General features: G+C 35.4%; 4 protein-coding genes and 1 pseudogene across 7 annotated transcripts; 2 read left to right on the top strand and 3 right to left on the bottom strand.

Annotated features, from left to right (window-relative positions):
* Positions 1–3,005: 3,005 nt before the first annotated feature.
* On the bottom strand, positions 3,006–3,350 carry LOC141714588 (uncharacterized). Its single transcript, XM_074518102.1, has one exon. It carries the CDS (start codon positions 3,348–3,350, stop codon positions 3,006–3,008), a length of 345 nt encoding a protein of 114 aa, XP_074374203.1.
* Positions 3,351–24,950: 21,600 nt separating this feature from the next.
* Positions 24,951–32,226, top strand: LOC141712764 (2,3-bisphosphoglycerate-dependent phosphoglycerate mutase 1-like). 4 transcript variants are annotated; one of them, XM_074515834.1, is made up of 9 exons: positions 24,953–25,114; positions 25,899–26,152; positions 26,258–26,481; positions 27,949–28,067; positions 28,159–28,315; positions 28,469–28,570; positions 28,659–28,778; positions 29,199–29,256; positions 31,941–32,226. In XM_074515834.1, the coding sequence occupies exons 2-8, from the start codon at positions 25,900–25,902 to the stop codon at positions 29,238–29,240; spliced, it is 1,017 nt and encodes a 338-aa protein (XP_074371935.1). In that variant the 5' UTR covers positions 24,953–25,114; position 25,899; the 3' UTR covers positions 29,241–29,256; positions 31,941–32,226. The 4 variants fall into 4 exon arrangements, with proteins under 4 accessions (XP_074371934.1, XP_074371935.1, XP_074371936.1 ...); XM_074515835.1 differs by lacking the exon at positions 31,941–32,226 and adding an exon at positions 30,400–31,805; XM_074515833.1 differs by lacking the exon at positions 31,941–32,226 and having other exon boundaries at positions 24,951–25,110; positions 29,199–29,381.
* On the bottom strand, positions 29,464–31,075 carry LOC141712763 (putative ETHYLENE INSENSITIVE 3-like 4 protein; annotated as a pseudogene).
* Positions 32,227–32,378: 152 nt separating the features above from the next.
* Positions 32,379–36,399, bottom strand: LOC141712762 (acyl-coenzyme A oxidase 2, peroxisomal-like). Its single transcript, XM_074515832.1, has 7 exons — positions 35,678–36,399; positions 35,302–35,417; positions 34,188–35,068; positions 33,510–33,689; positions 33,247–33,413; positions 33,033–33,156; positions 32,379–32,813 (listed from the first exon to the last, which is right to left on the bottom strand). Exons 1-7 carry the CDS (start codon positions 36,139–36,141, stop codon positions 32,652–32,654), a joined length of 2,094 nt encoding a protein of 697 aa, XP_074371933.1. The 5' UTR covers positions 36,142–36,399; the 3' UTR covers positions 32,379–32,651.
* An 8,955-nt stretch (positions 36,400–45,354) lies between these two features.
* On the top strand, positions 45,355–49,042 carry LOC141712761 (uncharacterized). Its single transcript, XM_074515831.1, has 5 exons — positions 45,355–45,613; positions 45,783–46,538; positions 46,686–46,739; positions 46,869–47,050; positions 48,767–49,042. Exons 2-5 carry the CDS (start codon positions 45,821–45,823, stop codon positions 48,854–48,856), a joined length of 1,044 nt encoding a protein of 347 aa, XP_074371932.1. The 5' UTR covers positions 45,355–45,613; positions 45,783–45,820; the 3' UTR covers positions 48,857–49,042.
* The last annotated feature ends 23,047 nt before the right edge of the window (positions 49,043–72,089 follow it).

Below are 72,089 nucleotides of genomic sequence, written 5' to 3'. Positions count from 1 at the left end.
GTTTTGAGTACTCGAGCTTTCCAAACGGACTCCGATAACACATCCGATTGTTGGGTTGATCCTCAAAAAAGTTTATGAATATAAGTATTTTCTCAGGAAAATTTTATAATTACTGACTGCAAATGATTTTTGATACGGAATAAAATACGGTAAAGGCTATTTATAATTACGGAAAATTAGTATCCCGTTGGATCATTCCGGATATAAAATAGTACGTTTATTTATAAAAACTGATCCAAACGGTACCGGTTTTCGGGATAATTATCCAAATCAGTACAATTTGTACTGCCGTCTTGGTCTCAGCGCCTGGTTACATGTATTACGAGGTGATAATTGTGATAGTTTAATAAAAAGATCCCGTTTATCGAAAATACGAGTTTTATCGATTTACCGAAACAAATAATGTATCGAAAATGTTGCGCCGGGACCCGCGCAGGACAAACCGTACACCGGATCGAAAAAGTTGAAACATGGAAAATGCTCAGAATCTTGCAATTAGGTTAGGAAGGAGTTCTCGGAAGAGTTTCGGGTTACAAAGACGTAAAAACGGATGACGTCGGTTGGTTCCCGATTTTATAAAATAGTTTTTAAATACTCGGAAAAAGAATTTATAAAATCCATATATTTCCTATAAAATCATAAATCATCATAAAAATAAATTGGAAGATATGACAATTATCTATATTTTATTTTGGACATATAAAAATTGAAATACTCAATTAATATTATTTTTAAACATCCAAACACATTTAACACTTAACAAATAATTCACAGAATAGATACTGAACACATATAATAATTGTTTATTAGCAAAAAATAATTACACGATATATCCCGGATATTACATCTATTGTATACAATCAATCATAGAAATGAGGGGACCATCTCCGCGCCCTACTGATAATACTTTCACAAGTGCTCTGCATTCCATGCCCGAGGAATTAGCTTGCCATCCAAATCTTCCAAGCGATAAGTCCCCTGCCAAAGTACAACTTTGACTTTATACTGTCCTTCCCAATTAGCTCCAAGCACTCCATGCTATGCTATCCTTGTATTTGGCATGACCTTTCTCAAGGCGAGATCTCCCACTTTGTAAGGTATGGATTTCACCTTTTTGTTAAAATATCTGGAAATTCTCTGTTGGTAAGCAGCGAGTATCAACTGAGAGTTTATCATGGCCTCGTCTAACAAATCCAAACGGAGCCTTTGGTTAAATTATGCATCTTTCTCTACAAACAAATATCTTCGTAGGGATCCAGCTCCCACTTCCACATAAATCTTAGCTTCATACCCGTAAGTTATCATGAAAGGGGATTCGCCGGTAGTTGACCTTGGAGTTTTGTTATAGGACCAAAGAACCATTGGTAGTTTCTCCGGCCAATCACCTTTCTTTTCCTTCAACTTGGCCTTCAGAGTATGTTTAATGGTCTTATTTATGGTCTCAATCTGGCCATTACTTTGTGGATGATAGACCGCGACAAAGTCTTTCTTGATATGTAAATCTTCAAAAAATTTCTTTAATTCCTTGCTATCATCAAACTGCTTCCCATTATCAGATATGAGTTTGTACGGAATATCAATCATGCAGACTATAGAATTGAAAACAAAATTTTTAATTTTCTTAGATGTGATTGTTGTCAATGGCATAGCTTCTTCCCACTTGGTAAAGTAATCAATGGCCATAACAACATATTTTACTCCCCCTTTTGCCTTGAGAAGTTCTCCAATGAGATCAATTCCCCACATAGAGAAGGTCCAAGGACTTGTTAATGAAGTTAATGATGTTGCAGGAGCATTAGAGTAATTGGCAAACCGTTGGCAGTGAACCCAGGCCCTGACAAACTTGAAAGCATCATCTTTCATATATGGCCAATAATATCCTCGCCTAAGGACCTTTAGTGCCCACGAGCCACCCCACGAGTGATTTACACGTATACCTTCATGTACCTCCCTGAGAATATAATGACCTTCCTCTAGATCTACACATCGCAAAAGCGGTTGGTTAAAACCTCTGTTATACAAAACTCTGTCATACTCAACATACTTCGCATCTTGATAGCGAAGGCGTCGAGCCTGTATCTTGTCTTTCGGAAAAGTTCCTGTGCGGATATAGTTGTAGATTGGGTTCATCCAAGTCTCTTGTGAGACTTCTTATACTTGGAACACACCTACTTCCGGAATACTCAAAATTTCTTGAATTCCCAAGGGAATCTGTCCCAACAACACACTGTTCATTTGCGAGCCCATTTTTGCCAAAACATCGGCATTGTCATTCTCCTCTCTTGGTACACCCTCCAATATAGCATTACCAAATCTTTGGAGCAAGCATTGTACACATCTCATGTATAACTCAGTTCGAGGTTCTCAAGCCTAAAATCCTCCATTAACTTGATTTACCACCAACTCTGAATCACTCCGAGCTACTAAATTTATAACACCTACTTCCAGTGCTATTTTTAACCCGTTAATGAGGGCTTCGTATTCAACATCGTTGTTTGTGTCATAAAACTTGAAGTGAATGACACTCATCAAATGGTGCCCTTCCGGGGTAATTAGAACAATCCTGGCGCCTGCTCCATTATTATTTACAGGCTCGTCGACATGTAGAATTCACCAAGGGTGTGGGAACTCTTCTCTCACTTTTTTGGGATTATTCCCCGGTGAGAAGGTTCGGCCGACACTATAGCCTTATCTTCTACCTATGAATCGCACTCAAGTAAGAAATCAGCCAGAGACTGTCCTTTAATTGCGGCGCGGGGGTAATATTCCAAATCAAATTTTCCAAACTCAACTGCCCACTTCAACATTCTGCATGATGATTCTGGCTTGTGCAAGACGTGCCTTAGAGGGTAGGCAGTGCGAACCTCTATCCGATGAGCTTAAAAGTATGGTCTCAACTTTCGTGCCGCGAGTACAAGAGCATATACCAGTTTCTCCATGCTGGTGTATCTGGTCTCAACATCTAATAATCTCTAACTTACGTAGTATACTGGTGACTAACGGCCTTATTCTTTCACCAATGTCACATTGATGGAATATTCTGATACTGCCAAGTAGAGAATTAACATTTCCCCATCCTCTAGCTTTTCCAGCATAGGAGGATTTCCCAACTGTTCTTTGATCTTCTGAAAAGCCTCCTCACATTCTGAGGTCCATACAAAATCCTTTCCCATACCCTTAATAGCTTTAAAGAGTTCCTTGCATCTGTCTGAAGATTTCAAAACAAATTGATTTAGTATCGCAATCCTCCCTGTTAGGCTTTGTACCTTCTTAACATTGGTAAGAGATTTCATGTCTAGAAGAGCTTTGATTTTTGCGGGATTTGCCTCGATTCCTCGGTGGTTTACCATAAACCCCAAGAATTTCCATTATTCCACACCAAAAACATAGTTTTGAGGATTCAATTTCATCATATACTTCCTCAGAATGTGAAACATCTCAGCCATATGTACTATATGATCGTCAGCTTCCTTGGACTTTACCAGCATGTCATCCACATATACCTCCATTATTTTCCCTATCTGCCTTTTAAATATTTTGTTCACCAACCTTTGGTAGGTAGCCCCAGCATTGATAAAACCAAACGGCATCCTGATATAGCAATAAAGACCTCTGTCTGTGATGAATAAAGTGTGCTCTTGGTCAGGTTCATACATGGGGATTTGATTGTAACCGGAGTATGCATCTATGAAACTCAGCAAAGCATGCTATGCTGTGGCATCAAACAACTGATCAATCCTTGGAAAAGGGAAACTATCCTTCAGGCAGGCTTTGTTTAGATCAGTAAAATCCACGTAAGTTCTCTACTTGCCATTAGGTTATTTCACCAATACCAGATTTTCCAACCATTCCGGGTAAAAAGATTCCCTGATCAATCCGACTCCCAAGAGCCTATCAACTTCCTCTGCCAAAGCTACAACCCTTTCTCCACTCACTGCCCTGTGCTTTTATTGAACCCCTTTATGTTTAGAGTCAATATTCAATCAATGGCACATAAATTTCGGATCAATCCCAACCATATCTGAGTGACTCCATGCAAACACATCGATATTTGCCAAGAGAAATCTCGAAAGTCCTTCTTTGAACTTCAAGTTCAACTGAGAACTAATCTTTAAAACTTTGCTTGGATCCTTCTCATCGATTTGGATCATAATGGTATCCTCAAATGGCCCCATTTTTTCCACGGGTAATGGAATTCGTGGATCCAAGTCAAGTCGATTGTGATCTTCGTTATTTAGTTTAGAAGGCGCGTCCCCTAGAGGAGGAACATCCACTTCTTCCGAGATCTTATTGAAATAAGGCACACCCTGTGTCATAGGGGCATCAACTTCTTTTGAATTCTGTGATGTTAAGGGCGCGCCCTCAGGAGGAGGGGCATCCACCTTGTACATAACTTTCTCTAGGCTTGGCAAAACATCAGCTCTTCCTTCAAGCTGTTCACCGCTGAAACTTCCTTGGACTATGTTATTGTTTAAGAGCTTTTCTTCTTCCAAGAATTTGATCCTGAGAGCATCTTCTAAAAATTACATTGCTGAAGTTGGCTTGGCAAAATATTCATCCTCTTGTTCAACATAGTAGTGGAGACGAATCTCCTCGATTGGTTACTCGTCCTCCTGGTTCATCGTCGGAGGTATCTCCGACTTGGACATCCTTTTTTCGAAAACCCCTCAAAGCTTGTCGGTAACATTTCGAGGAGTCATACTGGGAACCCTTTATGCTTCCAACCCCATTTGGGGTTGGGAATTTGATTATTAGGTGATTAATTGAAGTGATTACCCTCATTTCCCTGAGAAAAGATCGTCCCGACAACATATTATGGGAAGAATCCTGATTTAAGACCTTAAACTCGAGCATCTTTGTTACAGAGAGAGGAGTTTCACCGAGAATACATGACAATCGAATTGATCCCATGACTCTAACTCCTTCGCCATAAAAATCATAGACCCAAGAATCCTCTCCTGACATATCTTGATCAGGCAAACCCATTTTTTATAAGTGTCGTAGTAAAGGATATTTGACGGGCTTTCATTCTCTATGAAGGCTCTGTAGACGTTCATAGTCCCGATTTGGAGAGAAATAACCAGAGCGTCATTGTGAGGGTGATGTACCCATATAGCGTCTGCTTCTCTGAAGGTGGTATCCATTGACTCTCCCTTAAATATTTTCGATGGTCGAGTCTCCACCCTATGGATGTTAGTCAATGGCATGTACCGGGTTTCCCTTGCATATCTTTCCAAGGCTCAATTACCGCATTCCATTCCGGGATCTCCTCCAAATATTGCTCAGATGCTACTATCCCTGACAAATTTGTTTTCCTCCAAAGTCTCATTGTTGGATCCACGAGGAGCGGGACCACCTTCCTCTTTTGCTTTGTCAGAACCATTTATGTGCCTCCTTAATTCCTTAACCACCCATTCGCCAAGATAACCCTCTTTAATCAGATCTTCGATTTCATCTTTTAGCTGTCGACATTCATGAGTGTTGTGCCTGAACGACTCATGGAATTCGGAACACTTCTTTTTATCCTTACTTTGCCGAGACGATAGAGCCTCTAGCTTCCTGAAACATCCCTTATTCTTATTTACCTCATAGATGTGTTCAATCTAAGTGGCCAAAAGGGTATATCCACTGGTTCTGCTATCATAACTTGAGGAGGGACTGCATTCCCTTTGCACGATTGCGGCGTTCACCCGATATGGGCTTCGACTATCTCTTCGATATCTAGGGCTCGGGGATCTGTCCCTCTTTCTTGATCTGGCTCTCTGGCTTGTTTGTGAGGTAGGGCGAACTTCTGCCAAAGATTATTACGCGGCTTTAAATGATTCTGCTTGAGCCAAGACATCTGCCATGGTAGCCGAATGCTTACCTTACAAGTGCTTCCAGAAAAATGAACCGATTCTCAATCCCGCTATTAAGAAACTTTTCAAAGCTTCATCCGAAGCACCTCTCACATTGGTAGATTCGGTGTTAAACCTTTTAAAGTAAGATGTCAACTTTCATTATCTTGTTGTTTGATGTTGGCCAAAGTTGTAACTGACAGCGCATATATCACAGCTACTTGGAATTTCCTCAAGAATAGGTATTTCATCTGATCCCATGTAGTGATCACTCCAGGTACAACCTTTTGGAACCATTGCTGAGCACTTTCTCTAAAAGTCGTAGCCAAGAGTCTACATCTAAGTCCGTAACTTGATACACATCCATCTCTATGTTAAAATGTCCCAGAAATTCAACAAGATCTGAACTCCCATGGAACCACAAGTCACTAGTCATGTTATGATATCCAGCCGATAGTTGAGCTTCTCTTACTTCCGCAGAGAATGGAAAAGGAATCTCAACTGTCTCCGTTACCCTTCCTCCTTCCAAGTGACTAAGTAACCTTTTTAGGTCATCCATATTAAAAGTCCCCACTCCAGGGATGGTATGCATATTAGGTTGTGGATCCTGAGTTTGAGGTGAAGGTGGCACTACTTGGTTCCCACCCGGAGGCGCTGGTTGCTGATTAATATTTTGGACATCTATCTGCCCTCCTACCGGTAGTACTGGTATCTCTTGATTTCGCCCTTGATTTCCTTCCAGAGTTTTTCCTTGTCATTGGCTGCGTCCTTGAGGAATCTCACGGTCATATGTCTGAATATCCCTTCGGCCATTATCGCCCATGTGATTATCTCTTTCCGTTCGATCATACATACGAGCATCCCTATAATCAGGATAGTTGGGGCGACGGTTTCCATCCAGGTATCTACCACGGAATCCACCTCTTCCTCTCCATTGAGGCCTTCTACAATGATCACTTCCATAGTCCCGACCATACCTATCCATCGATCCATGGAGAGGAACTCTCTCATGGTCGCGGTGCCGCTCCTGATTCTCAGTAGGAACCAGGGGCACACGTATTGAACCACGAGGTGTCACATCTCCTCGATTAGTATTATTCTGCCATTCCAAAATTATCATCCTTAAATCATCATCTTCTAAGCGGATCCCCAAACGATCTTTCAGGGCGGAGAAGCGTTGCTGTTCATTGGTCTACCTTGCGTCGTTCCTCCAGAGTTCGTCCAGACCGATGTGGGTGAGTAACCACCTGATTATCAACCTGAGGCACATCTCGCCCATCAGAATCTTCATCGACAAGCTCAACGATCGGGGTTGTGTCGTTCGAGTAATTCAGCCGCCGTGGGGTAATCGGCACATGCTCGCCTCTGACTTGACCACAGCTAATCGGAGCATCCCTTTCCATCATGGGGGCCTTTCCAGATGCATAAGTAGAATAGTTATGGCGGAGGCCTCTCCTTGTCTTACATTGTTCCACCATGCTTAGCCTTGACTCAAACCCATTCAAGGTATCACCCATACGATACAACTGCTACAACAGATCTGTTAGGTCCTGAAGTATCGTAGAAGTGGGGTTGAATACGATACTCACTAAATTAAAAAATTCTTTCGAATTTTTTGCGGATATAAAATTTAGTGTTCGGTTAGTGGTTCCGTGTTCTTGAGGTGAATAGTGTTTAGAACAGTAAAACGAGGAACACAAGATATTTGGGGAAATATATATTCATATATAAATCCGTGAGGGTGTTGCTACACTCGGGTAAATAAATTAACCGGCTACAATCTAAGAATAATAAAGTTCCTAGATTCTACAAAGATCAAAAATTAAATCCTATACAATGATCTAGCTTTTGTTTCTCTAATGATATAATTACCGGATGACAATTATAATGCCCCAAAGAATATACAAGAGTTAAACTGGGCATGATAACGTTTCTCCGGTGAGAAGTTAAACGGATATTCAAGGTGCTTGAGCTTCTCTGAAAATCTATGCTTCTTGTTTTATCAGCTCTCTTTGTTAGAGAAGAAGATAAATATAATAACTAATTGCTTCCGCTGCTTGAGTGTAGTCATTATATCAATTCAAATATGTGGCTAAAAATGAACCACATAAAACATTGTACAATAAAATTGTGGTTGAGGATTAGTTGCGACCATAACTTCTTATTTTACTTGCGACTATAGGGAGGATATCACTTAGTTTTTATACTCACAAAAACTTATCGGCGACCAGGTGATATCCTTGGATGCATTACCTATTTCTTACAACCAGAAGGAGTAAGATAGTTGCCTTGGCTTATTTCTGAGCTTCTAGTTACTTGCGACTGTGAGATGCACTAGTAGCTTGTTTACTTAATTTTTTTCCTCTTCCAGCACAACTTACTGGCGACTCCTAGTACTTGTACTAGTACTTAAAAACAATGGCACCCTTGTTTTTTTTCTTTTTTTTGTTTTCTCTTTTTCTGTTATCTTTTTCTTTCCTTTTTCTTTTTTCTTTTATTTTTCTTTTCTTTTTTCTTTTCTTTTTTTTATTTAAGTTTAAATTGTAACTAAATTAATTTATAAAATAAACTTAAATATAACTTATATAAATAAACTAATTTAGATTTATAAAAAAAACTTATTTAAAGTTTAAAAGATAAATCATGTTAAGTTTATTAAATAAATTATATTAAAGTCCATTAAATAAATTTATTTAAGTTAACAGTTAAACTTTGAACTTGGCCAATTCCTCGAGTTGTTTAGCTGTATACCATGCACACCTCTTCTTGAACTATAACAGATAAACATTCAATCCAAGTACGTTCCTCAACTTAACAATTCTTATATAAATAATACCCAGATTCCTTTCACGAGCTGTTGACGCCTAATGCAACTGGTTTGGTTCACATACGACTAACTTTGATTCAGGTCTTCGTATTATAGCCTTGATTACATTGTTAAGCTTGCAACAACTTTATTTCTTCGAATACTGAATGTCAATAAATAATTGTACTTTCACTGGAATCCTTTCTAGTACTTTAAAAACGGCTTCTTTGCTACTACAATCTTGAATACTTCATTCACTGTTCTTCGCCGACGCTTGAACATATAAATGAACTCCTGTCAGTGAGTATAACTTTAGACCTGCAACTGTCTTATTTAAACCCCTATCTTTTACCCTATCTTCAGATTTCTATGCTTCGTACTCTGTCTATCTTCGATCAATGCTAATACACTGAAATCTTTCGATGGCACTTGTACACTGAATCCTCAATATTTCTGAAACCCTGAAAGTCTTTGATGTTTATTCTTCACTGAGGCATGAACATATTAATGAACTTCTTTCAGTGACCTGTAAAAAGACTTCAAGCCTTATTCTAATCTTTTGATTCTTTGTAATTGCCATGTCTTCATTTCTTCTTGATTTCTTGTGTAGTCATAGTATTATCAACCTGTCTTGTTCTAGTGTTGTTCTCGTGTTGAGTTATCACATAACTGTTGATACAGCTATGCAGTCTAACCAACAATCTCCCCCTATTTGATTGTTAAACCTAAAAAACAAATTAAATAGAGAGGATACCTCAACTAACAACTTGAAAAAGTAAAGTACTAGGACTTGTAAATAATGCTACTGGTATTCTGGATCAAATACTGCATTTCCTGATTTCTTGAGTAACTGAAATGAAAGATACTTGTTCCTCTAGCACTGAACTGATCTTCAAGTAGTTTCAACTTCATTTACTTGGTTCTTCAAATCTCTGCCAGATAACACTTCTCAGTCTTGAAGTAATCATCAACAGCTTCTTTTGTACAACCATATTTTCTGTTGAGAAGGACATGTCTCTCTTGTTTCTCCCCCTATGAGAATCAACTGCTTAAAAGAGATCACCTTTGTTTACCACCTCTCCTGTATAATAGGATCCGCGGATAAAACTAATGGTACTCCCCTTTTAGAAAACAGCTTCTCCCCTTATGAAGAATGGTGATGAACAAAACCACTTCTTCTGATAACTAGGAAATCACCTTCGTGTTTACCACCTCTCCCGTAAAATAGGATCCGTAGTTACAAACATCAATTGTGTGATGTAGTGTACATGTGCTTTACCTTTTTCCTCATGCTTTCTATTTCTCCCCCTTAGTTGAGAAATCCTCCAAACTATTATTTAAGCTTTTATCTCCCCCTTAGGGAAGAAATGTATATTATTGTTTGAAGGAGTGCTCATATTTTACTTGGTTGGAAAAGAAATAACAAGTCATAGTTTAATCAACCATGTCCCTTTAGATGCTGCAAAAATGACTACACCGTTGGTCATCCTGTTAACCAATATTTCTAACATCCTTATACCTCCCAACTGTTAGATCATATTGTTAGGCCCAAACTATTCAAATCCAATCTATAAACGTTAGGTCCCTAAGAGTTAGGTTCCAATCATAAACAGATTCGAGACCCGAAGTATCAAGAACCAGTGTTTAGGGATAGGGAATTGGATACGATGTTTCTCTTTCTTCCTCACTGTGAGTGTGTGATTCTTTTTGTGTACCTCATAATTGTTTCACTCTTCTCTCCACTCGTGTTTACACTCATTCTCACAAGTGTTTCACTCCTCTCATAGCTCCAAAATCCAGCTGTACCTGCAAGGAAAATCACCTTAGCCATCCTTAAGGAGGTCAAAGGTGGTGCAATGGGAGCTCGCAAATCCCCATCCTTGTTAGACTAGTCATATGAATCTGAGTCATAATCTACAAGTTGCTAGTTTCCCTTTTAGGGTTCCAGATTTGAACTCTGGAAAGGTAAATAATGATCCAAAGGATTTAGCATAAAGATCAAAGTTTCCTTCTTATGCCCGCGACAACATTTCCTTGTGACTCATCAGGTAAATCTGAATCATTGTCAACAAGTTTCCGATATGCACCTATGTCAGATCCACTATTCACAGTTGCATCCAGGGGATTTAAGCCCGGTGAGGTAGACAGTGACCGCTGACATATGGCTATTGGATCAGCATCCTCTCCTAATATCTATAACGACAATTCATCCGGTAAAGAACCTTGAGCAATCGAATCTGGCCTTAAAATAGTCAAAACTTTTGTTTCCGTCAACTCTTCCCTTGTGTGTGCAACTTATCCTTGTACATCAATAATTGTTTATATTTGAGGTAGTGACACTACATCGGATACCCTGGATGACAGGAGAATTTCATTAGACGCACTCTGTTGAGAGGGTGAATCTAGTAACTATTTATGTGTCTTTTCAGCCATTGCATCTTTTTGATGAGATGTATGTGAGCTAGAAATTGTCTTAATTTTGATACTACTCAACTTTATAGGAGACATAGCTGCTGGGTTGACTTCGAAACCTTTCTTATGTGGTACACTAAGGCACTTTCTCCCTCACGCTCATTCACACTTCATTTTAGGGGTAAGAGAGTGGTGTTTGGTTTTGTTTCTGTGTTTGTCTTTACAGTCTGGGATAGAAGTTGTGGGTTTTCAACCTCATGACTATCAAATGAAAGAAGGTCATTGGAGGCTAAACCTGTATCATAGAACATATGGCAATATAGAGATAAAATGCATTTAAGATCTATAATGAATGAAAATTATGCATTTAATCTTTTGATGGAAATGATGTAACATAGTGATTTCACAAAGATTTTCATGAAATAAGCAATCACCATGGTAGAAAGAAGTTTGATTTTCTCCTAAAACTGTTCGAGTGCACAAGTCTGTTTTTATTCCTAAAAAGATAAATGATTTGTTAAAACAAAGACTGATGACCTATCAGTATTAAGAAGAGAAAGAAAGATTTTTTCTTTTAATATAAATGAATTTTTATAAAAGCAATGATCACTTAGGGTAAAGTCTAAGCAAGTCAAGCAGGAAAGCAATTTAAGGCAATTAACTCTTCCTTCTCATATGATTTGAATATAGAGAGGAAATTATTGATGCCATGATAAAGTAGTGACTTTTAGCACTTGTGATAAACTTGATATTGATTTTGAGAAAACCCTGACATTGTTTCCGGTGATATCAAACCATGTTTGACCCTTTATCGTAACCCTGTTAATTCATAAATTGATTACCTTACTTATGTCCTTTATCATTTATGATCTCGTAAACCCTAAGAGAACCTTTATGAATCTCCTTGCGCAATATTTTGGTTGACCCAGATTCTTCGATAACCCGTATGCCTTGTTTTGAATCAATCTTTGGAACTGCTCTGATCCCGAACTAGTATATCCTATCTATCATTTGATCAAGTTCTTTAGTATTGATCCATGTTTACTTTTGATTCGTTCACTTTCCTTGAATTCTTGAATTCAACTTAGGAATGATTTTTGACTTGTTTGAATCCAAATGATTTCATATTCTTGGTAATGATAAAATGAACTTAGTTAACTTTTCCTACTTCCAACACAAAGGTTTTCCAAAGAGATGGATTGGATAGAGACGTAAGAGACTAGTGGGACTAGTCCAGTCACATAAGAGGCTAGCGGGCTAGTCCAATTAAAGGCTGAAATAATGTCATATGTACCATAACGACCAGATGGAGGTCGGTACGGGCTGATCACCCATATTATATTTAATAGATGGATATTCCAATCACGGATTCCTTTATGTCTTATAAAAGAGAAAATGAATATAAACTTTAAAGCAATTGTTCATTTTATTGAAATAAAATGATTTGTATCTTCGTTATAATTATGAAACTTGCGAACCCTGTCAACTTAATTAGTTGTTAAATCTCGAAGCTCGATTAATAGCTTCTTTCATTTGAGGAACTCTTTTATAATCCTGCTAATGATATGTGATAAATGTCGGCTTTCACCCCACCCTGAGCCTTGATTCTTGAAATCCCAAACCTTCTTCATAACTTTTACTTAGCCAAATTTATATAGCTGCCACCTAGATAATGAATGTAGAATGCCTCAGATATTGATATTATGATATAAAACTGTTATATAGTTACTTTTTGAGCTTCTTTGCTCATTTATTTGCTTTGATCTAACCATGACAGTTAAGCAAGAAGATGGTCAGACTTAGGCGCACCGCTCGCAAGAGCGTTCCTGGAGGTCCCTACCATGTCGTAGGTTTCCAGATGCCAGAGCAGGTAGCAGTGTGTGTGAGTAGGCATAATAGTTGGAAGGAATGTATGTGTTGGATTAGATACAGTGGGTTATCTATCGGTTCCATGTCAGAATCGAATGAATTTGAATTTGTTAATATTTTGGGTTGTATTATATTTATTCTGGTTGATAGTTGTAATCTTGTCTCAAACTTAATCCTTTTTAGATCCTGTTATTATTATCGGGATTTATCATATTTGCTGTTATTATATTAGTTTTATGGTGTGTGGGTCCTCATTTCCTAACCCCGAGATTGAGGGCGTCACAAGTTGGTATCAGAGCTACATGATCTAGTCCCTGAGACAAGTTAGGATAAAAGGGTATTTGGGTATATATATTGCGAGAGTGTTCGACTCATATAGAGTTGAGTTAGACTATTAGGTATAGTCTAAGTAAAGTGATTAGGTCAAGGTAGCAACTAGAGTTAGGGTGTGGAGTCAGTTGAAGTCTTATTTAACCCTAATGCTATTTCTTGGATGTTGTTTTTATTTTATCTCAGGACCCTAGTAGTGGACGATTCAGACTCTGAGCATAGTTTTCCTTGTTCCCCAGTGGACTCTAATCCACCCCCTTCAATGAAGACCCTGTATGTTAGTTCATACCCTGAGGAGGACCCATCTGAGAGCAGTTAGGCCCGTATGTATGTTTCTCCCCTGAGATCAGATCCAGAGACCCCAACCCCTGAGCGAGAGTCTGATATGCCTGTGCTTGTGCCTGTCAGTGTTGGTGGAAAGTTGGCCCAAGATCGAGATTATGTTTACTCCCGTATTCCTGAGTTGGAAGCTTTGGTGGATAGGCTAGCTCGTGAGTCTAGGCATCAAATGTCGGTACTAGAGGATGAGTGGAGAGTTTGTATTCAAATGGTGGAGCAGGTTTCCCGGAGAAGATTGGAGGAGGGACCATCTTCCAGTGATGCTGATGTTGAGGCTCGGAGGGTACATAAGATCATTCTTTGGATGCTGACGGTGTTGAGCGAGATCCTTGATATTTAGTGAGGTTGTGAGCTCAAACGGGACATCTGGTGGAGCCCGTGGTTGTTATGTTTGTGGTTCTTTTTCAGCGTCGGTAGGCTTTGGGATACTTGGTCCGATGCCGGGATCCCTTTTTCTTTTCATGTTGTGTTGTATTTCAGAACTTAGTGTTGGTTGCAGTAGTAGTAGTTAGGTAGAATTTAGGGTTAGATAGGGGGATATTTTCCAGTTTTTCCTCTGTTTAACCCTGTTTTATTATTGTACCCTATAACAACACTTGTTGTACTTGAACTTTTTTTTTCTATGTACCTTTGAATCGTTAAATAAATCATGCATCTTGTTTTACATTGTGGACCTTGGAATTTTCATAAACTATTCTGCATACCATGTTTTCAAGCAACCTTACTTATTATCCTGTGAAACATACATTGTATCATGTGAGAACCCTAACTGATGAGAGAATTATGTAGTACTAGGATTGCATGTGCAAATTGGGTAAAGATTAAAACCCGTAAAATTATTTCTAAAACAGAATCATTATTATTGTATATCAATGCTATGCTATCGTATTGCTAAATAATTTCTCAATCAGGTTTATCAGAAAGGTTGTTTCTTATCATAACAAGAAATCAATCTTCTTCCACGAAGTTGACAGCTTCTCGAGATGCTTCTCCTGTCACTTAGGTTGATAGCTTCGGAGATGCTTCTCCTGTCTTTCTTATAACCTGCGTAATCTATATCTATATAGCCAAACATGTTAAGCACAATATTTTTAGAATAATTTACTCCAAGAGTTGGCAGTCCCTTAAGATATCTAATAATCTTGTTAATAGCTATAAGATTCGATTCTCTAGGATCCACTTGGAGCCTTGCGCTTCGGCATCTTGAGAACATTACATGTTGTCTATTAGCATTTGAGTAAAACAGTGAGCTTGTCATACCTCTATAGCTTGTCATTTTACCTGAGTTGTACTGATAAAGCTAAAGTGGTTTTTTCATTCTTTTGGTTTAATTTTAATAATTTAATATAGAATTTTAACCTTTCCAACACGCTCCTCCACACATACTATGCAACTACTTAGCAAATAATCTTGCACAAGTTTCTGTTAGTATACCAACATATAACATTATTATTATATCACTGCACATATATAACATTATGTTTGTGCCTGGTATTAAGTGAGTTATTAATATGACGAATCTACTAGTTCATATTAAACTGTAACTTCAGTTAGAGTGCCATACCATGTCCTTGACGATTTCTTGAGTAGTATACTAGTTCATACCAACCTGAAGTGAGCTTGTGAAGAAGATCTATACATAGTCCAATAGATTTGTAACCGCAAAGTCCATGAACTATTGTGCATTGACTTCCTCTTTTGACTCATCAACCAAGAGTACACTTGTACACATCTACTAGAGTCCAATTCCAAGTTTGAATGTGCATCAGGTGTCTGATATGTCATAATATCCTCAAGTCTCGTCACTGGTGCTTTCTGTCAGATACGGCTTCCAAATAATAACCTAGCATCCAGTTTGGCCTTGTCCCTCGTAACAATGCCATTGTCATCCAGTTTTTGACTTCTGGTTATCCTTGTACCAATTACAAAAGTGTTATTTGGTTTGGATACCAGCTTCCCTATAATCTGCTTGCTGACTGATTGAATTCATCTTACTTTGTAATCACCCAATCATTCCAGATCTATCAGAGCTTCTGTAACTTTCTAAGTTTCTTCTCCAGATAGAAAACTAGAGAAATAATCGTTCATGCTCAGTAGCCCTGTTAATCATTACTCCACAATCTGGATCACTTGAGAACTAGACTCTGGGAATAATATTGACATCAAACCCTTTGTCTCAGCAGATATGTTCTTTAGTGTCCTCTGATTTTTAATGTAATGTAGTGTAATCACCCAATCATTCCGGATCTATCAGAGCTTCTGTAACTTTCTAAGTTTCTTCTCCAGATAGAAAACTAGAGAAATAATCATTCATGCTCAGTAGCCCTGCTAATCATTACTCCACCATCTGGATCACTTGAGAACTAGACTCTGGGAATAATATTGACATCAAACCCTTTGTCTCAGCAGATATGTTCTTTAGTGTCCTCTGATTTTTAATGTAGTGTAGTGTTTCTGACTAGTTGATCCTTCTATTGCTCCCCCTAAGCTGTTGCTGGAATTTCCTGAAAATCCTTACCCTTACTAACTGGCTTCATTGAAGTAATGAGTTGTGTATTACACTGCCATTCTATTGTTTGGATATGAATCATCAATACTATTAATTTCTCATGTAACAGCTTGGAACATGGAGTTGTTGAACTATGTACTTAGACTTTCAATCATCTTCTGTTGATCAACCACAAATGCCAAGATCTTAACTAGTCTTGGCTGCAAATGCCAAGATCTTCAAACAATTGAAAACATTTCATTATTTGCTTCTGTAGAACATTCCCTCCAAACACTTTCAGGTTATCCAATGTTTGCTTCTATTGGCCATTAACTCATTAGTGGTCTTCATGTATACATCCTGATCAAGGCTTGATCTTACTTGTTGCAAACTGTTTTGACTACTCCAGCCCTTTGGTATTTAGAAAAAAAGTCTTGATTAGCTTGACATTTTCCTTGTTGCTTTAATCAAGTCTCGGTTCTTCCTCTGTACCACTCCATTATGACACGGAGCTCCCAGTGTTAAATATCTCTCAGAATGTTTGTCATCCTTCTGAATTCCTTCTGAATTCCAGATGAGGCAGTCCTCTCACTAACCCCTTTTCAGAAAAGAGTTCCTTGAGTTGATGTTCAAGGGTGAGAGCTTCCAATGCCATAGCTAAACTTTTGTCAGATGAAGCTTTACGGTAGAATCCATTGACTTCACCTTTCCTGAGATTCCAGTCTAGCCATGAGCATTTCCTTTCCTTACTCTAACAAGAGCAAGCTTCTCAACCTTCCTGCTTCAGATGAGATATTAATCCTTCATCAAATTGACATTTTATCCTTTAATGCAGAACTGTCTGATAAGAGGATTTATACCTTGATTCTTCAGCAAGAAAGATGCTTCAATTGTTATCAGTGACACCAATGATTAGTTATTATTAGTGATACCATTTGTTGAGTCCATGATGACATCTCTTTTTCTGCATAGCTTTGTCTCGCAAAGAAAACCTTTGTTGTCATCTCCAAAGATTATTGTCGGAATAGATTTTGTCAATCATTTTTTGATTATGAGGCTCTTTCTTTGATCATATGCCTTGAGTATAAAATACCAAGAATATATGTGAATCAATTAACCTGTTATGTCCTGCACTCACAAATGGATTACCAGTGATAAGTTGGGTCCAGATGAATTAGAGATTTTACTATAAACAGAGATAACAACAGCTGCAACCTTATCATTCTAATTCTTATCTTTGACTCACCATTTTCTCCATTTTGATATCCTTGACAAAATTATCTCTAGGCTATGAGAAAAATGATTCCAACCTTACATAAGGAGGAATAACAGTCTTTGCCCTATTGTAATTTTAAACATGCTTTTTCTACAATTAATGCAAGTACTAAAAGATGCATTCATGGCATTGAAATAAGCAAGAATTGAATTAAGAATACATGAAATTCATTCAGAAATATTATACATAAAAATTAAGCAATACATGCATGATATGGAATAAACAGAATTAACAAATAAATCACTAATTCTATCTGGTCCAATCTGTTGATGAATCTCATCTAGTTATCTCAATCCAATTATAAACTAATATGTCTTAACAAACAATTAAGATTAAATGAATAAATCACATTATAATAGGAAACAGAGAGTAAGCATAAAAAAGTCTTAAGTGCTGGAAAATATATATCTCACTAAAGCAATTAGCATGTACAACAAATATTCAATCACAAATTTAAGATCATCTAAAGTAACAAGCACAAGTTAAACATCAATCCTAGTTACCTTGAAAAATATTTTAGTGAACTAGTTCAGCATTATCTATGTGTGATGCTATCATGCTTGTGCGAGTGTCAAACATTTAAACACTAAGATTTTATAATGCATTAAATATTGAGAGCAAAATATTGTAGTGGTTCAAAAAATTGAAACCTGAGATATGTGAGTTGGACCATCTTCGGAGATTTCTACGAAAGCAAGATATTCATGATCTTCCTTCTCGTCATCTGATCCATCCCAACTCTTTCCCGATGTACTATAAGTTTTGACTGGCTGCTTCCCTAAGAAAACATTTCACCTTTGTCATAACTCTTCAACTGAATCTCTACTCATCCTTGTTTGTCAAGCTGCTTATCCAGTTGTAGCAAAACCCCCGATAGTTACTTGACACATATTGCTTGTCATACCTGTAGCTATCAAATATTTTTCTGTCCCAATCTCAGTCTTTTAACTGCCTCTTGAACTAAATCCTGAAGAGTCTCTACTTCGGAATAGATAGGCTTGATCCTTGGATATAGCTTCTGTATTCCGTCTGAATCTGATACGACTAAACTTTCCTGATATGTGAAACACTACCTTGGCATCCAGTCCCTCAAGTATTTCTACCTGAGCTTCCTCTTATTCATCTATCAGTAACTCTTACATTCTGTCCTGAGGTTCTAACTATACGGCATGTAACTGAGATGTTTGTATGTCCCCACTATTCTCTCTGACCTCCACAATTCCTGCCGTTCTGATCTCTATGATTCCCGGATATATGTAGCACTGGTACAAACCCCCATGTGACTGCATAATCTGGAATCATTAGAGTTGTCTTAAAATCTTCGAGAAAAATTGTACCCATAGAAATTTCATTTCTTTCCCGCATCTGAAAATCCAGTGGTATCCTATGGAGTAAGATTTTGAGGAAGTTCCACAATTTTCTTCTGTAGGTCTTGAAATCAGCTTCGTTGGAATAAGAAACCATTATCTTTAATTTTCATGTTCGAGAATTTTTCGTTTGAATAGCACATGGTCTTCGTTTTCTTCGAAAGATTAAAATCATTTTAAAACCCGGAGCAATCTTGGGTCTACTAATACTTAAAGAACCCTTAATTTTATATTTAAGAAAAAATTAAATTTCCAAAATTTTTAATTTTCTTAGAAAATAAATTAATCAAAAATAAATATTTACGAAAAATTTAATTTTAAAGAATTTTGAATTTTCTTAAAAATTAAAATAAAACATAAATTATTATTTAAGAAAAATTTAAATTTAAGAATTTTAAATATTCTGAATAAAAAATAAATCAGAAATAAAAATTTTGGGGCTACAGAATTGTTTAAGTGCTAACTTGCGACCTGGTGTATTCTAGGAAACTTAGTTGCGACCTCGAATGCAATGGAGAAGTTATTGGTGACTACAAGAGGGGTTCCGCCACTTAGAGTAATTTTCACAACACACTTACTTGCGACCTCTACCACACTCTGTTTTTCTTGATTTCGCAAGTTAGTACTTAACAAAATCAGGACCCTTGAATACTTGATAGCAGTAGTAGTCGCAAGTAATCAATTCTACTCTGTATGCCAGGCGCGAGACAATGGTGCCAAAGAAAAGAAAATGGCAGCCATTAAATCTAACAAATCCGCGCGTGCATGTCACCCCATGTCAACCCGCGCGGTAATACAAGCTTCCAAGGCTGCTTTGTTCTTTTTGTTCGATTTCGCGTTCGTGACTCTTGCTTGGCAGCTATTCCTTTATTTTGTCCACTTTGATAATAGAAATGAACACTTATAATAACCCAATTTAGGAGTGCCAAAGTGAACCTGGGGTGAACAAATAATTGGAATCGGCAGCTAATAATCCTGAAAATGTACCCGAAATTAAATTAAATTAATAACTTTCATTTACCAAAATTTTAATAAAGTTCATAAAATAAACTTATTTAAACTAAATTTATAAAAAAATTTGATAAATTAAATTTATAAGATAATTTTTTGTAAATTCAAATTAATAAAATAAATTTATTTATCAAGGTCACTCATCAATTGGAGTTCCAACAGTTTCCACACACTGAGCTGCCCTGGTTTAAGGATCCTGATTTGTGTATCAATCAGTCATCTCTGATACCAATTGTTAGGTCCCGAAGTATCGTAAAAGGGGGGTTGAATACGGTACTTACTAAATTAAAAAATTCTTTCAAATCTTTTATGAATATAAAATTTAGTGTACGGTTAGTGTTCTTGAGGTGAATAGTGTTTGGAACAGTAAAACGAGGACGAAAAGATATTCGGGGAAATATATATTCATATATAAATCCGTGAAGGTGTTGCTACAAAAATTTTAGGCTCTTTGTTGATAAAGAGCTTAGCTTCTTCTTGAGAGAGTTACAAGATTTTCTTTCTAAATTGTTACAACTGACAAAAGACCAGTATTAACTTTATAACTCAATTAACTATTAGTTTACACAATGTACAATAAGACATGCTATTAACCTTTACTAAACTGTCACTTGTCATTTCCATTTTAGGAAAAGTGAATCTTCTATTTCTGGCTTAACATATCTTTAGCATCCTGTGATTATCTTGATCTTCCTTTATCAATTAATCTTCACCATTGATCTTGCACATCCTTCAAGCTGCTTTTTATAGACTTGTCAATCCAGCTTGTTGGATTGTTTGTTGATTGTATATCTTGGATACTGAACTGGTCTGTATTTTGTACTTTGAGAATTTACCTCGAGATCTCCAGTTATGCATATTAAGATCTTGACATCTCGATAAGTATATTTACTTATCGAGATCTCTAATACTCTATAGTGAATTTGACTTATAGAGGTCTCTGAGTTCTCTAATGAGACTTTGGCTTGTCGAGATTTCTCAGCTTCATGTCTTCACTTTGACTTGTTGACAACTTAGAGTTCTCTAGTGAATTTTGACTTATCGATATCTCCGAGTTCTCTAGTGGACTTTGACTTATCGATAAGTCAGAGTTCTCTAATGACGTAGACTTGTCGATAACTCTGAGTTCTCTAGTGAAGAAATGACTTGTCGATATCTCCAAACTTCATGTCTTCAATTGACTTTTCGATATCTCTCTGAGTTCTCTAGTAGCTTTCCTGACTTCTCGATAAGTCATTTGGAGTTCTCGAATGACTTCTCTATAACACTAAATATGTGACTTGTAGAGATCTTGACTTAAAGTATTTTTATCTAAACATATTTATTCAACTCCAAGCTTCTTCAAAATTCTTCTGAGGCATGATCATCTTGATCTTCTTCCAGATAGAATCCTTAGGCTTGATATTGTTTAAGAAAAAAGTCTCCAGTCCACTCCTTTGCATTTTTACAGACTTTAAAATGTTACAAGTACAAAATACAAATTAAGATAACAATACAACTTACTTAGGGTTGACAAATTATATTAGTCTTGTTAAAGTACAAGTATGTCTTGCACAACAATAATGATATAGCTTTTATTTGTCTAAGAATTTAATTACTGGATAACGATTATAATGCCCCTAACAATATACAAGAGTTAAACCAGACATTATAATGTTTCTCCGGTGAGAAGTTAAATGGATATTCAAGGTGCTTGAGCTTCTCTGAAAATCTTTGCTTCTTGTTTTATCAGCTCTCTTTGTTGGAGAAGAAGATAAACAGAACAACTAATTGCTTCTGCTGCTTGAATGTAGTCTTTATATCAATTCAAATATGTGGCTAAAAATGAACCACATAAAAGAATTGATTGTACAATAAAATTGTGGTTGGGGAGTTAGTTGCGACCAAGACTTCTTCTTTTACTTGCGACTATAGGGAGGATAACACTTAGTTTTTATACTCACAAAAACTTATTAACGACCAGGTGATATCCTTGGATGCATTACCTGTTTCTTGTCACCAGAAGGAGTAAGATAGTTGCCTTGGTTTATTTATGAACTTCTAGTTACTTGCGACTGTAAGATGCACTAGTAGCTTGTTTACTTAGTTATTTTTCTCTTCCAGCACAACTTACTGGTGACTCCTAGTACTTGTACTAGTACTTAAAAACAATTGTACCCTTGTTTCTTTTTCTTTTTGTTAGTTTTCTCTTTTTTGTTATCTTTTTCTTTCCTTTTTCTTTTTTCTTTTCTTTTTTTTTCTTTTTTTATTTAAGTTTAAATTGTAACTAAATTAATTTATAAAATAAACTTAAATATAACTTATATAAATAAACTAATTTAGATTTATAAAATAAAATTATTTAAAGTTTATAAGATAAATCATGTTAAGTTTATTAAATAAATGTCAAAATTTCTAGACCACCTCTTAGTTCTTATGTTATCGCCTTTTCAATTAAAACCCCTATTCTTATTCTTTTTATATCTTAGCTCAACTTCTATTAAAGATAATCCAAGGAATCCCATCATTTGAATAATATAAGGTAAAAATTAAACCTCTCGGACAGAAAAAAATTTATCTACTTATCACGATGAATTATATTTGTTCGATACACTGTTGTCAATATAAATGTTGAGAAAATAATACAATGGAAAAAAATTACATTTTTTTTCAATAAATACTATTAAAAAAAGGGCTTGTGTTGCGTTGGCACTACATAGCTGAAAAAAGTTTAGATAGAGGAATAAAAACAGAACAAGTAGAAAAATATATAATCATTCCCTAGCTCTTCTGGGCTATCTATCAAGTGCGCGACTAAATCCTTCAATGATACGCAGTCAAATGCTAGAAAATGCATTTCTAATTGATAATCCTATTAATAAGTTCGATACTCTTGTTCCAATTGTTCCTCTGATTGGATCATTGGCTAAGGCAAGATTTTGTAACGTATTGGGGCACCCTATTAGTAAGGCGGTTTGGACTGATTTATCAGATTCTGATATTGTTGTCCGATTTGGGAGTATCATTATATTAAAGTTCAATAAATAAATTTATTAAATTTAACAGTTAAAATTTGAACTTGGCCAATTCCTCGAGCTGTTTAGCTGTATACCTTACGCACCCCTTCTCGTACTATAATAGATAAACGTTCAATCCAAGTACGTTCCTCAACTTAAAAATTCTTCTATAAATAATACCTAGATTCATTTCACGAGCTGTTGACACCTAATGCAACTGGTCTGGTTCGCAGACGATTAACTTCAATTCAGGTCTTCGTATTATAGCCTTGATTACATTGTTAAACTTGCAACAACTTTATTGCTTCGAACACTGACTGTCAATAAACAATTGTACTTTCACTGGAATCATTTCTAGTACTTTAGATAACGTCTTCTTTGCTACTACAATTTTGAATACTTCATTCACTGTTCTTCACCGACGCTTGAACATATAAATAAACTCATGTTAGTGAGTATAACTTCAAGATTGCAGCTGTCTTCTTTAACCTCCGTACTTGTACTGTTCTGTCTATCTTTAATCAATGCTAATACACTGAAAGTTTCCGGTGGTACTTGTACAGTGAATCTTCAATATTTCTGAAACCCTGAAAGTCTTTGATCTTTATTATTCACTGAGGCATTAATATATTAATGAACTTCTTTCAGTGACCTGTAAACAGAATTCAAGCCTTCTTCTAATCTTTTGATTCTTTGTATTTGCCATGTCTTCATTTTTTTCTGATTTCTTGTGTAGTCGTAGTATTATTAACCTGTCATGTTCTATTGTTGTTCTCGTATTGAGTTATCACGTAACTGTTCATACAGTTACGTAGTCTCACCAACAAGATCAACGTTGCTAATCAGGACCGGTGGTTGGCCCCCAACATTCGGGGTAGGGCGATCCACTGGAGTTGGAACGTAGGGTTCATGGAGGTCATAGCCACGCTCAGAGTTTTCTTCAGAACTTTCTCCATCATAAGAACTTCCATCACGATATTGAGACATCTTCCCTTTTAGATGCAGATCTTAATTATCCCTTCCTTCTAGCGCCAATTTGTTGACGGAGAAATTTGGTAGCAACAAAATTTGAGGTCCGTAGCCTGAAATAAGATCTACGATGGTGGTTCTTCGTCGGAAAACGTGAACACTGTTTGGTGGTTGTGATTATTGGTGGCTGAGATTGCTTAGGGTTAGTGATGGCTCATTTGCGCTCTCAACTTCTGACCCCTTGTAATTTGCCTACGTATCCCTATTTATAGGGAATCAAGCCAACATAGTTCTTGGAGAACAAGAAATCTAATAGGCTTAGATTTCTCATCCTGAGGCCCAATGGAAAATCTATCGAAAACCGTCTGCTATTAGCTTTATGAATGTCCGCCGATGAGGCCCTACCACAAAGGCCCAAGGCTCGCCCACAGCTTCGAGACTTCGCGGATAAGGCGTTTCCCTGACCAAGGATAACACTCCGCTACCAGCTGTTTCTCTAATCTATGGAGGCAGGTATAGCACTGGTTCACCCCAAATGTTGGACGCATCCTTGTCCCCCGGATAAGGAGCCTCTATTAGATTGCAGGACAAGTGATCCCAAACTTTTGGGTGCAAAGTGCAGGATACTCCAAAATCTCCCAACGAGTACACTCGTTGACTACAGGGACAGAGTTCCCAAAGCACATACCAGAGTTACCACACATCCCTAATGAGGACACTTATTGACTACAGGATGAGGCCTTCCGTCCCAGTATACCTCTGGAGGTCTCTGACCACGGACAACGCCTTTTTGTGGTTACATTACAGAAATGAGTTTTTCGATATAGTACTTGCAACAAATATGTTATTAATAATAATCATCTCGCTCCTATATTATCCCAATAAGTCGTCCAATTAATATGTTGAAGTTCACTCCCAAGTCATTTCCTTTAATGAGGGCGCGCCCTAACAATTCTGTGTATTAGGGCCATCTCAAGAAATTCTCATGGAGGACGCGCCCTAATCATTTGTGGCATAGCGGGCGCGTCCTCGAGGCATAAATATGCGGCTTGCATAACCATTTGAGGCGCGTCTTAAAATTTCAAGCCATCATCGATTCGCTAATTACGAAGGGTGCGTCTGGGGAAAGTGGGCTTGTCTTATCTCTCTTTTATCCTGTCATTAATGTCCTAAATCTATTGGACTGACCCGTTTTTAGTGATCCGGATATTACTTATTCCAAATTTCGGGCGTAACAGCATGAAACGTAGGGGTTTAAATATTGGGCGACTAAAGTCCAAAAAGCCAGGAGTAAGCCGCCAAGCAGGCGTGTAATTTGTGTCATCATACATTGCCGTTGTAGTCCAACTGCCCTTTCACTTCAAAGTCTCTGCTTTGCTTTCATTCAGATTCATACTCATACACCCATATGTATGTAAGTCTTTTTCCTTTCTTTATTCATCTTCACCTTTAATTCCCTTAATCATTCCAATTAGTTTTATAACACTCTGTTTGTATAGCATTTCACTCATCACTTGCATAGTATCATATTCTTGTCTTGGATTAACACATGCCTTTTTCTTGGGGACTTTATAATCTCTTAAAATTTGCAAATATTTGAACTTCAAATTATAAATTGAGGTAGTTGTGTATTTTAATTCTCTGATTGCTCAACATTATAACCTCCTCCAAGGCCAATGCTGCGTAATTGAGGACCCTTTACCCGATCCTTTACTTTAGATTTCATAATTTGGATCTTACGATTTTACTAACTTAATTATTTTACTTTGTAGGATGCTATCATCTTTTTACACTAGTTTTGTAAATGCAAGTAATTTACAACTAAGCTCAATATGTCTGCAATATATGTATGTTAATGGTGCATCGCAAATTAATGTATGGACATATATTTGTTTTAATATACATATGGTAACCACCATGGCGATATCAACAACAATAATAGTTTAACGCTGTATATTGGTTTTGTTCATGTACAAGTGATAATATGTTAAGGAAATTGTGATACTTAAGTATGAGTTCAGAGTTGTTTTGTACTGCTTTAGAAAAGGCGGACTCGATTGTGAATTTATTTTATTTTTGGAATTTCAAAACATTCTGTCAACCAGGATTTTATATTTATTACTATTTACTTAAGTATTTGAGGTATGAGGATCCTTGCTTATTTTTTGAGTTATTGACAAAGTTGGTTGCATTTTCAGAATGGCCGCTGCTTTCCAGCAAGCTATATGTAGCAATCAGTTGCACATATACACTGACAGTTTGCCTTCCTATGAGGAATTAAGAAACTTCACAGTGATAAATAAATCATGTAGTTTTGGTACAAGCAAGATGCCGCTGAAGAAAGAAAACGGCAGGTATAACCGTTCAAAGGTGTTTGTCGTACGTGCATCAGTTTCAGATTCTGTGTTATCCTCCCTGGACACTAGTGGTCACGATTCTTGGAAAATGACAGGTAAAATTAATCTTGAAATTTTATTCAAATGTGAATGACATCCAAAATGCTAAATGATCTGATCAACGAAACTTCAATTTCTAAATCATTGACAATGACTTGTAGATGAATCTGCATTGATCTTACTTCGACATGGGGAATCAATGTGGAATGAGAAGAACCTGTTTACTGGTTGTGTTGACGTACCATTGACTAATAAAGGCGTCACAGAAGCAATTGAAGCTGGTAAAAGAATTAGAAACTTACCTATTGACATCATATACACATCAGCATTGGTTCGTTCGCAGATGACCGCTATGCTTGCCCTGACCCAACATTGCTGTGAGAAGGTATTTCCATACCTGTGTAAGCATAATTGGATTATATGATCTCAGAAAGAGAGATTTACCTTATCAGGTCCATCCATTAGGGTGTGTTGTGTTTCATGACCCACCTGTAATATTCTTTTGTCTCTCTCCAGTTTAGATACTCCCATATCTTTCACGCTGTTCATGTACGAACATAAGAAATCCATATAATTTCTATTTTGCATAAGTAATACATTTATTAGGATTCTAAAGAAAGTGAACGAAGTTGACATGTAATATATAAAATGTTGGGTTATAAAAGTCTGATACTTTGATTACGTAATACAAGGCCACACACAGACATATCGAAGTTAAAATAAACAACTAGGCTCTCCAGGGACAAATTCCACTCTGTGCAACGAGTACATTAGTTCTCTAAATTAACTGTGGCCAAGAAGTCAGGAAAGAAACAAGAAAGTAAGACCGAGTGTATGCTTTAGGTCTCTGCAATTGCTATGCAACTAATGGTGTCTTCCACAATTCCAATATGTTTTCATCATCTCACAAGATTGTATAAAACTTCCCTTCTTACTCTCGCTCCCACAATAATTCTTCACTAAAGAATAAAGCTTCTTTGGAACTGACTCTAGGTGAAGAAGACAATTAAGTAGTTGGTTGGCCCGGTAATGTTCTTCACTTGTTTAAAGGAATGGATGTATTATTTTTGGAACTAGACTGAGTGGAAATGGGTGGAAGTGGCTATAAAGTGCATTGCAGGAAATGTTCTCACTTGCCACTGTGCTTGGCTAGTCTTGGAAGATATCATTTTTTGCTCCTTTGAACCACTCACTTCACTGTAGTTGTAGCTTGAAGGCCGGAAGTCGAAACACAAGGTCGCTTCATGTCACAAAAAAGTTTGTGTACTGGTATTGTATGAACATATTAAGATTTTAGAATTATCATATTGCTCTTTTTTTCTAATTAATTTATATGATATCTCAAATTGCTACAAGGATCTGGCTGAAAATACTCGTGGCATAATAAACTCTTGTTACTCCTGAGCGCAGTAAACACTTTGCAATCAGTATCCTACATTATTAAAATTTATGAGTTTAGAAAATTTTAACCTTTAACACTTGTGCATATTTTGAATTTACACTCTGTACTCTGTAGTAAAATTATTTTGCTATCAAGGTCTTAGATCTTTTGCTAGCTTTATACTTTTGAAACTGTTCTGTTAGTTGCTTCTTTTAGAAATTTGAGACGTATTATCAGGTTTCTGATATTTTAGAACACCCTGTACATCATTATACTTGTTGTCTAATTTTTATTTTTTATATTTTTGTCTATTTTGGGACTTCATTTTTGATGATAGTGAACAATTAATTGATCTATGGGCTTGATACCTACCCGGAAATTCTATAAATGCAAAAACTTTAAAGAGAGAAGTTATGCAAATAATTCGCTAGTAAAATCAACAACCTAACTATACCCAATTGATGTTTTCAGGTACCTATATTTATGCATAATGAGACCGAACAAGCCACATTGTGGAGCCAAATTTATAGCGAAGAAACAAAGAAGCAATCAATTCCAGTTATTAAAGCTTGGCAACTGAATGAAAGAATGTAACTGCATACCTATTGTTTTGTTTTTATCCTAAACAGAAGCATATCCTTCCTTTAGTTTTTTAGCTTATTCAGATTTATTACTTTACAGGTATGGGGACTTACAGGGTCTTAACAAGCAGGAGACAGCTGAAAGATTTGGGAAAGAGCAAGTCTACAAGTGGCGAAGAAGTTACTATGTTCGTCCACCAAATGGAGAGAGCTTGGAAATGTGCTTGGAGAGGGCTGTTTCTTATTTTAAAGAGCAGGTAAATATGCCTAGGAAACATCTGCTATTGGAGGTTGATTCTTCCTCTAGTTTTCTTAGAAAGTTTAAAGCTTTTTAAGATGGTACCATGCATGCATTAAAATATTAAGTAGTCAATTATAAATACCAGAAGATCAATTATGTTGCATGGCAGGTTGAGCCACAACTTCTTGCTGGAAGTAATTTGATGGTTGTTGCCCATGCCAATTCGCTAAGGTCTATAATAATGTATCTTGACAAGTTAACACCTAAAGAGGTAACGTAAAAAAGTTCTTAAAGTACATGCTCAATGATATAACGTTTTTGGTGATATTTTTCATTCAACTTATAGTTTGTCTTTGAAGGTAATTGACTTAGAACTGTCAACTGGGGTACCAATGCTGTACATATACAAAAATGGAGAATTTACCAGGAGAGGAAGTCTTCTAGCATCTACTGAGGCTGGTGTGTACTCTTATACGTGGGTATGATAATGCACACATCCACCAGTCTGAGTTTCCTGCTATTATTTAGATTCTGAGTTTCCTGTTATTATATAGAATTCATTGATTATGGTCATTCTTTCTATGAGTGTTCTCCTGCTTTTAAATGTATAAAAAATAGAAGGCGTAACACAAATATTTAAACAAATTTAGCCTCACATTTTGAGCTGTTTCAGTGTACCATCTCAACATTTTTTTAGTTCGATTTTTCTTTCAACAAAATTTTTACATGTTTAATCTTTTGTTTCAGATAGAATAGTTTTAAAGACCTTTCCCAGTAATTTCTTTTCGTTGTGTCATCTCATAAAACATTCAGTCTGTTTGCCATTTTTTTCTTATGATTTCTTCTTTGCTGTTTTGTTTCTCTTATATGCTTCCCTTCTCTTGTTCTTTGTCATGCAGAATTTGGCTCTTTACAGGCAAATGTTTGATCAAATGTCTTGACGAACTTTTAGAAGAGGTAAGCTGCATGTATCATCTGGGTGACTATATATCAAATCATTAGTTTGTACTATATCACATATACAAAGAAGCTGCCATGTAATTATTCATTGAATTAAAATATAGTTTCAACTTTCAATAGTTTAGGATATTATTTGGCTCCTGTGATAGCTAATTAGAATTTAGAACCATATTGATGTCAGTAGGAGATTTGAATTGTGTTGCATTGAACTAGTTAATTGTAAACAAATAGATATTATTGTAGAGCGAAGCACACTGATATTACGTTAAAGGCTAAGAAATCACAAAAACATGGGATAGAGAAAGTTAGATTATGATAGAAACACCATGAGGGTGCTGTTGGCTAAAGGCTTAGAGCAAGGATTCAATCTTCTTCAGGTGACTCATATCCCAAATCCCATATTGAAGCTGTTCCATGTTCATTCCAAACATCTTTAGTTAGATTCACATTTAAGTCCATCTCTTCTCTACTGATGCCATAAATCTTTCTGAACCAAACTTTTTCAACTACATTTTTTCCCCAAGAGTGTCCATAGTCTTCCACTGAATTCGAGCTTGCCTGCCTCTCTTGTGTATCAAGATGTTCTTCATCCCTTTCTATATCCATTTTCAGCCACTCGCTGTCATCTATAAAAATTCCCTTCTTCATCCTTCCCTCATGTTGTGCCATTGATTAGAGGATGTTCAGTTGTAGAAGTATCTGTGGCAAATAACCTTAGATCTTCTGGACCTTCATTTATATGGCGGAGACTGCAGTTAGATTGATGGTCAGCTAGCAAGTTCTTGTCACCAAAGCCTAATGCTATCTCACTCTGTGGACGTGCAGAGTTTTGACAAGCATATAAACAATCAACCGAGCGGCGAGCTCTCTATATCAAACATATATTTCCTTTTCTGATTGTTGTGCAACCTAGAGCAATTCAAAGCACCTTTGTGACCATCTTCCTTTCTAGAATCATTGAAGTCGGATGTTGAGATGTTGAGTGACTTCTGTGTCAACCTTACAAAGACTTCTTCTTGATTAATTACTTTAGAAAAAGATGCAGTCTCTTTTGATGTCATTTTATTTTTTAAGCACCTGGACTGCTTCGCTAACCGTCTTGTCGGTCCAAATGAAGAGACATGTGCTTGATAATTGCAGGCTTGCAGCCAAAACACTTACTTTCCCAGCCTTTTTCAAGTCATGTGGCTTCTTGTATGGTGTGCCCCTTGTTTTTGGGAAGTCGATCCTTGATCACCCCCGCCAAATTATATTTCCCTTGGGCCACCACGGAGGCGCCAAACCCCTCTCCAGAGGAAATCTTCTTTGTGGAGGCATGTAGTGTTGCATGAGAAGAAACTGAGTGACCCTAAAGTAGTATCATGCTCGTCTTGCAGATGATGCATACATGAAGTTGGGTCCACCTCAACAGCTTGTTCTATTATTGGCGACGAGAAAGTGGCTATAGCAGCAGGAGCATTCAGATCTTGTACACTCTCTTTCCACCAACTCCGTAGGCTATCAGAGGAGCCTGTCACAGGCTTTCCTTTATCTGTTACAATACCATACAAGAAACCTTGTGCATTACAAACCTCCATGATCTTCACCATATACCTGAGGACGGCATTTTGAGATCGTGACATCTTTTTCGCTTGACCTGCTCCAGTCTAGCCTCAGATGACTGGGGCTCCTCCCTCTTGGCTTTGAGCTTTTGCATGCGCATATGATCCTTAGACATCCTATTCTTCAGATCAATATAACTGATCTCTTCGTCTTCGTCATCCGTTATATCTCCGGTAGGACTTTGAACATCAATCTCTATGTGTATCTTTACCATCGTAACTCTTTGTGACAAAGATAGGAAAGAAACTACATATTATATTTATAAATTTTTTGAAAGAATGTATGCATGTGTAAAAAAAAATCATGAATGGAGGTATATATGTACATCCTCGGTTTCTAGGTAAAGGTAGTAGAATTAGATATTTTGCGCTTTCTAGGTAAAGGTTCAAGAGTTAGATATTTTGAGAAGTGGCCAAGGTGGCAATAGAAATGTGGGCTTCTTGGGAGATTTTGTATGCTTAAAGACAAAGATGGTTTTAAGGGATAGAGGAGGCGAATTTGAATATTATATGAACACATGTTGAGGAGTGATTTGAGGGATTTGTTACAGGTGATGAGCAATAACACATACAGACGAATGATACAGACAATTTTTTTGTAGTTTACTGAAAAATTAGAACAATACAGTGTATGGTCGGTTCTCAGGAAAATTTATTATCGCGGATCAGCACAGACAGTCTAGTTCTGGCATGAATACCCTGTCATTGCTGGCGTGAGATCTTTAAGGAAATGGTACCAAGAAAGACTGTGCGCTATTTGATTAGTACCTCAGTATGGTTACCTGTGGATCAATTTGTTAATTCCACACGCTCCTGAACTCGTGTACACCGTGCAGTCCTTTTCATCATCTAAAATTTTACATTGGTTTCTTTCTATTATCAGACTATAAAATTATAGGAGTTGTCGAGGCCCGAGGGTTGAAAGCATCTGTCTTAATATTGGTAGGCGCTCTTGGCCTCCGTTTTGTTTTATTAATTTGATATTAATCATAGTTGGAAACTAATCTGGGTATTGATCACTTGTATTTTGATAGTATTATTTTGCACTAATGTATTTAATTTACCATTTCTCCTGCCCAGGTAAAAAAATAATCATTATGGAGGAACCAGATATTATACCTAATGAGGGCCACTGTACGTTGTTAATGAATATCAAAATAGTACTAATATATACGTTACGTTTGTTTCTTAGTTAGAACCATACTTATGTCTGCTATACGGGATTTAAGACTGAGAAACTACATTTTCTCTTTATAATTAAAAACATGTCTCGCAAATTATCAGTCATAGGGTTTCTTAACTTATTTTTGTAAGACATCTCCCAACTTTGTCACTGTGCTTATGCCATTTTCTTCTCTCAATTTCCCCTGTTTTGAAAGTTTTTTGATTGGTCAATTTCTTATATAGATCGATTATTCAGTTTCTCTTTCTTTTTTTTCATCGAGGCATTTATTCCACCATCTGAAATTTTAACCAAACTGAGCAAGGATAGCAGCAAAAATAGTACCAGCAAGCATCTCAAGCATAATTAGTAAGCTATACCATAGAGCTGCCCAATCTTTATCTCTCTGCTGGAAAAATAGCAAAGGATTACAGAGACAGAGACCAAGTGCATGCGTCTCTTTCATCCGAAAGAATTCTTGAAATGAATACCATATCACTACTCTACCTTTCATAGTAGAATTATTGCAAACATTGAAGAAATCTCAGCTTTCCCAGTAACAAGAAGCCTACATGTTTCTTGAATTGAAACATGCAGACATGTCGAAAGCACATCTTGGTTTCCGAAAATTAGAACCCAATCTGTTGTCTGTACTCCGTATAAACTTCAACAGGTGTCTGCTTTCCAATAGGCGCCCTTATGACAAAATCAGGAATATCAAAGGCATCAACAAGTTCTCTGGCCACATTCCTCACCTGAAAGCTTAGATATTCTGTCAACTTGTGTATTGCCTGCACATTGAAAATCCCAAAGTGTATATGGAGTCAATAATGATTTATGAAATCCATTAGTACCTGATTTTAGATGGATATGTTATCGATTTCATTTTCAACGTGTCCTTAAATTATTAGGCACAATTAGAATACAGAAAGCAAAATCATCTATTTTGAAAGATTGTGGGGAACATGTTAGGTATATTCCTCAAATCTTAACTACGTTTATGTAAATACCTTGGCTTTGTTAGGAGCAACATAGTCAACATTACGATATGTCCCAATGTCGTTCCAGATTCTGTCCATTGCATAAAGATCACAAACAAGTTTCAAAGCAGCTCGAGAACTCGGATCAGGACATCTGAAAACGAAACAAGGCGAAGCTGAGATAGCAACCTACAGAAAACAAACCATGTTTGAAGTTAGAAAAGAACCAACAGCACAACAGTACCTCTTTACAGCTTTGATAAACGTTTCAAGGATGACGGATTCAATGTGGGACTCTGCAAGTGTCAGAAGGTGATTTAAACACCTATTCCATGCACCAAAACTACCAAGAGTCTTGGTATGCTTCTGAAGTCGCATGGCAGCACTATGTAGCAAACGAGATGTCCGATACTGCAACAAGAAATGTGAAACAAAAAATACAGGTTATTTTTGGTGTACTTGGAAGTGCCACATATGACATATTCACATGACCAATGCAAAACTCACCCTAAATGCATCCAACTGGAATGTGGAATCGCGTAGATGATCTTCACCTTCCCATCTGGAGGTCACGGGATTTGGCTGAGACATATAAGTGCTCATGGACTCTCTTAAATAGTTCCATGTGACTGCAAGTGTTCCACCTTGAAACTTCTTCTGGTACTGCTTCAAAAGATCTGCTGCAACCTAATTCATATATAAACAAACCTCTAATTTCCTTGGTAAAAGTTATAGATGTCAAGACTCAAGAATGTGACAATCTATTCCCCCAAGGATATCTCAGGACATTCAAACAGCATATTATGTTCAAGATAGTTGACATAATTCCTAGATGACATGAAAATACATTCTGCACCCAAAAGTCAGAAAAGCAGAAGCGACTCAACTAGACAATTAGCATTCTATCTTGAAAAGGTTTGTCATGAAGATAATTAGTACCGGTACAGCTGTAGAGTGAAACTGCATATACACTATATCGACACCCATTGTGATTATTAAGAAACTGAAATCGTGCAATCCAATGAACAAGCTTAAAAACGTCTGGAACTGGAAGTACAATGTCAAAAGCATCATAAAACTGACCCTCCCATTTTCACCAGATAGTTTAAAGTTTCTATCTATGGGATGTTAGTAACCGACAGCATTGTTGCCTACAGAATAGGCGGTTAGAATAGAAAATAGTACCTGCTGGAGAAGCACTGTATTGTCCCCTTCAAATGTCTGAAAAATGTCATGATCATTTCTCAAGCTACCAAACCGATTTACAGCAGCGTATCCATGGCCTCCACAAGCTTCCCTACAGGTACTCAAAGACTTTGCTGTATATGTAGTCACATATGCCTTGAGACCAGCCGAGAGAGCATGAACATCCGCCACCAATTCTTCATCATGAGTCTTCTTCATCTCGGAATATTTTGCAACCAAATTCGTTGTAGCAAAATGAAATGCATAAGTTGAGGCCAGCATTGGCATAAGCTTGTGCTGATGAGACTGGTAATCAAGGATGCTAATTTCAGCTTGTTTAGGAGGTCCAAACTGTTGTCGGAGTAGAGCATATCTGATAGCAATTGTAACTGCAATTTTAAGGATGCCAACGGAAGAATAGGCAAGTCCTACCCGTCCACCTACAAGTTCTCCCAGTGTGGCAGCAAATCGTTTACTAATGGTTGGAAGGCTACTTGTGTATTTCCCATCCCGTGAAACATCTCCAAATCTATTAAGAAGGTTATTACGTGGTATTCTCACTGAACGGAATCTTAATGCCCCATTGTCTACCCCATTCAGACCAACTTTGTGGCCACAGTCTTGTATCTCCACTCCTGGAAGTGTTTCATGGGTTGTCATATCCCTTATAGGAACGATGAAGGCATGAACACCCATATCAGAAACACCTTTTGTGTCATGAGTTGGTAACATTAGCTTGGCAAAAACTGTAGCAAACTTTCCATGAACGGCAGCATTGCCGATCCACCATTTAATGGCCCCGTCATGGGGGGTGTCGATAATAAATTCATCCGTAAGTAGATCAAATGTTGCAACAGTTTCTAGACCTTGTACATTTGAACCTTTACAAAACGAAAAAATAAGGTGGTCAAGTAATGTTTTAACTTTCACAGAAGTATCAACTTTAGGCAAAGGTCTAAACAAGTCCGCATTTAAACTCAAATTTAGATCCTGGATTATAACATTTTTTTGTCTATGGTATGTTTTCAAATATTCCAGAAAACAATGACAAAGCATCTACAGCAAACAATATATCTACGATTTAGCAAGTCAAATGTGAGAGAAGTAAGCATACCGTGATGGAGTTCTGTCATTGCAAAACACCCAGGATACTCAACACTGTCAATACCATTAAAGTACTTGTCCTTATGTTTTTTAGTTCCCAAATTAAGTACAGAGCCTCCCCAAAGACTGTAGCACCACAACAAAAAGTCAATTAACACATCTAATTCCATTGTCTTGAATAACACCTTACCGATTTACATTAGCCACTGACAACAATAATAATTAAAGCCGCTTATTTATCCCGAAATATTTAATAAATGTACTGAGCATGATATAGCTAACAGAGGTGCAATAAAATTAAATATCTTAACATCCACAAGTAGGGATAAAAAAAATAAATCATTATCTCTGTGTTTATTTATTTTTCAAATAATAATGGTGGGTACCTGTATTGTACACCTAGCTTGACACCAAAAGAGACATCAAGAATACCAGCAGCTTCAGCAATAGCAAAATACCTACCAGGTTCTTGAACGACATACTTAAATGGTCTAATCCCACCTTCTCTAACCATACTAAGTAACTGTCTCATGCACAACTCCCTATGCTCATCTTTTGATATCTCAACTGGTGTTTGAAGCTCAGGCCTTGACTTGAAAAAATCATAAACTTTCTGTTGTTCATCTCTATATTTACCTCTCATGTACATAGACAGGTGTGGGGTGCTCACGTTAAGCTTTCCCCGTGCTGCGCATGTTAGTAGCTGCAGCTGCGGGTTTGAGCTGCTTGTTGGGTTGAGGTGCAAGGTGAGCCGTTGGATTCTCCGGCTGGTGATGCGGTGATTGTTGTTGTCTTGTTCATTGTCAGCCGTTGGATTGGATGCGTGTGGTTGAAGTCTTGAGGGATCCATTGAAAATATTGAAAGTTGATGTGTTTTGTGGGTGCTAAATTTATAAGCAAGTCGTGTTTGATGCGGTGGATTAGAGGGAGGAGAAGACGTGGCTGGTTTTTATTGGTTGGACAAACGGTTGGGTTTGGCGCGCAGTACGATGCGATGAGGATGATAATAGAAAGGATACATGCATGGATATGGAGCATATGTTTTTTTTTATTGTAGTTAAGATTAGATTTGGATGAGATCGGGGGCGCCTGACACGGATGGGGACGAGAGAATAGGTTGTTTCTAGAGGGAAACAATATACTTCTGAGTTCTGAGCATAAGCAATAATGTAAACATTTTTTGGAGTAACACTAAATATCCTTAATTTTTTCTCAAACTAGTCAAAAAATAATTAGTTTCGAGCCAGTAAACCACCAGCGATATTAGTTTTGACGCCGTTCAAAGTGGCCTATCAGGATTTCATAAAATGATAAACATGTCCTTGACTTGGTCGGTTGTGTTGATCCGAAAATTTTGAATTATTATTCATGTATGTAAAGAAATTTAATCAATGAATACATGTATGAAGGGTAATGGCCCCTAAAAAGCTGTCATCTTCTATGGAACCAAAACCCTACTACCATCATTCTCATGCCCACAGAAATCTCTAACCTGCTGAAATACTTCAGCTGCTCCTCCCGAAAGCAAGAGACATAGCATGCCACACTTGCCGAAAGACTCAATTTTGGGACTCATTCTCTAGGGCTTCCCCTTGTCATAAACACATAGGAAGCTGTTGGACACGTGTCGAAATGAAGAGAACTAGTCATCCTTTAAAATCTGGAAAACATGCAACCTTACTCCCTTTGACTGACCCAACTGTTGATGACTCATCCGAGCTATTATAAATAATTTAGCAAGGGGTCAAATAGAGAGAAGAACATCCATACTTAGAAAAGGATATAAATACACTTGAACAAAGATCAAAAGGGGGGAAGAAGACACGCAGACAACGATAAAAAATATTAGGTGATAAAAACATTCCGATGATGGTTGTATATACGGATTGTGTGGAGAAATTTTATGACCATCAGTTTGGCAATGTTGTCGGGGATCACGACGATGAATACTTGTCATCACACCACAACGACATCATCACGTACATAAGAGAAGTGTCACACGGCTTGTTTCGCGATTTGAAGCTTATGTCTAAGTATAAGTATATAGTGAGAGAGAAAGAGAAGGTACATAGAGATGATTATATTATGATTATTGCTTGAAATATCATGAGTATTGTTTGTGTATATGCAAGCCTGGTCGTTGCCATATCAGGTGTGCTGCGCGCGCTTAGTAGGTCAAGTGAGCCTAATAAATACACCGTATTTTGTGTTGGTGAAGGGGGATGGCATGAGATTTTTTCTCAGCTCTACCTTCATCTTGTGCCTCCTTATATTTTTTTTTTCATTTCTTGCTGTTACACAGCACACTAATACTCGATATATAACCATGCACCTGTATATTACCATATTAGCTAGGTTTTATTTTAGTTTATTTCGAGTCTTATTTTGTATCTTACTATCTTATTCATCTACCATTTATATTACTTTCATGTCAGCTAAAAGAAAGATAATCAGAAGATATATCAAATCCATCGTAGAACCAAAATATGTAACTCTTTACGACGTGTTTCACCTATAGCTACGGTTTGAATTTTTTTTCCATTAAAAATCTCAACTTTATATAACCTGTTGGCATATCTTAATGTTCATTTTCATATGGTTATAACATATTTTTCTTATTCAAATCAATTGAATATGTTGCATCTGAAGGCGATTCTTTTCATTACTAATATATCATCACACGGCTATGTTTTAATCATTTTTTATATCAGTCATGTTTATGACTACTTGTAACACAATAGTTCATCATACAAATAGGGGTAAATAATACACCTACAATAGGTATAAGTCTATAAACTTGTAATTGTTGTAATAGTGTTATCACTGGCATATGTCCTAAAACCGTAAATGTAAGATTCCTATGATTTAAGGTTCTAAATTTTTATGATTACAACCTCAAAAGAGTGCTCATTTCCTTCTCGAGAAAAGAGATATGACCTGGCCTAGAGATTGTCACTATTGTTGTTAGCGATGCTAACAAAAAATGTAGAAGACTGCTATAACCACAGCCAAAGCCGTTATACTAGGTACAACATAACGGTAATCCAAGACCCCAACCGGAAGCAAAAGAAAATTGGACAATATTCTCAAAACATGCCTTCGGTGCTGCTATATTCTCCGTAACCTACAAGAAGTTCACAAGTACACCTGCAAGCACCATCATTCAGCTTCAGCTTGTTTACTTACATTCTTGCAACCTAAAAATTACAACTAATGTTGAGGGCTAATGATGGCCCAAAAAAAGATGCCAACTTCTACGGAACCAACAGCCTACTGCCATCATTCTCATGCATGTAATGGTCTCCAGCCTGTAGAGATACTTCAGTTGCTCCTCCCGAAGGCAAAAGACATAACATGCCACACTTGCCGAAAGACTCAGCTTTGGGACTCATTTCCTACGGCTTCCCGTTGTCATAAACACATAGGAAGCTGCTGGACACATGTTGATATTGAGCAAGATTGAAGCTGCATGTATAACTCAACAATACTGATTTAAATAACTCAACATAGAACAAAGAACTTTGAAATAATCTATATTCCACTAGAATCAGTACATATTATTTATTGGGCATATACTCGATGGTTTTGGTAGCTATAGTGAAGAAGACGTCAACAGTGATTCATATAAATTTCATTAATATGTTCAGGCAACGGAGGAATAAACTTGGAGTCATTCGAAACTGTTATCAAGATCAGTGTGAAGACCTCAAGGATTCTTAGTGAAGTTTTTAATATCTGGTAGAAGACTTGACAATGATTTGAGAAGATATAGTACGAAGTCCTGAGAGCGAAACTAGTCACCTGTGAACCAGACCATTGCACCAGGTGTCAGTGATTCGTGAAAGAAAACTAAGTCATATCATTAAGAAGATTGTTAAGTGAGGATTCGTATCTGGGAATACAGGTTTTATGATTCAGACGAATACTCAAGAGAGAAGACTTGAAGACATGACAACTTTGGGAGTGCAGTGCTATATAGAAATTAAGTCAAATTGATAAATACCTTGTAGTAGGAGTCACCCTGATCAGTTTATTGAATATCAGAAGCAATATCCTGGAAACACAATTTAACATTTCAGTACAGGAACTGATTTTGACTTAGTGGGACCCTCGGGGAATAAATGAGGGACAAAACAAAATCAAAAGTGCATCACAACTCCCAATGGTCGTCAGTTAGAGTTCTAGTAGCATGAAAGATTATTTTTAGGGCAAAAAGGTTCTCCTAGCTATACTAGAAGGCCTTGGACGGAAGTTAGAACTAGGAGTGACAAAAATGCACCCATGTGCTTTTTGGGCCCACGGAATCAATTTCCAAGCCTTCCAAAGAGAGCTAGGTCTCAAGTAGCTAGTACTAGTGTTCATGGTCGCAAGAAAGCTTGATCCAGGAGGTGTTTACCTATCTTAAATTCTCAACTAAGGTACTCAATGGAAGAAAGGTCGCCAGTAAGGAATTACAAAGGCTATGTCATTCACAAGTCTACATTTCACTAAGGCATTGTACCTATTATCTCCCTAGTCGCCAGTTAGTCCCTCTCTAAGCCATTCTGATCGCAAGTAAAACTCACAAGGAGTTACTTGGTCACAAGTTAGCACTTGATCAAATGAAACTCCTCCATGCATCACCTAGTAGTCGCCAGTAAGCTTGGAAATAAAATTCAAGTGTTGTATTCTACTTCTTGTCGCAAGTAAAGAAAAGAAAAGGCTATAGGATGCAAGTTGCATTGTTTACCAGTTGTCACATTCAAAATACTTGGATATAAAGAAGCCATGTATCCTTTCTTCTATCTCTAGCCTACTAGCTATAAAAACAAATAAATGCAGATTGGTTTTGCATCTCTCCCACATTGAATATAACGAAGTTCTTGCAAATTATAATAAGAAAATTGAAAGCTTGATTTGACAAGGAGAGGTCATGTCCAATTTGATTCACACCATTTAAAGCCTTACAAACTTGTAACAATCATTATTTAAAACTCATTTGATTGTATTTAATATCATTTGATAAGATTTTTAGATCTTTAGAGTGATAAGAAGAACCCTAGTTTGATAGCTTATTATTTTGGTTCTTTTTATATTTGTAGCTTCAAATCTTTTGTATTTGGAGTTGTAAGCAAACCCTCTCGGTATTTATACTTTGAATAAAAGCATATTTACCCAGAATCTCTTTGTTTGTTTATTTCATTTTCATAATTTGATTATCCGCTGTATTTATTTGTGAAAAAGGAAGAACATACATTCACCCCCCTGTATGTAACTTTTGGACCTAACAGTCGAAAAGAAGAGAACTAGTCATCCCTTAAAAATCTGAAAAACATGTCACCTTACTCCCTTTGACTGCCTCATTTGTTGATAACTCATCTGAGCTATTATAAATAGCTTAACAAGTTGTCAAATAGAAAGAAGGAGACTCATACTCATAAAAGAATATAAGTGTTCTTGAACAAAGATCTAAAGGGGGAAGGAGACACGCAGACAACGATAAAAAATATTATGTGATAAAAATATTTCGATATGGTTATATATGAAGGGTTTCGAGCACATAAACGCAATAGAAACAATAATTAAAAACGTGAAAAAGTAGAATTTTCGAAACCCACCGCAGGATCCATGCGAAAAATAAATATTTAATCCGTAGATCAAATTGTTTACCTTAAGAAGCTTTACAAATTTATTGACTAATGGAGATTCAAAACTTGTTCAATCACCAAGCATCCCACTCTCGCGATCTACGCTCTATCGGTTTCCACATGAATGCTTGAACTCAAAGATTGGGTGTACTAGCACAAACTCGTTTCTTCTTGCTCTCTCTACCTTCTCTCTTGGTGGCTAGGGTTTTAGTAAAAGTCTTGCTTGCAAGATCAGCCACACAAGAGATATTATATAAAGAGTGGAAAAATGAATTATAACTCTTAACTAATTAGGAGTTATTATTAATTCGAAATTCCTATTTGTATTATAATTAAGTCTCACTTAATTATTTAACAAATAAATTTCATAATTAATATTAGTAAATACGAATATCAATACTTATCTAATTAATTAAGTCATACTTAATTAATATTATAAATAATTCGAATTACTTTAATATAATTTAAATCCAATTTAAATAAATAATCTTTCAAGCATTCTTGATGTGTGACCCTATAGGTTATTATTACATTGGCAACGAATTTTAAATCTAATTTAAAATCGTAAACAATGAGCGGCATCTAGTAATACATCGTTGCTACCCAAGTAATAATAATTGAATCAGTGATTGATTAAACCTTTTGTGAATAATGTACAATGTAATATAGTCCCTTTAACCAAATATTATAGATTAAACTAGATGCATGTAATGTGTCATCATCATCATAGTTTAATCCAAGTTTCCTTGATCAATGAGTAGACTATCATATCAAATCAACATTTAAGCGTGGCCACGCATTTCATAGTCTAGCTCACACAAGAGGCCAATAATATCACTCATAAAATAGGAGGGTTAAATCCCATATATATCATTCATATTTCTTATATGGTTCATAATATACCCAATGTCCACTTTAATCATTACCCGATTAAGGATAACTTTTAATGGAATCAATGTACATTAATTCTCATATATAAATATAATGACTTCAGGTTTAAGGACCATTACATCATTATCACTGTGAGAATTACTTATGACACAACAAACTGTAGAATCTCACATTGGGTCTGTCCAGCACCATGTACATATACATCTACCTGTGTTTTTGACTTTAGTATCACTATACCTATGATCAATGAGATGTGATCATCAGTAAACAAACACACCAGTCTTAATGCATTATTATTGTCCCTTAATAATAATACTCGACTAGGGACCTTTAGGAATATTGATATTATTCTCATAATCTCATTTCTAAGTCACGTACTTAGAGATATAGATTTGCATATCATATTCCATGGACATTTATTAATCTAACATTTATATCGCGATAAATTAAGAATTAATAAATTATAAAGAGAATAATCGATAGAACATAAATATTAATAATCCTAATGTCTTAAACTAAAACATCATAGTGTTGTCTCTAGGGCACAAACATTAACAGTATAATCTCTACGGATTGTGTGGAGAAATCTTATGGCCATCAAAGGGAAAAAATTTGTAACATCATTACCCTTCTTTTTTTTTATCGCAGGTAACCCGCAATCGTTACCCTTCAAGTGCGCACTGGGTAAACCCTACGGGCTCACGTAATAGCCTGCAAACCACGTGAACCAAGGTAAATCGCATTTAAGCGACGTACTCTGACTCAGGAGGCATAATCATAAATTCTCCTCCCGTGGGATTTGAACCTGTGATCAAGAGGATAGTTATCCCATCTTCAACTTCTTGTCCATTTAATCAGTTTGAATGGGTGCAGATGATGGATCATAAGTTGAATAGCTCAACACGTATGTTAGGCAATGAATTACACACGAAGAGGGGGGTGAATGTGTTTTAGTGTTTCCATGCTTTTCTTGAACTATTTTGGTTTTGAACAAATTAAATCAAATTTTGTAGTAAGATGTGTTATAACAGAAATTAAACATGCAGATATGAATAACACAGATCTTTCAAAACTCACTTACTTTTATATTAAAATTAAGAATGTTTTGCTACAAAATTTCTAGGCTCTTTGTTGTTAAAGAGCTTAGCTTCAATCTTGAGAGAATACAAGAATTCCTGATCTAATTGTTACATCTAACAAAGGACCAGTGTTAACTTTATATCACAGTTAACTTATGGTTTACACAGTGTATAATAAGACATGCTATTTACTTTAGTAAATTGTCACATATCATTTCCATTTTAGGAAAACTATATCTTCCATTTCTGGCTTATCATATCTTTGCATATTGTGTTAACTTTGATCTTCCTTTGTCAGTTAATCTTCACCCTTGATCTTGCACACTCTTCAAGCTGCTTTTTGTAGACTTATCAATCCAGCTGGTTGGATTGTTTGTTGATTGTTAATTTTAGATATTGAACTGGTCTGCAATTTGTACTTTAAGATTTTACCTCGAGATCTCCAGTTAGGCATATAGAGAACCTGACATCTCGATAAGTATATTAACTTATCGAGATATCTAATACTCCATAGTTAATTTGACTTGTAGAGGTATCTGAGTTCTCTATAAGAGAATTTGGCTTGTCGAGATCTCACCACTTCATGTCTTCACTTTGGCTTAAAGACATCTCTGAGTTCTCTAGTGATATTTGGCTTATCGATATCTCAGAGTTCTCTAGTGAAATTTGACTTATCGACATCTTAGAGTTCTCTAGTGAAATTTGACTTGTCGATAACTCTGAGTTCTCTAGTGAAGAAATGACTTGTCGATATCTCCAATCTTCATATCTTCAATTTGACTTGTCGATATCTCTGAGCTCTCTAGTAGCTTTTCTGAGTTCTCAATAAGTCATTTGGAGTTCTCGAGTGACTTCTCTATAACACTAAATCTGTGACTTGTAGAGATCTTGACTTAGAATATTTTTCTCAAAACAGATTTATTCAACTCCAAGTTTCTTTATAATTTTTCCCGGGGCATGATCTTCTTGATCTTCTTCCAGATAGAATCTTAGGCTTGACACTGTTTACAGAAAAAGACTTCAGTCCGCTTTTTTGACATTTTTACAGGCTTTAAATGTTACAAGTACAAAATACAAATTAAGATTACAATAAAACTTATTTAAGATTGTCAATTTGACATAGTCTTGTTAAAGTACATGCATGTCTTGCACAACAACGTAAAAATAATATTTCAGTTTAAAATGTTTTTCATTATTTGTTTGCTTGAAAAAGTTTAGTGTCAATAAGAAGTATATTTTTTAGACAAATATAATTCTATAATAAACTTTAATATTATTATATGTGGGTACAACTCATATAATTATTTTTTATTTATATTAACTTATAAATAATACAAAATAAAAAAATATTCGAACATGAAATTTTGACGTTCAACTCTTATTTTAAAGCAACTTTAAGTCATCATTAATTTCCTTTTTTAAAATTTAATCGAATGTACAGTTAAATTTCAATAAATTAATAATCTCGATTAATTAATAAAATTTTGGAGTCCCAACTGGGACACTTTAATATAAATTAATAACTCGTTAAATTTATAAGATAATATCTTTTTATTAAAACATATAAGTCTCATATAGTATATTTATTAATAATTTTATCTTAAAATAAGACTCGTACTAATTTACTTACTTTTAAAAATTTGTCTTATACTTCTTCTTCCAATATCTTTCAAAGTTATACCGACATCTCATATTTCATCCGCTTCATCTTCATCTCATATTTCATTAGCTTCATGTTCTTTCTCATTTTCTATAACACATCTAATTATGTTCATTATAAAACAATTCCTATGACTAATTCATTTTTGCCAAGATAATAAGTAACTTTTCGACATCAATATATTCATAAACATATGTAAAAAAATTAGATATATATATGTATATATGTATATATATATGTCTGTGTATGTATATCAATAAATTATTAATATATCGATAAGATAATAAATAATCGATATAATAAATTATTAATTTATCAACTAATTAATATTTGATTAACTAATAATTTTTTCTAGTACTGAGAGTAATAATTTATTGAGATTTACATGTACTCTTAGATAGCAAATATACAAATAAAAATTAGAACCAAAACCAACCAAAAACTTCAATGATGGAAAATAAGTTCTCGTTAGATCATGTACAATGTCCAAATAGTTGATGTGTATCGGGTAAAAATGATCACAAATTAAAAATTAATATTATCATTACTTAGTTATATTTAAATAAAAAAAGTTGGATTTTTCGTAAGAATTTTTAGCTTAACCAAAACATGTATTTTGGAAACTGAAAATTTCTATTTTAAAAAACAAAAAAAAAATATTACTATTGTTATTTTGCACCGAGTGTTGGGCTTCATGTAAGTGATAATAATTTGATCTTTAAATTTATCATTCAAAATTTGGGCTTTACTTACATTCAAAATTGGGGTTTAAATTGTCTGGTCCATTTAATTTAAAAATTGGCGGCTCTCAAATTCAACCTCGATCTGAACTCTGAAATCAAAAATGAAATTGGGCCAGATCCAACTTCAATTCCCGCCTGAAAAATCAAAGTTTCCCCCTTTTGTCAAGCGCTGCTTTGTAAATTCGTAGATACAACAAACAGAGTTGTGTTATGATACAGATAAATATAGAAATGAAGATCTATAACTCCATCCTCAAAAATAGCAACAAACACTTGTACTAGGTTTACTCACTTTGTTGCCTTTTCTATTACAACCTGCAAGGTCAGTTTCAGTTTTTCTAAACCTTAATTAACATGTGTTTTTTTTAATGTATTGATGTTGGTTATAATTTTCTCTTTAGTTTGTAATTTTTATGCTAATTTAATTGTTATGTCTCTGAGTTAGATTTTTGTTTTTAGATGATAAGGGTTTAATTTTAATGTTTTTTTAGGGTTAAAGATTGAAGCTTTGTTTAATTAGAGTTGATTTATGATGAGTGGTGAAAAATCTTGTGATGGGGTTTCCAAGAAAAGGAATGCTTTAGTGGATGTTACCAATTTTGTTGGGAAAAGAGAATTTTCGGAGATTTCGGGTGGTGATGTTGGGGAGAGGAAAAAGGGTAAGTCTGTGAAGCAAGTTTTTTTGGAAGTGGGGAATTTAGGTAAAAAGGAGTCATTGGCTGAAGGGAGTGTCGATAAAGAAAGAAGCAAGGAGGTCTTGGATTGCTCGCGCATCAGTCCTGAGGTTAATGAGCTGAGAAATCAATTTATATCTGAGGTATCAAAATTAGTAAAGAATGACTTACAGCATGGTAGGATTGATGATGGTAGTCAAAGCATAGGTGATGTTTGGAGAGATAGTTGTGTTTCTATCATTGTGAAGCCTACAAGCCCGAGGGTTCTGGATAGTGTTGATGTTGTAGGATATCAGGCTAAGGATGAGGGAGTTGGTTCCCAAGGTGAACAAAGCAACACTGTATGTGAACATTTTGATACTGATGATGATGAGAGTGATGAGGATGAGCTTGATGATGATAATTTGGACTCGAGCAAAAGTGAGTCAATTGATTGCCTCAGGTTTCCAGAATCGCAGGAGTCTAGATCATCTGGTCTGGAGAGATGTGTAGGGTTTAAAGGTGACGGATTATCTGATTCTCCTGTGGGTATCGACTTGATGAAGGCTTGTTCATGTTCTTTTTGCACAAAAGGTAGTTTCAACTAACTTAACTACATCTGATGGCGGTTGATATGTTTGTCTATATGCGGTTGTATGTCATTATGTACAATACTAAATGCTTTAGTTTGTTTTATAAGCGATCTTATTAGGCATTGTTTGTTTTATGTTATTACTTCAGCTGCTTATATATGGTCGGACCTCCACTATCAGGATATCAAGGGTCGTTTAGCTGGTTAGTTTTTAATCTCTGGTCTGCACTTGGCTGTCAAAATCTAGGGTGGCACTTTTTTAGTGGTTTTGCTTTGTTGTTGCTAAATGCTATTATCGAATTGTTTGTTATATGTTTTACTAAATTCTCCAGCACTGAAGAAGAGTCAGAAAGAAGCGAACATCTTGGTTCAAAGGAGCACCAAGAACAAGGCAACTGACATGCACGGTCAAGAAAAACCTGAGGTCTTAGATCTCCAATCAAGTCTTATGGGTCAGTGGAGGTCGCTCTTTTCTCATATGGAGGACATATACGGTCAAGAAAGCAGCCAGCTTGTAAGTTGCTGTTGAACTCTAGCTCCCACTAATCACCCTGCCTGCTTTTGCACAAGCACGACTTACTAAGTGGGGAAGTAGCCTTTTAGAAGCACAAGAAACTGTATGGTAGCTCTATGTGTTTGATTTTCCATTTGACTTGTTGTTATAAAGAAAGTTCTATTAGACATTCTTGGTTTTATGATTTAAAAATGCTAAACAAATATCAAAGAAAGAATATGTGATAAAAATCCCGGCTGTCAGTACACATTTGGTTTATTGTAATCTGAACTTCTTTGAAATTTGTTAAAACCATAGATCAAAGAAAGAAATAGTGATGAACACGCTGGCGGCGGCTATTAGAGCACATGGTTTATTGTAATCTTTCAGTTTTCTGAACTATGTCAAAATGATCATATTGTTTCTTAGTAAATGTCTGTGTCTCTCCCTCTGTTTTCACTTGTCCTCAACACTGCTAGTTGGAGTTGTAAAACATGTGATATTATAGTGAATATATAAAGAGAGCAGAAGACTTAAGGTTGTCTGGAAATGACTATACATGTGGATTTAATCCATGCAATCACTCTTAACATTTTTTTACTTAACCGACTCAGATTATAGAGAATGCCCTCCTTATGTTGGCTTGTAGTAATTTATTGTGAGATGATTAATTATTAAAATATAGATGAATATTACAGAACCGGGGCTCTTTTTGTAAACAGGCTCTTTATTTTTAGGAATGAAGGTAAGCTTTGTGTAAATCCCACCCTCTCTAGACCCTCCTTTATGAGCGGGATAGATTGAGTATGTTTGGTCGGTACACGGTAGAAGCCTATCAGCAACCCTATTATCTTCTTCAGAGTTAGAAGTAGCCTTCTATCTGCTAGTCTTGTGTTGACAAACTCTGAATCTTTCTTATCTAAATCATCTTCTGTAGGTTAATTTACGGAATTTATTTTTCTTTAGTACTGAAGAAGTGCTTTTAAGTACATGCTCTGCTTGTGAAGGTGTGCTTAGATGAAATAAATGACTTGAGGAAATCTGAAGACCGAAATTGAGTCCTGAGGTTTAGAAAAATCACTCTGGCCCCTGGTTTAAGTTTTCCAAGCTATTGTACTAGTGAAATAAAGTTAAACATCTAATGCTTGCAGGATCTTAGGTAGCCTTTTCATTTGTTAGACGACAATGAATATATGAATTAATTTTGTAAATTGGTCTTCTATTGATATATGAGTTTAAGTTGTCTGTAGCACTGATGATCCTGAATATGTCTTCTATGGATTAGTACCAATGAGATAGATCTAGGAAAGTGTTCACAAGGCATGCATGCAAAATTTAGTTGGTATAATGTGATACATTAGAATCCTGCAGATTAGTTTTATGGCTAAATTCATTTCACATGTTAGCTATGAAAGGTTTCTGGTTTCTGTATAACTTTTTTTATTTTGTTATTGTAATTATTGTTTTTTAATGCATCTGTAGATTTAAAGTTATGTTATAACAAATTGTTTAGCGATATTACTACAATTACATTCTTTGTAATAACTATGCTGGATTACATGATCTACGTGCATACCGAATATTGAACTTAGTGATGAGAGTGAGATTTGTGAGCATCATCTATGCCGCTATAATGACTTGAGCCTGTGTCTCACTGATTTCTCTAAATAATAAATCCATGACTGTCTCTTTATTTACTATACAGAATGTGATAAGTAGCTCAATCTTAAATTGCAGGTGTCCAACTTATACACACTGGAGGAATTGAGAGATGATTGCAAGACCGAATTGGAGTCGATTAATGGCATGCCTTTTAAGAAAGAATAGTGTGCTTCAAGAGATATGATCCATATTGTGTTCGTAGTATTGTCGCTTTTCTTCCATCTCTTCCATCTTGTTATCCTATGTTCGGTTTTTACTAGTTTCTTCTAAATCTACCTAATCTTGTAAAAGTTGTATAATCATTAAATTGTATGCTAAATTTGCTGTTTTATGATAAACATTTTGTGCACTTGTAGAATTTTTAAGGCTTTCTTTTCCTATGCAAGTTGTGTTTCCAGATGAGTTATACCTATGGATGAATATGAACTATTGTAGTGACTTCAAATAGTGATTTATCTTGGATTAAGTTTTGTGTAAATGTATGTATTACATAATCTGATCTTATGTAATTTACAAATAACGTGAACTTATGGAAGTACCTACTTAGAAATTGGTGTGATCGTAGAATTTGCATCACTAATATTTGTGCTTTGCATGTACTTAAATAATAATCTGGAACATACTCATATTTTTATATGGAAAAACATGAAAAATGCATCAGTTGGGGATTGGGGTAGTTGAAACTTGGATGCGGTGTTATGGTATACACACTCAATTTTGTAATTTATATTGATAATTATGGATTAAATAAAGTTCATATTTTATGTGTTGGTTAAATGTTTAGTTATTATGATTAAAGGTCATATTGATGATGGTTAAGTGTTCTTTTACTGGCTTACATTCTACCTGATGGTGCTCTTTCTTCTGGATAATGCCAAGACATGTCAACACAAAGAAATCTGCAGGTTTTAGTTTTTATAGGTGTCAAAGCACCAAACTTGCACAAAAGAGCTCAGCAAGTCACATTCATTAGTAGCTGGAACTATTATTACCCCCATCTTTTCTTTATTACATAATTGAAATAGTTTTGTTTTCGTTACAATCACTAGATAATGATGCTTATTAAGAGATATACTAGTTAAGTAGTTGATGCTTCATCTAAATTCTTTGTTTATACTTGAAAATGGAGATAATAGTTGGCTTATCACATCATCATACAACTATAATGTAGTTTACTAGTAGTTGATAAACCATTACATATGCAAATAATGGGTTTCTGGTCAACTATTGCCGCGTCCACCTATTGAAGTGGCATGTCAACTATACACATGCATGATAATTATTTCATTAATTAGAGGGCCAGGTGAACTAACAATACTACTAGTAGAAATGTAGAATATTGCAACACTTCAACGTTATAATACATTAATTAAACCAAAAACATAAGAGTCAAGCAATACAAGCAGCACAACCTGAGTACCTGGTAGAGTTCGTGAAGCTGGTCTTCTTCACGGAAACAGCAGAATACAAGATCTTTTGAGACTTAAGGAGGGACCAGGGTAACACTTCCTTTCTTCAAGCACCTCTTCACCCATGCCATCAATTAGGGCTGTCAAAAAAATTGGAGAAATTCGATATTCGTCCGAAAAATTCGCATCCGTATCCGAGAAAAAGCGGATATTATCCGTATTTGAAATAAAAAGGATATTATCCATATCTGAATTCGGGATATTCGAATCCGAAATCAAATACATAGTATATAATATTAAAATTATATAAATATATAATTATATTTAATTTAAAATTTATTACATTATTTATAGTGTGTGTATATGCATTAAATAACACATTTATACCAATTTTACATGATTGTACACATACTTTATACATATATAAATATATTATTTGATTTTAATCGTAAAAAATGTTCTAAAATCATCGTCAATACAGCAGGACCATCAATAAAATTCAAAAAATCTGATATCCGTCCAAAATATCCGCATTGTATTGGAGAAAAAGCGGATATTATGCGTATCCGAAATAAAGCGGATAATATCCGTATTTGAATCCGACAATTAAGAATGCGAATACGCATATAGGTATATCCGTGTTCGAATTATCCGTTTGACGCCAATTCACGACACTCATTCTCAATACTGAGTTGCAAATGTTTCATAAGTTTAAAAATAAGCTATAGAAGGTGAGAAGCTTCATAATCACGAGGTTTAACTCAAGTCGCCCACAGAGTAATTAAATAAAATATTACGGTTAAAGTTTTATCAGTATAGCATGAGTTCTCTTAGGAGGAGCCCAAGATCAAATTTTGGGGAGCTTGACTCTGGTTACTTAATTTTAAGTTATATAGTAGTTTATATCCCTTGGAATGCACAGATTTTTCGTTTTTAATTTTTTAAATTTATCTCTTATGACATTCTTTTTTATTTATTAATATATTAATCTTAAAGTTATAAAATATTGTTTCTAATCCTAAGCGCTGATGATCCTCCGTTGAACGATATCGATAATTCGGGTCAGCTCATGCTGTAAGACACTATCCCAAGCAGTTGTGTATCCTTCCAGCATTGTAGTGGGATTTAAGTAGCTTCCTCAATAGTTCTCTAGGTTTGAGCAAGTTAGTTCTAGGTCCAGCTGCTCCCTGTTTATTGTTGTACTTCTTCCGTCCCAATCAATTTTTAACACTTTCATTTTTGATACGTCCCTTCCATTTCTTAACATTTTTAAAAATAGTATAATTCTAATCATTTTTATTCTTTGACTTTTCCAACTTTTTAATATTCTAACATTAGTTAATCCACCGATTAAGCCTCGATTGATGTCCATGTACGTAAATCCATTATTTATTCCTTTTCCTTAACATTTTACATTATTTTTATCTCTTCCGGTTTCACTCTCTCACTTCTTTCCCCTTAACCTTCTTCATTCATCATTTTCCTTTTTTTTTATCTCTGATGAACCCTAAACATGGTTCGTATTGTTCGATCTAAATCTGTTTATGATTGGGACCTAACACTTAGGGACCTAACATTTACATATTGGAATCAAATAAGTTGGGGGCTAACAATTGCGATCTAACAGTTGGGAGGTATAAGGATGTCAAGAAATTTGGTTAACATGATTATCAACGGTGAAAGCCATTTTTGTAGTATTTAAATGGACATGGTTGATCATACTACGACTTGCTACTTCTTTTCTAACCAAATGATATATAAGAACTCCTTCAGACAATAGAATACATTCCTTCTCTTAGTCCAAGGGGAAGAATTATTACATAGGAAATATTGGAGGATTCCTCAAGTAAGGGGGGGAAGTGGCAGGAAAAAAAAAGGTAAATCATATGTACACCACACCATACCATCGTTTATTTGAAATCATGGATCCTATTGTACGGGAGAGGTGGTAAACACGAAGATGATTCCCTAGTGATCAGAAGAAGTGGATTGGTTCATCACTGTTCTTCGTAAAGGGAGAAGCTATTTTTTGAAAGGGAAGTACCATTGGTTTTTATCTACTGATCCTATTGTACGGGAGAGGTGGTAAACAAAGGTGATCTCCTTTAGGCAGTTGACTCTCATAGGGGGAGAAGCAAGAGAGATATGTGCTTCTCAATAGAAAACATGGTTGTACAAAAGAAGCTGCTGATAATTACTTCAAGACTAGGAAGAGTTATCTGGAAGATATTTGAATAACCAATGAAATGAAGATGAGACTACTTGAAGATCAGTTTAGTGCTAGAGGAACAAACATCTTTTATTTCAGTTACTCAAGAAATCTGGAAATACAGAATTTGATCCAGAAAACCAGTAGCATTATTTACAAGTCCCGGTACTTTAATTTTTCTAGTTGTTAGTTGACTTATCCTATCTATTTAATTTGTTTGTTAGGTTTAAAAATCAAATAGAGGGAGATTGTTGGTGAGATTACGAAGGTGTATGCACAGTTGACGTGATAACTCAATAATAGAACATGTAAATAATACTACGTCTATACAAGAAATCAGGAAAAAATGAAGAAAAGGCAAATACAAAGAATCAAAATATTAGAAGAAGTTTTGAAGTCTGTTTACAGGTCACTGAAATAAGTTCAACAATATGTTCATGCCCCAGTGAAGAATAAAGGTGAAAGACTTTCAGGATTTCATAAGTGTTGAAGATTCAATATAAAAGTGCCACCAGAAGATTTCAGTGTATCAGCATTGATTGAAGATAGACAGTGTTCGAAACATAAGAATCTGAAAAATTGAAGACAAGATATAGACAAAGGTTAAAGAAGACAACTGCAGTCTTGAAGTTATACTCACTAAAAAGAGTTCATTTATATGTTCAAGCGTCAGTGAAGAGCAGTGAATGAAGTATTCCAGATTGTAGTAGCAATGAAGGCGTTATATGAGTACCAGAAAAGATTCCAGTAAAAGTTGTTCTATTTATCTTCTCCAATGAGAGCTCATAAAATAGAAATAAAGAGATATAGAGAAGCTCAAGCACATTGTATATTCGTTTAACTTCTCATCGGAGAAACGTTATAATACCCGATTTAACTCTTGTATATTGATAAGGGGCATTATAATCGTTATCCAGTAATTAGATCCTTAGACAAACAAAAGCTAGATCATTGTATAGGATTTAATTTGTATAACTTTGTAGAAGCAAGAACATTGTTGTTCTTGGATTGTACCCGGTTAATTTATTTACCGGAGTGTAGCAATCCCTCGCGGATTTATATATGAATATATATTTCGTTCAATATCTTGTGTTCGTCGTTTTAATCTCCTAAACACTATTCACCTCAAGAACATGGAACCACTAACCAAACACTGAATTATATATCGACAAAAGATTTGATTTGTTTTAATTTAGTGAGTATCATATTCAACCTCCCTCCCCTTCTACGATACTTCGGTACCTAACAATAACTCTAAAAGCACTGATTCAGGGGGAGTTTCAGGAAATAATGATGGTACACATCAAAGGGAAAATAGAGACTACATGGATCAAGGAGGAGGATCTACTTCAAGGAGTCAACTTCCTTCTGCAGGAAAATGGACTAAGTCACACACTCCTGACTTAATCAATGGAAATCCTAATAGTGGTGTCAAGACCATAAAAGCCACTCAAAATGAATGTCTCTATCATTCTTTTTTATCTCAAACTGAACCCAACAAAGTGGAAGTAGCTCTTCAAGATGCTGATTGGATCACAACAATACAAGAGGAGCTCAATGAATATGAAAGGAACAAAGTCTGGACATTAGTACCAAGACCAAAAAATAGATCAGTAGTTGGTACTAAATGGGTGTTCAGAAACAAGACTTACAGTGAGGGCATTATTACAAGTAATAAAGCAAGGTTGGTTGCAAAAGGCTATTCACAGCAAGAAGGCATTGACTATGATGAGACTTTTGCTCCAGTTGCAAGACTTGAGGCCATCAGATTTTTTTTGTCCTATGTGCTCACATGAAATTCAAGGTGTTCATGATGGATGTGGAGTGCATTTCTTAATGGTGAACCTGATAAGAAAGTTTATGTTGAACATCCTCCAGGGTTCATTATCCAAAATATCCAAATCATGTCTACAAGTTGGATAAAGCACTCTATGGACTAAAGCAAGCTCCAAGAGCCTGGTATGAAGCACTTGCACAATTCTTACGGGAAAGTGGTTTCAAAGGAAGTATCATTGATAAAACTCTGTTTTATAAGTATCATGGTAAGAACTTGTTGCTAGTTCAGATATATGTTGATGATATCATTTTTATCTCTACTAATGAAAAACTCTGTGAGAGGTTTTCCAAGTTGATGCATTCTAGATATCAGATGAGTATGATGGGAGAATTAAGTTCTTTTCTGGGATTACGAGTCAAGTACACTGAAGAAGGGATCTTTATCAATCAAGCTAAATATACCAGTAATTTACTTAAAAGATTTGGAATGCAAGACAGTTCAATTGCCACAACTCTCATGGCTACTACAACTAAGTTAGATTTAAATACTAGTTCATCAGTACATATAACTAAATACAGAGGTATGATTGGCTCACTCCTATATTTAACTGCTAGTAGATCTGATATCATGTATGCTACCTGTTTGTGTACAAGGTTCCAAGCCGATCCTAGGGAACCACATCTGTTAGTTGTGAAAAGAATTTTTAAATATCTCAAGGCGCAATGAATCTTTGATTATGGTATCCTAGAGATTCAGACTTTAAGCTAATTGGATACTCAGATGTTGATTTTCTAGGATGCAAAATAGACAGGAAAAGCATTTCAGGAAGCTGCCGATTTCTTGGTGGTAGATTAGTTTCTTGGTTTAGCAAAAAATAAAAGTCAATTTCAACTTCAAGTGTAGAAGCTGAGTATATTACCGCAGGAAGCGGTTATGTACAAATTCTTTGGATGAAGAAACAGGTACTGGATAATGGGTTAGAGTATTCTAAAATTCAAATATATTGTGATAATCAAAGTGCTATTGTAATGACAGGAAATTCAGTACAACACTCATTTACAAAGCACATCAGTATAAGGTACCGTTTTATAAGGCCATGTAATGGAAGGTACAATGGAATTGCAGTTTGTGCCTACAGATCAGCAATTAGCAGATATCTTCATCAAACCACTTTGTGAAGCTACATTTACAAGACTAGTGAATGAGTTGGGAATGATCTCAGGATATTTCTCAAATACTGATGAATAAATTATGTTCTGTAACTGGCATATGTGATCAGAGTTTGATATCTTTTCTATGTATCAGTGTTTCTTAACTTCTAATATATATATTAAACACCGATGCCATGTATTCATGCTATTTTTCTTATGAAATTTAAATAGTGTGCTAAAATCCTGAGAGTTTACATTTTACAATAGTTGCATGAATAAACTCTGATGATATGAATAAGTACTGATATCAGTTAAATATGTGTATTGACTAATAAACTCTGATGGTAGTTGGTTAAATACTGATAATGGTTAAACTTCGATTAACTACTTAAATTTGTCAATTTTTGAAATTAGTCATATATTATTTAAGTCAGTGTTCTTAATCAAATTAGTGGCTATAAGTTAGCGGGTAATTGTATACAATAATTAAATTGTATGATTGGTGGTGTGTTCTCAAAAAAACGTTTCAGTAATTGCAGCACATTATCTTGTGTAACTGTGCATGTCTTTACTGCTCCTAATTATATGTTCCATGATTATTTACTGAGCAATAAAATCATGTCGCGTGCCCCACTAAAGTGAACCATTTGTGAATGAATGAGTACAGAGATATACAAAATCAAATTTTGATTTTAAATTATCGCTTTGTCTTTTCACCAAACTCTTTCTACTCTCTTACTACTTCTTCTTTCTCGATTAAACTCTGATACCCTAATCAGTTTTTAAGCTTTTTCTCAAACAATTCGACATGACTTCTCCAGTTGCAACTAAGGCTTTCACTTACAACGGTGCCAAGTTCGTACCAAAAAACTATGCAGCCATTCTAGACAAGACTGATGTCCATCCTGACTATCATATCTTTCAGGATTTGCTTGCTGCAAGTCAGGTAGAGTATGCTCTTACAAACCATATTATTGTTTCTGGAGACAATGTTCTTAATTTATGGAGAACAAGTGTCTATGATGATGATGAAGAGAATGGGACTCCAAGTATCATCTTTGAATACAATGGAAAGACTAAGGTTGTTACACCTTAGACGGTTAGGAAAGCTCTTCAACTACCCACTCATCAGTCTTACACTACTTTTATTGGTGATGGTGAAATCAAATGTTTCTTAACTCTGATTGGGTATGACAAGGATTTAAAGAATCTGGGTCAATTGAAGAGACCTGGGCTTAGAAAGGAATAGAATTTCTTTTTTAATTGCATCACTAGAGCTTTCAACAACAAGTGCTTAAATTTTGATGCACTGCCTATGATGTCACATCAGATTGGGTATCCTCTAATTCATAATTGTAGTTATGATTTTGGTAGAGTAATTTTGTATTTTGTAGGAGATAGATTAAAAGTTAATGCAAGTGTAGTGTATTATGCTAGATTCTGTCAGCTTATATTTAATATTTTCCTGATGTACCGATTCTTGCTAATCAAATTATATCAGTGTTTAAGCTCACAAAAAGGGTTTTCTTTGATTTAATTTCTAAAGACAAAGAGATGACTGCTTTAGCACCTCTAAAAATTCCAGTTTCTGCCAGGGACTTGCTAATTGCAAGGCTCATTGAGACTTATGCATAACATAATGTACAAAGAGCTAAGTTACAGGAAATTACTGATGGGAACCCCATGTAGCTAACCCAAGCTCTATAACCCAAATAAAAAAACAAACACAAGCCCCTCCAGGTACCTCTCAAAAAAAAATCTGTTATAAAAACAAAGAAGACAACAAAGTCTGATGCCCCTCAAGGATCGGGACTTAAGCCTTCTCATAAACCACATTCAAAATCTACTGAGAAGAAAGGTGGAAAGCAGGCCCAAATCTCTCAATTTCTTAAACCTTCTACAACTCCCAAAAGAAAATTTGTGGCTGCTATATCAGGCTCTAATGAAGAAGACAATGCTCCGCTTTCATCAAAATTCACACATATAAATTTTAAATCAGTAAAAGTTGGCCAAGGTTCCTCTAAGAAGGAGAAGTTGGTAAAAACTGATCATAAACAGGGCCCAACTTCATAACAAAAATAGCCAAGGAGTCATAAGGATGAGACAAATGTTGATGCTCCTGTTACAATCTCTGATTCACCTGTCAAGCATAAAAGAAAAATGAGGGAGATCACTCATGAACAGGTGTAAAGGATTGCTAGAAGATTGAAGAAACAAATCCAAATGTCAACAAATGATAAAATATCTGAATCTCTCTTTGGATCAAGCCCACAAGAACCTGCAACTCAAAGGGATACAACAGTTATAACTGATCCATTCCCACAAGAACCTTCAACTCAAAGGGTTGAAGGATACTTAGATGCTGATATTTATTCCGGGAAAGGTCTATTTGAAGATGTTCATGAACCAATAAAGTATGATATTGCACCACAATCTCCTATTGCAACACATGATGACTTCGTTCCAAATCCCGAATCCATTTCAGAAGTGAGGACACAAGAACCTACTAAAATAACTCAAGATACTTCTGTAGTAGCCTCTCAGAAGTGTAGCTTTTGATGCCGATCTAACTGAAGTGGAAATGCTGGTTGATGAAGCTGGACAAGTTCACAGTACAAGATATACTGATGTTATTCTTGAAGTTTAGCGTATCTCCTCCATGCCATTGGATGCTCTAATTACAATTGCACAAGGTAAAAATTCTGATCCTTCTTTATCGGCATTTACTTTAAATACTGATATTGTATCAGAGTTTAAGGTTACCTTAAAATCTGATGGGATGACCGTGGATAATCCTTTTTCTAGGGATACCCCTGTCTATGTGACCATATCCAACTCTTCTTAATATATATTTTCTATGTAGATCATATTTTTTGCGAAAAAAATAACTTTAGCTTGCTTATATAAAGAATTTAATCACCAAGAAACAAAATGAAAGGATCGATTTTTTTAGATTGCTTAAAGAATTGAATCACTCACAAACTAATCAAAATCTGGATAAGAAAGTATAAAGGAATTAACCACCAACTTTCAAAGGTTTGCAAGTATAAACTCACGATTTTAATCGCCACAAATTCTCTATCTCAAAATATTACAATATAGGCATATATAGAGGCTAGGAAAATAATCTAAACCCATTAGAAATCCTAATCAGATTCAAAATTAGCTACTTAGCTGATATTTGAGTCCAACTTGAAAACCCATCAAAAACTTAATACATATTGGAAATCACATAGAAACCAAATTCAACAAGAAAATAAATTCCTAGGTGCTTAAAATAAGAAAAACCCTTATAAGTGAAAGGTAAAAACTTGTAAGCCAAAATCTACTTAATATATAATAACCATCTCAATCCAATAGATCAATCCATGTTGGTAATAAAACTGACTATTGGTCTTGTAATATTGTCCAACCGATTCTCGCGAATAATTAATGTAGATCAGTCCAAAGCTATGTTTGTTTTCATGAGAACAAGTATATCAGCAGATGATGCCCATGTAGTGGTGTAAGAACCAGGAAAGCCACTCAAAATGAATGTCTCTATCATTCTTTTCTATCTCAACCTGAACCCAAAAAGATGGAAGAAGCTCTTCAAGTTGCTGACTGGGTTATAGCAATACAAGAGGAGCTTAATGAATTTGAAAGGAAAAAAGTCTGGACTCTTGTACCAAGACCAAAGAACAGATCAGTTGTTGGTACAAAGTGGGTGTTCAGAAACAAAACTGACAGTAAAAACAGAGTGATGAAAGGATCTTCATAAATCATTCCAAATACACCAGGAATTTGCTCAAAATATTGGAAATGCAAGATAGCTCAACTGCATTAACTCCCATGGCCACTGCAACCAACTTTGATATAAATACTGGTTCTTCAGTAGATATAACTAACTATAGAGGTATGATTTGTTCACTCCTATATTTGACTGCTAGTAGACCTGATATCATGTATGCTACCTGTCTTTGTGTAAAGTTCCAAGCTGATCCAAGGGAACCTCATCTATTAGCTGTGAAAAGAATTTTTAAAAATCTCAAAGGCACTATTAATTTGGGATTATGGTATCCTAGAGATTCAGAGTTTAAGCTAATTAGATATTCACATGCTGATTTTGCAAGATGTAAAATAGACAGGAAAAGCACTTCTAGAAGCTGCCAATTTCTAGATGGCAGATTGGTTTCTTGGTTTAGCAAGAAACAACAGTCAATTTCCCCATTAACTATAGAAGCTGAATATATTGCTGCAGGAAGTTGATATGTTCAGATTCTATGGATGAAGAACTGGATTATGGGTTAGATTATTATGCTATTATCATATATTGTGATAATCAAAGTGTTATTGCAATGACAGGAAATCCAATGCAGCATTCAATGACTAAACACATCAATATTAGGTACCATTTCATAAGGGAACATGTGGAAGAAGGAACAGTGGAATTGGTCTTTGTTCCAACAGATCAACAATTAATAGATATATTCACCAAGCCTCTCTGTGAAGCTACTTTCACAAGATTAGTGAATGAATTGGGAATGATATCAGGACATTTCTCAAACTCTGATAATTAAGGAATAACTACTAATAGTTAGAGTATGGTATCTTATTATTATGTATCATTACTTGCTAGATACTGATAATTGTGTTAAATTCTGATGTCATGCAAGCATGCAATTAACTTCTAGTTATCTCATCCAGTATATGCATGTTAAACTCTGATTATGTGTATAAGCTCTGATATTAGTCAAACTTGTCTTGACTGATAGATTCTGATAGTAGTTGTTAAGTTCTGATATTGGTCAAACTAGTGTTGACTGATAGATCCTGATAGTGTTGATTAAATACTGATAATAGTCAAACTTTGATTGACTATTATACTATGATATTAATTTTTGAATTTATTCAAATATTGTTTTAGTCAGTATTTAAATTACAGGTTTGAAGTTATTTGCAAGTAGGTAATTTTTCATGAATACAATTGTTTACACGATGGCGTGGGGATATGGAGAAAGGTTCAGTTAACACAAAGCTTTATTCTCGGGAACAGTGCACGTAGTAACACACGTTTACATGATTACTTTTACAGTCAATTGTATATTGCCACATGTCCCACTAAACTGAATTGTTTTTGAATTAGTGGAGTGATGTATTTTACAAAATCAATTCTTGATTTCAATTAACACTTTACTTATCTCTATTACTTTTCTCTCTACTACTTTACGTTCTCTCATCCTTAAACTCTGAAATCCTAAGTTCTGTTCAAAACTTTTTCTTGCAAAATTAACCATAACTTCACCTGTTGCTTCTAAACCATTTGATTATGATAGTGCAAAGTTTGTGACTAACTACTATTCTGCTATCCAGAATAACAATAGTGTACATTTTGATTTTCATATTTTTCAGGACATTCTTAGATCCAGTGAGATTGGGTTTGCTCTCACAGCTCCACCCACAATCTCTGGTGACCAGGTGCTTGCTATCTGGAGGACTAGAGTCTATGATGATGGAAGAGCTAATGGGTCTCCAAATCTTGTGTTTGAATTTGATAATAAAACAAGGATTGTAACTCCTCAAACTAAAAGGGATGCATTATAGTTGCCTACTCATACCTCCTACACTAGATTAATGGGAGATACAGAAATGAGGAGATTCTTCACTGAGATAGGCTATGAAAAGGATCTAAAGAATCTTGGTCAATTGAAAAGGAATGGGCTCAGGAAGGAATGGAGTTTCTTCTTTGACGACATCACAAATGCCTTCAATAAAAAATCTTCTTATTTTGATGCCTTGCCCATTATGACACAACTGATAGGGTACTCTCTAATTCATGGATCAAATTATGATTATGGTAGAGTGGTCTTATCTTTTATAGGTGATAGGATAAATGGTGATATAAATATAGTATATTATGCTAGATTCTGTCAGTTAATTTTCAATGTTTGTTTCCCTAATACCCCTATCCCCTCTAATCAAATAGTGCCAGTATTTAAATTGACAAAAAAGGCTTTTTCTGACTTAATTTCACAAGATGAAAAGCGGTTGAATTTAGCTCCCTTGAGGTTGCCATTGGTTTCTAGGAACTAGCTCATTGCAAGGCTCCCTGAGACCTATGATTTGCTTAACAGGCAGAGTGCTAAGCTGCGGGAAATTACCATTGGGAATCCCCTGTAGCTCACCCTAGCACAACAAGTCAAACACAAACTCAAACACCACAACAATCTCAAACAGAAGCCACCTCAGGTTTCTCTCAAAAGACATTTATTGTAAAAAGAAGGAAATATTTAGCTAAGAGAGCTACAAATCCTATTGTAGCTAAGTCAAAAGCTGAAGCATCACAAGTTCCTCATTCTTCTAAACCTTCAGAATTTGTCAAGAGGAAACTTGTGCTTGCTGGATTAGAATCAAACTCAAATGAGGACAATGCTACCTTATCTTCTAGATTTCCAAACCTTTCATCTGGTTTTTCTCTAAGACCAGTTGTACTATCAACTGAGGAGGGCACAACTACTGATGCTGGTACAAGCCCAAGACCAAAGAAAAGAAGACTGGTCAAAGCATATTACAGTTAAAATGTTGCTCAATATTAAACAGAAAATTGATGAGGAGACACATAGTGCTTCTACTCCAAATCCTGAATTCCAGACATATGTTGATGCTCCTATGGAATTGTCTGATTCTCCAATAAAGCTACCAAGGAAGAGAGCAAGGGAAATCTCTCATGAGCAAGTTGAAGATAGTTTCAAGAGGCTATAACGGAAAGGTCTTTTTCCTGGATCAAGCACACAAGAACCTGTATCTCAAAGGGGTACAACAGCTACATCTCCCGATCCAATCTCACAAAAACCTGTACCTCAAAATGGTGCAGCAGATATTGAAAAACAAGAGCCTCTGATTGAAACTGCTCAAGAGTCTATCACTACAATTATGGATAAGAGTACACAAGAAACTGGGTTTCAAAGTCGTCCAGCAACTCTAGATTCTCCAGCTACACAAGAACCATTGCATCAAAGTTACAATGAAGGCCTCACTTCTGCTGCAGTTACTCTAGTTATAGATGTTGAAGGCAAAATTCATCTGTCTCCACTATCTGCTGATATCTTATCAGTACCTTCACTGAATATCTGCAAAGAAGCTGAAACTTCAGATTCACAAGGTATAAATACTATATTTACTTTATCAGCATTTATTCTAAATACTGATTTGGTATTTTCAGCATTTATTATGCGAGTTATAAATCCTGCTGGTATGATTATTTCTAGACCCTATTTAAGGACTACCTCTAGTTGTATGACCACAAATAACCCTTCTTTAGCCACCTCTTATTTTTATAGGATAAATTATCTGAGCTTTTCTGCGAGTAGTGAGAAAACATTTAGAGAAAAACAGAACTAAAGATAAGCATGATCCTTCCTGGAAAAAGGAGAGGTAGATGAAAGATATGATATAGTAATTCTTGTGAGGAAACTCTAACTATTGAAAGTTATGAGCTTTGTGGTGTGAGGAGTTGTAAGACTACTTTAAAAGAATATAGAGATTAAGTGATAATTTTTATATTTTGAAGGTGCACAGAGTACTAAAGAAACAGATGTTGAACAACAGTCTGTTGACCCTCGGATAAACTCTGATGTACCAAGTGTTGATAATCTCCCTGTAGGCCTAAATACTGATATTTTCCTGCATTCCATTCAATTTACTATTTCACCACATATAGTTATTCCTGTTTTTGCTAAAAAATAGTCCACTCAATCTACTATTCCATAACCTGAAATTTTCCAAGTTGTTGCTGAAGATGTAGTAACACAACAGTCCATTCATAAAGTTCTATCCGTTATAGGATCACCACAGCAATCTACAGGAACTGAGATTTTGGAAGTAAATTTTGAAGCTCATGTTCATTTATCTACAATTTTTAAAGATAAGGAGTTAAATGATGATGGTATTGAAGCTTCCGAAGCTGCTGGTTCACATACAACACCAATTTCTGATTCTATCCTACATGTTGAAGCTGATGATGAAGTTCAGCAGATAGTTCAAGATCCAGTTGTAAATGAAGAATCTAATGATGGTGAAGAAGCTGATATTTCAAATACACTTATAGATCCTGAGGATGATCTTTTCTTCCCTGAAGATATGCCTAATCATGTGAGGCAACAGAAGCTGAAGGAGTTTGATGCCAAGAAGAAGCAGAATTATTTTGATGAAATCTAAAATGCTAAATAAAAAGATGTTACATATCTTATTTCTAGAACTCATGCTGCTGACCATCTGAACACAACTGAACAGAGAATTCAAAATCCTGATATGCTGAATCATTTGAAATCATCTACTCTGATTGTTAGATCACTGCAGACAGTTCAAAAAGCAACTACTTCTCAAATCAATCAAATCAAAGAATATTTGATTGCTTCAAGGCCGACTACTCATCAGGAAATTCAGAAGTAAATTGCACCAATTATTGTCAGTCAAACTACAATCAAAGCTAATCAAACCAGATTGGAAGCTAAGCAAATACAAATGTCTGAACAACTTACAGAGGTACAAAATTCAATGGAGCTTATTCCTTCTCTATTGCTTGGTGATGATTCCAAAAGGGGGGAGAAAATTGTTAAATCTAAATGCAAGCATCTGACATTGACAAATACTGATGATGAAAATCCTGATGGAGGTGATAGGGGGCAAAAGGATAGGGAAAGGAGAAGAGGTGAAGAGCTAGTTGGGATTAGTGGCTCATCAAAAACTGTCACTAGGTCTCAATATAGACAAGGTGGAGAAAGTTAAAGAAGTACAAGAAGAGTTAAATCTAAAGAACTGACAGTGACTACAACAACTCAACAAACTTCAAAAGTCACAACAGATGATGAAGACCAAGGTATTCTAGAGATAGAAGCTTGTGCAGAAGTAAGTCAGTATCTTCAAACTCTAAAAGTAAAAGGTAGAAAGAAAACTCTATTCAACAAGGATCCAAAGATTCGAGTATTTGATTCTGAAATGAGTAGAATAATCTTTCAGAAAGAAAATCCTGGATTTGATCTAGAACAGCTAAGGCAAATGGAGGAAGACTTCAAGAATTCCATGAAGATGACAAATACTGATACTATTGTTATCTCTCAAGTTCCATATGAAGATGATCCTTCTAACTGACCAACCAAAAGGGTAGTCATAAGGGAGGTGAGTCAGGCAGATGCTGAAAGATCTCTTATGTCACAAGCCATTTTAACTGCTAACAAGAGTCATAAAGGGAAAGAGAAGAAAGGAGAGAAGTCAAAGCCTTCAAAGCCTAAAGTCAAAGATGTTGCTAAGAAGAAATCAGTATCTAAGGCAACTAAATCACAAATATTGATAGATCCAATCTATACAGTTGCTCAATCTTTTGATACTGATGAAATTGCTGAAAAAGAAGAAGTCAGTCAAGCTCACCAAAGAAGGAAGATTCATGGAGCTGACTGGGCTAGAAAACTGAAATTAACCTCTGATATTGCTCAAGTTAATAAAGAAGAAGTTGTTATTCTACCAATCACAACCTCTGATACTGCTCATATTGTTGATTCTCCAAACCTAATTCAAGCTGAGTTATCAAATCCTGATTTTGAAAACATAGTCTCCGATAAGCCAGATTTTACTCTTGAAGAGAAAAAGAAGCTATTATGGGGAAGCAAGAAACCGACACCTAGAAGAGATTCTTTTGAAACATCAAAGAAGATTTATAGTGGAAGTTCTCATGATAGAAAACCTGGAATCACAAGTGGTCTGGGAAGGTTAAATGCCGATCCATCTGTAGGAGATGCTTTAATTTTAAGGAAGCATGCTAATCTGACAGAAATTGGAGATAATGTGATGCTTGAGGACTTACATAAGATCATATCAGTATAAATTGTTATTGATCTTGTAGGATAGAAAATGATTTATTTTAGGAGTCTGGGAGAAACTTAAGGTTGACACAAGAACAATTAAGAGACAAACCATGGCAGGAATTGGAACTTATTGCTACAATTCTCAAGGTAACCAATCTTGTAACTGCCATATGGTCTGCATTCATAAAGAACCTGATATAGTTAAAGCATAGAGGAATGCCTTACAAATCTAACTATATTCTAAAGTAAATTGATCAAATTGAATATGCTATTGATATGCCTATTGGAGGAGCGAAGATAAAAATGAGTCTAGGGACTAAAGTTTTAACTTTTAATCTTGATGGAAAGAAAATTGGGTTTCTGGAACTAGATGATCTATCTCTTGGAAATTCAAAGTTATATAATCTCAAGGCTTCCATCTATCAGAATGATGAATCAACAGATGAACCGAAGGAATACAAATAGAGGATGCAATGGTATTTGGATGTAATGGAAGAAAATCTGTTGAGGAAGTTTCTTGAAGATTTTCCAGACTGTGTTAGAGTTCATAATGAAGAGTAAAGTCTGATATTCACTGATGTAAGAATGAATATGTTTACTTGATTTCTGCATTTAGATAGTTTTGACATCATCGATCAGAACTTGTACATATTTTCATAATACACAAGTTGGGGGAGATTGTTAGATATAATTGATGATATCTGGATAAAAACTATCAGAAGTTCTTATCAGGACTTATATCAGTACTTACTGAAGAGTGACGTCATTAGTACTTATATCAGTACTTGATGATCAACAGATAACGTCATCAGGATTTGTCACATCAGTAGATATTCGAGGAGGAAAAGGAAAGTTGGAATTCAAGGCAGTGAAGGACTTTATCTCAGAAGCAATCATACATGGATATGTAATAGGTTTACCTATTATAATATAATAGGATTCCTTATTGATTGTGTAATTGTGCTCTATATAAAGCACATATTAGGTTTATGATATATGTATTGCGAACATTATTATATCATTCACATAACCTAGCAGCTCTTATGAGAGAATTGTTCATCCTTTTGAGAGAGTACGTTTGTAATCAGTTTTTATCCGTTAATATAAAAACTGTTGATTCTGTTAAAGCTGCATCGAATTGTTTGCATAAATTGTATTCACCTTCTCCCCCTCTAAAGTTGATTACGGGCCTAATATCTATGTAGATCATATTTGTTGTGAAAAAAATAAATTTAGCTTGCTTCAATAAAGAATTTAATCACCAAGAAACAAAACTAAAGGATCAATTTGTTTAGATTTCTTAAAGAATTGAATCACCCATAGACTAAACAAAATCTGGATAAGAAAGTATAAAGGAATTAACCACCAACTTTTCAAATATTTACAAGTATAAACTCACGATTTTAATCTCATCAAATTATCTATCTCAAAAGATTACAATATAGGGGCATATATATGCTAGGAAAATAACCTAAGCCCATTAGGAATCCCAATCAGATTCAAAATTAGCTACTTAGCTGATATTTGAGTCCAACTTGAAAACCCATCAAAAACTTAATCCATATAGGAAATTACATAAAACCAATTCCAACAAGAAAACAAATCTCTAGGTGCTTAAAACAAGAAAAACCCTTTCAAGTGAAAGGTAAAAACTTGTAAGCCAAAATCTACTTAATATATAATAATTAGCCCAATCTAATTGATCAACCCATGTTGGTAATTAAACTGAATATTGGTCTTGTAATATTGTTCAACGGGTTCTCACGAATAATGAATATAGATCAGTCCAAATCCATGTTTGTCTTCATGAGAACAAGTATTTCAGCACATGATGCCTATGCATCACTTTTCAGCCACCTCTTATTTCTGTAGGACAAACTTTTTTGAGCTTTTCCAGTGAGTGGCGTGAGGAGTAGTGTGACTACTTTAAAAGAACATAGAGAATTAAGTGGTTTCTTGTTTTCTTTTGTAGGTGCTCAGAGTTTATCAAAAACAGATGATGTCATGCATTCTGTAGACCCTTAGAAACACTCTGTAGCAGCATGTGCAATTGCCGATACTCTCCTTACATGTATAAATGCTGATGTTTTACTCCAGTCCACTCCTATCTACACTTCCTCCATAATTACAATCCATGTTGTGACTAAGATAGTACAATAGTCCATTTATACTTCTATTTTATCCTTAACTTTCCATGTTACTGCTCAAGTTGATATTGCACAACAGTCCATTTCTGCTCAATCAACTAAGATTGAGATATTAGAGCTAAATGCTGATGTTCCATATCCCGTGGCCACTATACATGAAGATCTTTAACTATATTTAAATGTTGATGCCATTGAAGTTTCTAAAGCTGTTGGTTCTCACACTGCTCCATTGATAAATTTAAACTCTGATGTTGAGGATGAAGTAGCATAGAAGTTCAAGGAACCAGCAGCTGATGATGAAGTTGATTGTTGGTGAGACTGTGTAGCTGTATGAACAATTATGTGATAACTAAACACGAGAACAACACTAGAACAGGACAGGTTAATAATACTACGACTACACAAGAAATCAGAAGAAATGAAGACAAGACAAATATAAAGAATCAAAAGATTAGAAGAAGGCTTGAAGTCTGTCTACTGGTCACTGAAATAAGTTCATTAATATGTTCATGCCTTAGTGAAGAATAAAGGTTAGAGACTTTCAGGATTTCATAAATGATGAAGATTTAATGTATAAGTGCTACAAGAGAATTTCAGTATATTGGCATTGATTGAAGATAGACAATGCTCGAAGCATAGGATTCTGAAGAATTGAGGACATTGTATAGATAGAGGTTCAAGAAGACCGTTGTAGTCTTGAATTTATACTCACTGATAGGAGTTCATTTATATGTTCAAGCGTCGGTGAAGAACAGTGAATGAAGTATTCAAGATTGTAGTAGCATTGAAGACGTTGTCTAAAGTACCAGAAAGGATTCCAGTGAAAGTATATTTGTTCATTGACAGTCAGTGTACGAAGCGATAAAGTTATTGCAAGATTAAAAATGTAATCAAGGATACAATACGAAGACATGAATCGAAGTTAGTCACCTGTGAACCAGATCAGTTGCACTAGGCGTCAACAGCTCGTGAAAGGAATCTGGGTATTATTTTTAGAAGAATTGTTAAGTTGAGGAATGTACTTGGATTGAACGTTTATCTGTTAAAGTACGAGAAGAGGTGTGCAGGTTATACAGCTAAATAGCTCGAGGGATTGGCCATGCTCAAAGTTTAACCGTTAATTTAAATAAATTTATTTAATGAACTTTAATATAATTTATTTAATAAACTTAAAATGATTTATTTTATAAACTTTAAATAAGTTTATTTTATAAATCTAAATTAGTTTATTTATATACGTTATATTTAAGTTTATTTTATAACTTAATTTAGTTACAATTTAAACTTAAATATAAAGAAAAAGAAAACAAAAATAAAACAAAGGAAAAGAAAAGAAAAGAAAAATGGAAAAAGAAAATAAAAAAAGGGAAACAGAAGGAGGCGCAAGTAAACTAGGGACTTGATTTTGTTTAAGTACATGTATTGTACTAGTATTGTGTTCCCTGGTCGCAAGTTAAGTTATAACTTGCAAAGATTCTAAGGAAATAAACTACCCCCACTGTGGCCGCAAGTAATATAAAGGCGAAAATAAACTAAGTACAATTGAACTTGTACTAGTGTATACAAGGGGTCGTAGGTAACTTCAAGCCTAAAAAAAGCTTCGGCAAAACAACCTCATCATCTGGTCGCAAATAAGTGCTTGTGGGAATAAATTCTAAGTGCCAAATATCCTCCCTGTAGTCTCAAGTAAAAGAAGAGTACCCTAATCACAAGTAACTCCTCAACACAATTTTATTGTTCAACAATCAATTTATGTGGTTCATTTTTAGCCACGTATTTTGAATGAAATAAGCCTACACTCAAGCATCAGATCAACTAAGCAATTAAAATTGTCATGTTCATCTTCTTCTCCAACGAGAGCTGGTGAAAATAGAAGCAAAGAAATACAGAGAAGCTCAAGCACCTTGAATATCCGTTTAACTTATCACTGGAGTAACGTTATAATGCCTGGTTTAACTCTTGTATATTCATAGGGGCATTATAATCGTTACCCGGTAATTAAATCCTTAGACAAACAAAAGCTAGATCATTGTATAGGATTTGATTTGTAAATCTTTGTAGAAGCTAGGAACTTTGTTGTTCTTAGATTGTAGCGGGTTAATTTATTTACCGGAGAGTAGCAACCCCCCCCCCCCGAGGATTTATATATGAATGTATACTTCCCCGAATATCTTGTGTTCCTCGTTTTGTCGTCCTAAATACTATTCACCTCAAGAACACGAAACCACTAACCGAACACTAAATTTTATATCCGCAAAAGATTCGAAAGAATTTTTTAATTTAGTGAGTATCGTATTCAACCCCCCTCTAGGATACTTCGGGACCTAACAATTGGTATCAGAGCTGACTGATTGATACACAAATCAGGATCCTCAAATATATTTATTTTTTTAATTTGAATTTACATAATTTATTTTATGAATTTGATTTTGGAAATTTATTATATGAATTTAATTTAAATGAGTTTATTATTTAAAATTGAATAAGTTTACTTTATAAACTTGATTTAAATAAATTTATTTTATAAATTTGATTTAAATTAATTTATCATTTATAGTATTGTAAATAGGAATTTTTAATTTATTTTCGGGTGTTTTTAGTTGCTTCCAGATTAATTTTCTCAGCAAATTAAGGCTGCCATTTTTTCTGTTCAATTGGTACCATTCCTTCTTGCCATATATATGTTCACTTGATTAAATCAAAAAAAAAGGAAACCAAGTGAATTGGCTTGGTTTTGGTTCAGATAGTAGCTGTCATTTCTTTGATTACATTAACAAAACCAAAAAGGAAACAATTGGCAAATGTGGTTTGTTTGTGAGCTCACGCGCCTGAAGTGGTGGACACGCGCGAAACAAATGTAGCAAATCTGTGAAGTTCAGTACACGCGTGCAGCACATCAAACTTGTGCAGCTTGTATTCGCAAGTAAAGTTTTTGTACTTGAATTTGGTTAAGTAGGTTACTTGCGCCTACTATGAGCACTGGAAGGGATAGGTCGCAAGTAACTTGAAGTTTAAAAAAAATCATAAGTGCTATTTATTTTGCTATGGTCGTAAGTAACATGTTGCTTAAAAAATTTCTAAGGCAAAAATCAGTCCTCCTGTGTGTGCAAGAGTAGTTACCAAATTTTATTTCTCATTTACTCTTTTTTCATAAAATTTAAAATTCTTTAATTTAAATTTTTCTTAGATAATAATTTACGTTTTATTTAATTTTTAAGAAAATTCGAAATTCTTGAAAATTAGATTTTACGTAAATATTTATTTTTGATTAAATTATTTTCTAAGAAAATTAAAAATATTGGAAATTAAAATTTCTCTTAAATATTAAATTAAGGATTCTCAAAGTATTGGTAGACTCAGGATTCCTCGGGCCTTTAAAGTTGATTTTAATCTTTCTAAGAAAACGAAGACCATTTGCTATTCAGAAGGAAAATTCTCGAACACGGAAATTGAAGATAATGGTTTTCTTATTCCAATGAAACTGATTTCAAGACCTACAGAAGAAAATTATGGAACTTCCTCAAAGGCTTACTCCATAGGATACCATTGGATTTTCATATGCGGGAAAGGAATGAAATTTCTACGGGTATAATTTTTCTCGAAGATTTTAAAGACAACTCTAATGATTCCAGATTATACAGTCACACAGCGGTTTATACCAATGCTACATTTATCCGAGAATCACAGAGATCGGAAAGGAAGGAATTGATGAGCCAGAGAGAATAGTGGGGACATACAAATATCTCAGTTACATGCATTAAAGTTGGAACCCCAGGAGGGAATATAAGAGTTATTGATAGTTGAATCAAAGGAAGCTCAGGTAGAAGTACTTGAGGGACTGGACATCAGGGCAGTGTTTCATATGTCAGGGAAGTTTAGTCACATCAGATTTACAAGGAGTACATAATCTATATCCAAGGATCAAGCCTATCTATTCTGAAGCAGAGACTTTTACAGATTCAGTTCAAGAGGTGGTTACAAGGCTGAGATTGGTACAGAAACAAGATTTGAAAGTTACAGTTCTGACAAGATATATGTGTCGAGTAATTTTTAGGGGTTTTGCTACAATTGAACAAGAAGCTTGACAAACAATGATGAGTAGGGACTCAATTGAAGAGTTGTGATAAAGGTGGATTGTTTTCTTAAGAAAGCAGGCAATCAAAACTTATAGTGCATGTGGCGCCCTCCAAACCCGGGTCAGAAGTTTGGGGTCCACACACACACCTTAATTATAACCTGCTTATAACAATAATAAAGATAATAATAATATATGCAATGACCCTACTTACCAACCACCACGGACTGCAACAGGTTAAAGTATGCACACAAGCCAAACATACTAATATATTACAAACCGTTCAAATCCCAACTATTCTAAATTCAAACTGAGTATTAAACATTATTACAAACTTTTACAAACTTAAATTATTCCAAAAGAAGCCTACTAGCTCAGCTTTCTCAACCTGAACCCCTAGCTCTCACGCTGGACAGGGGATCCTCTTTACCAACTGGTTCCTTTTTAACTGGAAAGAATATAAATAACATCGCACAAATGAGCTAACTAGCTCAGCAAGTCACAATGACAAAACTGAGAATAATGATCATCAGGTGAATATGGTTATGATATCAAGTGAACAATGGATTATGATTTAGAATTGGATATTATACTTTTAATTTAAAAACCAAGGTTAGGCTGCTGATCAGTCACGCACTAACCCCGAGCAAGGCACACAACATTGCTCTAACTACTGGATCCAAGGCACACATTGGCCTAACTTGACCATTATATGGTCTGACCATGAATCTGGTCCACAATTTTATAAAAACAATCCAATTCTAACATAATAACAGAGTATGCAATAATAA

This window comes from Apium graveolens, chromosome 3 (genome assembly GCF_009905375.1).
Source record: "Apium graveolens cultivar Ventura chromosome 3, ASM990537v1, whole genome shotgun sequence".
Taxonomy (NCBI): domain Eukaryota; kingdom Viridiplantae; phylum Streptophyta; class Magnoliopsida; order Apiales; family Apiaceae; genus Apium; species Apium graveolens.
This window is presented reverse-complemented; position numbering and strand designations above follow the sequence as displayed.

Bases quoted from the DNA above. Each gene is read 5' to 3' on its own strand.
- LOC141714588 (XM_074518102.1), bottom strand. From the start codon at position 3,350: ATGGTAAACCACCGAGGAATCGAGGCAAATCCCGCAAAAATCAAAGCT.
- LOC141712764 (XM_074515834.1), top strand. From the start codon at position 25,900: ATGGCCGCTGCTTTCCAGCAAGCTATATGTAGCAATCAGTTGCACATA. The intron at 28,068-28,158 runs GTAACTGCATAC...ATTACTTTACAG, and splicing joins TGGCAACTGAATGAAAGAAT to GTATGGGGACTTACAGGGTC. The intron at 28,571-28,658 runs GTAACGTAAAAA...TTGTCTTTGAAG, and splicing joins ACAAGTTAACACCTAAAGAG to GTAATTGACTTAGAACTGTC.
- LOC141712762 (XM_074515832.1), bottom strand. From the start codon at position 36,141: ATGGATCCCTCAAGACTTCAACCACACGCATCCAATCCAACGGCTGAC. The intron at 35,069-35,301 runs GTATGCTTACTT...CGTTTTGTAAAG, and splicing joins AATGACAGAACTCCATCACG to GTTCAAATGTACAAGGTCTA. The intron at 33,157-33,246 runs GTACTGTTGTGC...TTTCGTTTTCAG, and splicing joins TTTATCAAAGCTGTAAAGAG to ATGTCCTGATCCGAGTTCTC.
- LOC141712761 (XM_074515831.1), top strand. From the start codon at position 45,821: ATGATGAGTGGTGAAAAATCTTGTGATGGGGTTTCCAAGAAAAGGAAT. The intron at 46,740-46,868 runs GTTAGTTTTTAA...TAAATTCTCCAG, and splicing joins TATCAAGGGTCGTTTAGCTG to CACTGAAGAAGAGTCAGAAA. The intron at 47,051-48,766 runs GTAAGTTGCTGT...CTTAAATTGCAG, and splicing joins GTCAAGAAAGCAGCCAGCTT to GTGTCCAACTTATACACACT.